The sequence below is a fragment of the Peromyscus leucopus genome, chromosome 4, assembly GCF_004664715.2.
Source record: "Peromyscus leucopus breed LL Stock chromosome 4, UCI_PerLeu_2.1, whole genome shotgun sequence".
In the NCBI taxonomy this organism is placed as follows: Eukaryota; Metazoa; Chordata; class Mammalia; order Rodentia; family Cricetidae; genus Peromyscus; species Peromyscus leucopus.
In genome coordinates this window covers 38524476-38596564 of record NC_051066.1, presented here as the reverse complement: position 1 = coordinate 38596564, position 72089 = coordinate 38524476, and the positions used below count along the sequence as shown (strand labels likewise).

Sequence of the window (72089 nt, the reverse complement as noted above, 5' to 3'; positions counted from 1 at the left end):
GTCTTAGAACTAGCAGTCTCAGAATAAAAAAGAACCAAAGATGCATCATAGTTGGTGCAAATTAGTCTTCAGAGGCTGAAAAATCTGGTTAAGCAGGCCATGGAGGCAGCAGGCAAAAACAAATAAACAAACAAAAAAACCAATCAACTAACCAACCAAACAACAACAACCAACCAAACAAAAAAAAACCCCACCTATGTAGTAAGTTGAGTAGAGATGGTCGTGTAGGAGCCTCCCACTTCTTTTGATTTTTTTTTTGGGGGGGGGGACAGGGGGTTTCGAGACAAGATTTCTCTGTGTAGCTTTGCACCTTTCCTGGAACTCACTCTGTAGCCCAGGTTGGCCTCGAACTCACAGAAATCCACCTGTCTCTGCCTCCCTAGTGCTGGGATTAAAGGTGTGTGCCACCACCGCCCGGCCTTTTGATTTTTTTATTCCATTCTGGAACCCCCAACCTGCTGAAGGGTGTTACTCTCATTTAGACAAATATTCTCCACTTTGTTTCCTGACCCACATGCCAATCATCTCTGCAAATGCACTCACAGATACACCTAGAACTTGATTATGAATTTCTAGTTATCTTTCAATATAGCCAGGCTGGCAAGTAATATTCAGCTTCACAGCCACCTTCTGCCTTTCTCCTCAGAGATTTGGCCATAAGAGCCTTTTTCTGCTCCGTCTTCCTTGAAGATGGGTTATAAGTCACTGCACAGGTGTTCTGCTTTATACACAAAGGGAAAGAAGCTTGGAGAGAGAGGTCATTGAAAATCTGAACGAGGAGGTTTTTCTGAGCACCCTGTACCCTGGTTATTTCCTTTACATCAGACCTTTTATTCATAACTGCACAAAAAAGAAATGTTTTTTTTCCCTGCTCTTCCTTTCTGAAGCTCATGTCACACAAAACTTATTAAATGAATTTGCATAATTTTCCCTTGTTAATCTGCCTTCTGTTGCAGAGCTGTCGGCCATGATCTTGTGACAGATGAGAAGCATAATCATTCTATCTCTATAGTTCTCACATCTCAGTCAGATTCGCTCTGGCTACACTCTCAGAGTTAACGCCATAGGTTCCCAAGACTGTATTTCTGAATTTTCAAAGGGACTGAGTGCCACAGATCATTTCCAAACGTTTATTCTGGGGAGTCTTACCCCTATAATTAAGACTTAAGACTAATCGAATCATTTAAGTAGCTCTTAAAGGAAAATTTGGCAGAAATTCTACAAAAATGGACATTTGAATATCAATTTCTAAAATGAAAGCTGTAGGTCTGGTTAGTCTGAACTACAAAAAGTGCCAAAACAAACAATTTTATAAACTGTCACTGACTGAAGAACTGATGAATTGAAGATGGGACAGTGACAAGGACAATGTTTGATGGGGTAGGAAAGCGGAATGGGTGTATGATACTCATAGGTCATGTTCTCATTACTGAATGTGGTGGGAATAGTGATTGTTTTCAGTAAGAGCTAGCTAAATGGAAAATAGAACTTTGTTATTAATATTGAAATTAGCTCACATATTACTTTGGGAACTTCCCCTTCTAATTTATCCTTGATCGACTTTCTCTTTCTTTAGACATGATTTATTAGACACACATGTTCTATGCATTACATTAGATATACTTTTATAAATTAACTCAGGCTCAAAGCTTATTAACAGGACCTATTGTGTCTAGATGGTACCGACTTTCATATTTTTCTCTATATACTGAAGGTACTATGCTGTTGCCAGAGACACTGACATCATTATTACTGAATTTCCCTGGAGCTGTAGTGTGCACAGCAGATTCTAGAGTTACTTTTAAGCAGGGAAACACAAGCCATGCTCTGTTCGCAGACTGTGCACTAAAGAAATAAAATGCTAGGGGCAATCTTGGCAGGGCCTGAGCTAGCGTCTTTGTTTGCAAGTACAGTCAAAAAAAGCATCAAGAAGGCGAATGGGTTTGTATTCAGAGAGTCTTGGTTAGACTGAATGCTCGGGCAGGCACTTTGATGGGGTGGAAAAAATCAATCAAGGAGCTTTAATGACAGACATATTGCAGATTTTTTTTTCTCCCAATAAGGGAATGTGTACTTCCTTCCAGGTGTTGCATCAACAAAGGAACAGATCTGGTGAGCACAGTTCTGGCTGGTTATTAGCTGACACTCAACCTTTGCCGCAGCCTTTGTGTTGTGTACATCGTGAGCAGCATTTTATGGTACTACTGATATGAGGTATGAAAGAATTTCATCTTGAGATTTTCTATTTTGTATGTTTACAGCTAATAAATAGTAGAGGGGGAAAATCTCTTTTCCTAACTAGAAACTCTAAAAAGAATAGCAACATCCAATTTTGATAGGTCAGTCAGTGACCTTTGCACTGCAGAACAAAATTTACTATGAATTCCGAGGTTGGGCCACAAGGTCTGTGGGTTTTCAGAGAAAGAAAGTAAAGGTATTTTCTGGAAAGCGGATTACTGAGATTTCACTTGAGAGTCAGCGAATGACTGGCAGGTGCAAACACTTGAGGCCTGAAGAGGCAAGAGGAGAGCATGTGATTCCTAGACTGACATGTGTCTTTAGGTCTTGGTAGTAAGTGGCTGGATATTAGTGGGAAGAAAATGGGACATGTGAACATTTTAAAATATTAATATATTAATATTTGCACAATCAGAAGTCAATGTAAACAGATCCAGTCACCATCATCCATTGTTTCATAGTTTCATAGTACCAAGACTTGACAGGCCAGGCTGCAGCTAGAATTTCTGAACTTAGTCACATTCTATTTCTTCAGCTTAAATTATACAAGCAAGTGTGTGTGTGTGTGTGTGTGTGTGTGTGTGTATTTTCAAGACAGGGTTTCTCTGTGTAGCCCTGGCTGTCCTGGAACTAGCTCTGTAGATCAGGTTGGCCTCCAACTCAGAGAGATCTGCCTTCCTTTGCTTCTTGAGTGCTGGGATTAAAGGTGTGCGTGAGCCTCAGTAGTACCATCTATCAAAGGGGTTCATGATTGGACTTGGAATGTAGATCTGTTGGTAGAGTGCTTGCTTAGCATGCAAGAAGACCTGGGTTTGACTCTCCAGCACTGAATAAAACTTGGTGTGGTAGTACACCTGTAAGTGTAACTACCTGTAAGTTAGGTAAGTCCTAACACTCAAGAGGTAGAGGCAGGAAGATGAGAAGTTCAAGGTCACAACCGCCCCTTGAGGGTGACAGGAGGGTGGAAGCATGAGGCGGCTTGACAAATATTAGCTGCTGTGGTCCTTGGCCCATCCAAAGTACAGAAAGGGCCCGTGGCTCCCAGTCTGTGCAGAACAGTCCCGGGGGCATGCTGCCACCACCCAGCTTGCAAATCTATTCTTTGAAAAAAAAAAAAAAAAATAAGGGAGGAGGATTAGTTTATAATCTTAAAGCTCTGATCTGTTCTCTTTCAGCTTTTTTCAAAGAAATGAAGCATTTAGTTTCAATCATGCAATTTTGTGTTCTATATTTTTGTTTATGTTCCATAATAATCATTTATAATAACTGAAAAATAGTCATTGAGTAGATATACAATGCTTTAAGTGCTTTCCAATATTGATTTATTTTTAGCCCATTGTCCTTTTAAAAGAAGACTACGTAAGTGCATCATCAAGATACATTTGGTCTTTTTTATTTCATTAAAAACAGTTTCTTTCTGTCTCATTTTCCCTTTTAACGAGTAGCCTATGTTTGTAGCTTACATTCTAAAATCTATAAGGCTAACATAATTATAGGAATTGTATTAGTTATTATTTTAATGAGCAGTACTCAAACCCTCCAGACTTTCAGAATCACCTAGGTTGTTTATCTCTGGGCTCCATCCTCAGATATTCTAATTAGGTTGATCTAGGTGAGGGAGAGGCATTCTCACGTTGAAGATTAGAGACTCCATGTAGGTAAACACTTTCTAGGGAAATGTAGCCTGTCTCTACTGTTAGCAGGGTTAACCATAGGGTGCTGGAGGCCTGCATTCAGATAAAAATAAAAGCTCAGCTGGTATAGTCCCATGACTCTTGTAGCTGTAAGTTTACAGTCTAGTTTGGCTTTATTCCCACTCACCAGACAGTGCAGAGGATGGTAAGAAGAAAAGAATGAAGGTTAACATCTAGTTCTGAGCTGGAAGACAGAGGGAGGCGAGGCCTGCCTCCATGTGTGTATGATGATGAGGGGCACAAGGAAGAAGCTGTAGAGAGGACTTGGTGATCGTGAGGATCACGTGATCTCGGGATCACTTGGCGGTTTCAATAATAACGGAGTAATCAGTATATATCTGGTTGACTTTATAGTTTGATGAATCTAAAGGCTTAAACTTATGCTCAACAGTTATCCTTCCCTACAAAGAAAACCAGCTTTCCACCTTATCAGAATAAAACATCTGTGTGCTTATCACACTTCCCCCCAAAGCACCAGAGAATAAAAGCGTGATAAGAACTCAGTATGTTTGTGTATACTGTTCTCCTATTTGAGAGCGTCCATCATGAAACACAAAGTATTTGTCAAACTGTTCTTTTCCCTTTATTTCTCAAAATAAGCAACGAGTGGGCAGATATTCCTATTTTATAATCACAGAGAAAGGAACACTGGAAAGTGAAGTTCCTTGCTTGTAGTCTCACATCAGCTAATTGAGCTTTTATGGAATTCTTGAAGGACTGAGGTCATGCATTTTTTTAGCCTTTGTAAATGTTACAGTGGGATTAGCACACGGCTAGGAGACAATTTTCTGTGGGTCTCTGACATTTCTGCATGCCTGAGGAACAGAGGGGCAGTCTGGTATTGCTGGAAGCATTTTGAAAATGGCTTGAAGAGGAGACAGGGTTTGAAGACAGAGTCTCAAGAGCCTAAAACAAGCATGCTTGCTGTACAGTACAAAGGATTTAGAGCTCCTCAAGTTCAGCATTGCTTTCTTGAAACGCAGACCCTGCATGTGTAACCATATAAGGGGATGTGTTTGAGGGGCTCCATAGGACTCAAGGGCAGGGAAGAACTGACCAAACACACATATACCCACACAAACCATGCTACCCAGGCAGCTTCCTGACGCATCAGTCGTAAAATTTGTCATCTTCAGCCCAGGACGACATCAGTCAGAAACTATGAAACTGTGCCAGGCTAACTGATTAATCAGCACAATTAAATACTAGGGCCAGTTATTTGGATTAAAAAAATGGAGTTCAGCAGGGCAGCGGTGGCGCACGCCTTTAATCCCAGCACTCGGGAGGCAGAGCCAGGCGGATCTCTGTGAGTTTGAGGCCAGCCTGGGCTACCAAGTGAGTTCCAGGAAAAGGTGCAAAGCTACACAGAGAAACCCTGTCTCGAAAAACCAAAAAAAAAAAAAAAAAAAAAAAAAAAAAAAGAGTTCAATTGAAATTTGTGGAATAGAAGTGTGATCAAATAATAGACTCTAGGTCCTCATACTCCAAATTTTATGGCATGTGGAAGAAATAAGAGAAGCCAAATATTCCCTTGGATAGAAAAATAATTTTTTTTTGAGTAGAATAATTGTTAACAAAGATGATGAATCTTTCTTGGTATTTCAAATTGTTGAGTTTGGAATTTCAAGCTCATGTCAACAAGAATTATTATATTGTAGTAAAATACTGGGTTGGTAGGAAATCAAATAATTGTCCATATTATTTCTTTTTATTTCTCTACAGAGGTTTAAATTTTACCTAGGAAATGGGGACAGAGTCAGTCTGGCCCATTATGCTTACCTCTGACATGTCTTTGGTTCAGCCTAGCTGCTTCTATGAGGCTCTGCCCAGGGAGGGAGGTACAAGTCTTAGGTATCCCACTTTGTTTTTCAGGTTAGAAAGAGTCTTTCAGTTCTGCTAGGCCAGTTTTTTTTTTCCCTCTCAATCATCACTATAGAATAATATCTTTGAGGAGTTCATAATTTTTAGAAAACCAAGTCAGGAAGGAAACATTCTGAAGCAAGAGAGTCCAAAGTATTTTAATTTTAATTTTTTAGACGGTGTCTCATGTAGCCCAGGCTGGCCTTGAACTTTCTACGTAGCCACGGAGGACCTTCAGCCTCTGATCTTCCCACCCTCATGCCCCAGTGGATGACAGGAGTGCACTACCATGCTGTATGTGCCTCTTATTCTGGAAAGGGACTGAAGAGAAAAAAATAATAATTAAAAAAGAAAGCACCGTTTATTATTTCAACAATGAATACGACCACGTTGTGTTGTGTACCTTGTTCTTTATAGTCTCTTTGAGTCTTTTCCACTCATTAAAATAGGTGGCCGTGTTCAGAGTGTTGCACAAAACATTTTAAGGCCACATGTTCCAGGGTAGTAGCTTGATACGGAGTTTCAGGAAAGAGGTAGTAAGAAGAAAAAAAAGGAAATGATCTGCAGAGTGAGCAAAACAAAAGGCGACCTGGAGGCTTCATGCTTGTGCCTCCTTTGTTTCCTTCCCAGCAGCGTCCCCCTTGCCTGTATCAAGCCCTCAAGGTAAAATCAACCAGCAAACGCTTGCTTGTGAAGGCACCACTTTCACATTCCAAGACTATGTAAATGACAATAAAACACAGGCAGTATGTGCAGATTCTCTTGCATACTAGATTCAGAAAAGAAAATATGGTCTGTCTTGACTCTCACTGCTGTCAAGTGTTTAAATTGTCCTTCCAGCATATATTTAAAACACATTGTCATTGCAATGTTACCAAACAGTGAGCAAGTCAATGTATCTGAGACCACACAATGATTGACATTTTATAAGTCAAACAGAGAGATATGGAACCTCATTCTGTGACTGCTGTTTCCAGCTCTGAGGACTGCTGATACAGTTTTTGACAGTGTGGAGAGATGTGTAATGTTGGTTCGTAACCACAAGCTGTGGAGTCAGAAGGTAGCCTTAACTTGGTGGCTTGGCACACGTTGCTTTCTGAGATGGGAGCACAGCAAGGCTAAGAACAACAATGTCACCAACACATTTTCATGCAGTTGTTCTTTGCTGTGAATGTGTGTATGGCGTGTGTGGGGCGGTGTGTGTGTGTGTGTGTGTGTGTGTGTGTGTGTGTGTGTGTGTTCTGATTTTATCATTCCCTGGTTTTTAAACCTTATTTGGAAAAGCTAGGCATATCTTAGAAACATACTTACAGGGGGGGGGGCACTTACAGATTAGATAGCAAAGCTGGGGGAAGTCAGAGACCCGTGGGCTCACACTGCCACACATGTGTGAGCAAGGTTCTTGCCCTTAACTAAAATCCTTTACCAAGGTTTGTTTGTTTGTTTACAAATCATTAGCTTCACCTAAGATTTAAATTAAAAAATTAAATTTGCACCCGCTAAAAGGATAAATTGATCTTAGAGTTAGGTTCTATCCCCAAGAGCTGCTCCATTCATATCTCATATGAATTAGGGTAGAATATTTTCTTCATTCCTAGATCGGGAGCCACTATAGAAAGCAAACACTGTGTTTCTCATCCTATGTTTCAGAAGTATAGTTCGGTGCCCCTAAAAACACGTGTTGATATCTTTTTATCAAGCGAGAAGAATGAATGAATGCCAATAGTTTAATAACAAGGACTATTAAAGAGCTCTTCAGGTTTCCTGGGTCTTGTTTTCAGAGGTTATTCTTTCTATTGACATATTTTTCAGCTCTAATGATTATATCTCATTTTATAAGTCCTTTCCCCCCCCTAATTAATCTTACCACAGTTCACAAATCCTCATAAAATAGTAAGGTTATTCACCAAAGAGTGTTTCCTGACCCCCATTCCCTTAATAAGCATCTCTGGCAATGATTTTTAGCTTCCCCCAAGAGTTGTTATATAGATTTCCTATTTTTTAGATGGAGAAAGAAGAGAACGAGATGATCAATGAAATGAAAGCTTTTGCATAATTAGGGGAAAAGCACCTTTTGCCTGGCACAACTTCAATCTTCTTTCCCACCAGCTGCTAAGTCATTTTCATATCCCTGGCTGCTTTCTCCAAGCACAAACACACCTGTTCTCCCAGCTCAGTATCCATTTTATGCTGGCGTCTTGTGAGCAGGAGTTGGGAGTGGGTTTGACTTGCATCAGAGAGCTAAATAATCATCTTGATTCTGAGATGGCAGTAGTCCACTTTGGCAGAGGTAAGCAGCTGAGTCCTGGCCAACTTCAGAATTTGTCTCCTGAGACTTAGAGCAGGACAGGCCACTTAGCTAACCCTTTGTAGGATCATCACACATTTGTATTTTTTTCCTCTGGTCCACTTATGGCTCTATTAATCTGTAAAACTGCCGCTGGCCTACTTGTGCCCTATGCAATGGCCAGAGATTAGGGTCAGGTGGCTAGATCACAACCAACCAGTCATGTGCTTTTAAGTTGATTGCAGATGAAATTGTCACCAGATTGGGCGACTGGTAGCCAACATGACAACTCTTGCCCTGGCACTTTAGTGAGACACTTGATCTAATGCATAAAGTCTGCACAGTGTACACAGAAATGTGAGAAAAATAAAGGCAAGTGGCAGAGCTTAGGATGAAGGGAGGCCAATGTCAGAGGAATTGGCATACTGACTGGCAGGATTTGGCAAAAGTAAGGGCTATTCACTTTCCTGCTGGGCTTTTAGGTTTCCATTAGGTAGAGATGAATATTCAATTCAAGGGTTCTAGTGTGGACTGTCCTTAATATGCCTCCCTACAGGATGCTCAGGAGTGACTGACTCATTTTTTTTTTTTTTTAAATGGAAGTTGCTTGTAGTCTCTACCCCAAGCTGATTTACAATAGTTTCCAAAATAATGGTGTCATTCTGAGGATTTCTTCCCATTGTTCTAATCTGTATTCCTTCCATCTGGCTAGTACATCACTCATCTTAATTAGTAAAATGCCATGCTGTCTGGTTCGCCTTTGCCAGCAAGTCATTCAGTTCTGAAATAACTTCTTCACCTCCATCATGTAGTTTAGTATTTGCAACAGGAAAACAGTAACCTGGCACATTCCTCCCTTAACAGGGAAAAATGAAATCATCTACAGCAATGCTAATTAAGTGGAGTTTAACATTAGCTTTAATTTAAATCACCTCTCCTGAGACTTCTAGCATATACCCGGGGTGTCATAAAATATGAAGCCACACTCCCTCTCAATTAGCATCCATTTATTTGGGAACAACACCAAGCAGCAATAAACAGGCACAACCTGTTCTTTTCTCTCCTAGTCTGCCCAGCAGCAGCCTGCTCATTGGATGGCTTCAGAGGCAGCGGCTTCCTCTCTGACTGCGTTAATCCAAATTGGGCAAGGTGAAGTTTCTTCCTAGGCATTTCCCCTGTCAGATCTAGGGTGCGTTTTCCAGGGTGGTGCTATACCACGGCAGTGAGTTGGCTGCAAAGACAACTGATGTGAAAAGGGAGAGTAAGTCACCCTTGAAGTAAAATGGCTTTGACCAGAGGTGATTGTACCTCGGAAGCAAGCTGGGAGTGGATGATGCGAGGCATGACCTGATTCTGTTAGGTTCTCGGATCAGGCCTTTAGAGAAAATCCATTTTTATCTCTGCTGTAACACTTCCACCTCCCAGTTCTAAGCCCTCCCAATGTCTACTGTTGGTTGGCCACTGCTGCCATTACTGAGCCTCTCTGACCTCCCTCCTTATTGCTTTGAATTGCTGGTACATAACCGATAATCGAGCTCTATTGCTTTGTCCATGGTGTTCACTTAGCCATCCCAGGTAAACATTTAAGTCATAGGGGGAACTTTCATATTGTGCTTCCCTATTTTTATTTCACAAATAGAGAACAATTTTTTGTTTTTAAATTGATAGTTTAAAACTATATGTTTCTGGTATACAATATGATATCTTGGAGCATATGCACACGGAGTAGTTAAATCTAGGTAATTAACAAATGTGTCACCTCACACAGTTATTTTTGCAATAAGAATACTTAACACCCCTTATATTTGCATTTTTGAGAATCTATAATAACATAGAATCATTAGCTATAGTTACCATATTTGCGATTATCCTCCCAACTCTGCTTTTATAACTTTCCATCAACAATTCCTTGCCCTCCTTCCATGACTCCGGTCTCAGCTACCATTCTACACTCTCTATTTCTGTAGAATCAACTTCTTTAGATTTCATAAATGAAATCCCTGGGTGTTTTTTAAAATCTATGTTTATCTTAATTTTTTTCATCATTAATGCTGTCTAGGTATACTCATATTATCACAAATGGCAGGATTTCATCCATTGTGGCTGAAGAGTGTGGCGTATATACATTACATCTTCTTTATCTATTCTTTCCGTAATAGACAGTGGAGTTGATTTCTTTATCTTGGCTATTGTGAACCATGTTGTGAAGAACATGGGAGTGCAGGTGTCTCATCCGTACACTGATGGCATTTCCTTTAATGTAGATCCAGCAGTGGGACTCTGGACCACATGATAGTTCTATTTTAAATATTTTGAGGTCTTGCCATAGTGTTTCCCATAAAGACTGTACTAATTTACATTCCCACCAACAGTGTGTAAGTCTTTGCTTTCTCTTTATATTCTTTGTCAGCTATAAAGAGCAGTGTTTCTTACAAAGAAAATAACTTATAATCCATCTACTTATGTGCACCAGGTCCTAGCAGGCCATCAATCCAACTATGCAGATCACTTCCAGTGATAGAGCAACATACTTCACACACTGTCTAGATAAGGCCATCTTGGCAAATTCAGCTCAAATACAGAAACCCCCTGTTTTTTTTATTATGCACATCAGAGCTAGACTTTAATAAATAATAAATGAGAAAGATGGGAAGAAGAAAATATTCAAAGGAAATATCAACAACACTAAGCGTCTTCCAGGTCCCATCTGTTGCACTGCAGAAAGCCCTAAAAGAGCACTCAAAGATTTAAATAGCACCTTTCAAACAAAGAACTTAGCCATTGCTCATCTTAACCCTCTTTCTAGCATTCTTTTAGGATGAACGCTTAAGGTAGGTATTGTTATCTATGTATTACAAACAAAAACACCTTGGCAAGGCATTTAGTGATGAAACAAAGTCAGATTCAGCCAGGGCAGGGACAGGAATGTACACCATATACTGGAACTATGCAATGCTCTAGGTATGCCGTAAACTAAAGATCTCAGGGAATCTAGAAATTTATGATTGCCTTAGTTAAGGTTTCTGTTGCTGGGAAGAGACACCATGATCATGACAACTGTTATAAAGGAAAACATTTAATTGAGGTGCCGGCTTACCGTTTCAGAGGTTCAGTCCATTATCATCATAGTGGGGAGCATGGCGGCATGCAGGCAGACATGGTGCTGGTGAGGAGCTGAGAATTCCACATCTTTGATCGTCAGGCAACAGGAAGTGGTCTGAGACACTGGGTAGGATCTTAACCATAGGAGAGTACAAAGCCTGCCCCCACAGTGACATACTTCCTTCAACAAGGCCAGACCTACTTCAACAAGGTCACACCTCCTAATAGTGCCACTCCCTTTGGGGGCCATCTTCTTTCAAACCACCACAATGATCTAGTAAGTGCTGACCATAATCTTGTTGGAAATGATCAGAACCTCTCTCCAAGGGTATGCTGGCTATAGGTACAGTAGTGTGTGTTCTTTGTAACTGCCTTAGTAAATATCTTTTGTTTTGGTGAAAGCATGTACAGATTTTCCTCTAGCACACATTTACCCCTTTGATGGAAATGTGCTCATCATAGCCAGCCCATTCTCATATATGTGTGTATGTGTGTGTGTGTGTGTACACATATATATGTACACACACATATATGCACAAATGTGTTTGCTCACATGTGTATTATGCACGAATGTGTTTGCTCACACATGTATATGTGTATGTCCATTTAGGTGTGGAACTTTTTGATAAGCTGGTTAAATCAGAAGCTAAATTAGTCATTAGAACAAAGTTGGGGGCGCAGAAAGGAGGTTGGGGGAGGGAACAGGAGGAGAGGAGGGAGGGGAAACTGTGGTTGGTATGTAAAATAAATAAAACATTAATAAGAAAAAGAACAAGCTTGGACAAAATGCAGTAGTAAAATCCGACCAGAGACAAATGTGTGGTCAAATTCTGTCAGTCCTTGATGGTCTCCTGAAGTCTGTGTCATTTTCTGCTAGTGGGAGCTACTCCAGTGGAGTGTTTCTGAGAGGGCGACATTGAAGAGGTTCAAAGCCACTGTAGTATTGTGCCTGTGCTGTTTATGTGTCTTAGTCTCCGCGGGTCCCCGTGTTACAGTGCCTTTTACATACAGCAAACATTAGCTTCTTAGGCATGGTGGCTCTTAAACTTTCTGACCTCAGGACATCTTTAAATTTTGCGTCATTTTTAAATCTACAAACTGCTTGGCTGTGTATCCCAGGTTAGCCTTGAGCTCACAATCTGCAAGGATTGACGATACTGCCTCAGTTCTCCAAATTGCTGGGATTACAGGCATGGATCATCATCTTTTGTACCCTAATGTTCTTGACAATTGCTGAGGAGCCCTCCAAGTCTATGATTTATGTTTTATGTTAATGTTTACCACAGTAGAAATTACAGAAACTTAAGCAGATTTATAATTTATTCAAAGATAACATGTAGGTTTGTTGACATGGTGACGTAACGACCATATATTTTATTTTTATTTTTAAAAACAAAAAAATTAATGTGGAGAATGGCATTGTTTTACATCTTTGTAAAGTTCTTTAATGTCTGGCTCGGTAGAAGACAGCTGGATTCTTGTGTCTGTTCCTGCATTCAATCTGTTGTGAAATGTTGTTTTGGTTGAAGTGTATATTTTTAAAATCCAGCCTCACACAGCTATGCAGTTGGAAAAGGGAGGGCCCCACATTCCTTCTGAGAACCCTCTGTCATAGAGTTGCTTCTGGCTTAATGTGCATATGTTGTAATTCCAGGAAAAGTGAAAGATATTCACAAGATGGTCTTGATCATCTCCACATATATTACTTTCAAGCGGTTTTCTTCGCTGGTTGCAATGGACATGCATTGGGTTAAACTCAGCACCAAAACTTAAAACATGACTTCCAGAAGCCTGTCCTTACCTGTGCAGTTTGCAATGAATTTTACATCTCAGAACACAGAAAATGTAGCAGGTGGCAGAGATTTACACACCAAGACTCACGTTTTCACTTGATTTTCTACAACCGAGTCCCAGGGACTCAGGAGACCTTCCTGATGGCAGAATACACTGGCTATGCCAATAACATACACCTTATATCTGCAGGTCCAAAGCAGTCTCCTCAGCAATTACTCAACCTTCTCTATGCAGTCCTCAGATGAAGAAGTCAATGGATAAATCTCTCAAGAGCTTGACAACCACAACTATGAACGATCATCTATGTTCTAGTCACAGGCTGGCCATGGGGAACAGAGTGCAGGCCAGCGTCTCTTTTTGTAGGTGATTTTTTTTCCTTTTAAGACTTTGTAGCTCTGGCTGGCCTGGAACTCACAGAGAACTTCCCACGTGCTGAGCTTTGTCGGTGAATTGTTGAGAAGATTGTGCATTTATGTATTTCATGTAAAAGGAATCATAGTCTTTTTCTGGTGTTTCATTTGACATGAGGCTCTCAAGTTTCATCCATATTTTGGCATATGATGCTTTTCTTCCTTTAAAGACTGAGGGGTATGCCATTGTGTGCATACTATATTCTGGTTATCCATTCCTTTTGCTGGCCTGTGGGTACATGTTTGCTTCCATTCCTTGGGTGTTATGAATGCCACTATGAACACAATCTGCAAATTTCTCCTTAAAACTACTTTTAATTCTTCTGGATATCCATCTTGAGAACTGAGGATTCTTGGTTCTATTTTCAATTGTAGTTGGTTTTTTTACTCAATACTCTTTGGGGAGCCTGCCACCCAGCTCCCAAATAATCATACGGAGACTTACTCTTTCTTATAAATGCCTGGCCCTAGCTTAGCTAATTTCTAGCCAGATTTTCCTTAACTTAAATTATCACATCTACCTTATGCCTCCGGGTTTTTATCTTTTTCTATTTATGTATATCTTTTTTTCCCTCCTTATTCCATATCTGGCTGTGCAGCTGGGTGGCTGGCCTCTGGCATCCTCTTCTCCTCCTTTTCTACTCTTCTTCTCTTCCTATTTATTTCTCGGCCTGCCAGCCCTGCCTATCCTTTCTCCTGCCTAGCTATTGGCCATTCAGCTCTTTATTAGACCAATCAGGAGTTTTAGGCAGGCAAAGTAACACAGCTTCACAGAGTTAAACAAATGCAACATAAAAAAATGCAGCACATCTTTGCATCATTAAACAAATATTCCACAGCATAAAAGAATATAACACATCTTTAACTAATATTCTACAACATTTAATTTTTAAAGGAACCGCTATAGAAGTGGCACCATTTTACAATCCCACCATCCCACCAGAGTGCAAAAAGCTTTCCATGTCTTCACTAACATGTTATCTTACCCTATTGCTCTAATGGGTGAGGCAATGGCTCATGGTGGTTTTGATTTGCATTTCACTGAAGATTTGTGATATTGAGCATCATTTTTAGATTCCTAATGGCCATTTGTATATCTCTTTTGGAGGAAGTCTATCCAAATCCCTTGCCTGGTACCCTCTTTTTTCTTTGATGGCATTTATTCCCACCTTGTGGGAGATCTCCTTATGTTGGGTCAGAACATTTCTATAGTTTAGTCTTAATTGCCCTGTACCATGGGATTTTGTAAACACCCCCCCCCCTTTTTTTTGAGACAGGGTTTCTCTGTGTAGCTTTGGAGCCTTTCCTGGAACTCACTCTGTACCCCAGGCTGGCCTCAAACTCAAAGAGATCACCTGCTTGTGCCTCCCAAGTGTTGGGTTTAAAGGCGTGCACCACCACTGCCCAGGTGTAAAACCTTTTATGACTTTTTGGTAGTTGAGTTTCATAAAGGAATCCTAGAATACGCAAAAGCAATAACTTACTTTAAACTATTATCTTCCTACTTACTGACTTAAAAAGTAAAGGATTTTCTAGTTTAAGATTCTTTGCACAGGGAGATCCTCTCAAAGCAATATATGATTCCAACAAATGGATGCCTTAGTTACACCCATTTCCACTCTACTTTGCCCCAGTTAATTTCCACTTTCCTTTCTATATTTCTATTTTAAGACCTGGCCATTAGCTGGGCGGTGGTGGCACATGCCTTTAATCCCAGCACCCAAGAGGCAGAGCCAGGCAGATCTCTGTGAGTTCAAGGCCAGCCTGGTCTACAGAGTGAGATCCAGGATAGGCACCAAAACTGCACAGAGAAATCCTGTCTTGAAAAACCAAAAAAAAAAAAAAAAAAAAAAAAAAAAGATCCTGCCCCGGACTTCCTTTCAGGACCAGAGGTGAGTGTCCTGGCTCAGCCCGGACCCCATCCCTGGGCACCAGCCACTCCGGGGAAGACCTGCCCAACTTGGCCCCAGGTTTTGGCCACGGGGCAGGTTCCCTTCTAGCCCCACTGGGAAGGATCCCCTTCTCCAAGATCCCTGGCAGACCATGCAATCTCCATGCCCTGCCCCCACGCCCATCCGGCCGAGACCCCAGCCACTTCCTGAGACTTAGAGACCAGCCCCCAGCTCCCATCCTGCCCTGGACTTCCCTTCTGGACCAGAGAGAGAGCTCCCATCCTGCCCCGGACTTCCCTTCTGGACCAGAGAGAGCTCCCATCCTGCCCCAGACTTCCCATTTAGATAAGAGCTTCCATCTTGCCCCGGAGTGAGTTCCCATTTGGACAAGAGAGCTCCCATATGGACAAGAGAGAGAGACTTCCTGAATCTGTCAGCTCTGTCTGAACCAAGTGCTCTGATAAGACCAAGAATGAACCACAAGGAGATGGGCAGACGACAAGGCAGAAGTACATACAACAAATGAAGAGCAATACAGCATCATCAGAACCTAGCCTGCCTCCAACATCTAGACCTGAACATCAAAAATTGGAAGAAGCAGAAGAAAACAGCCTTATGAATAACATCATGAAGAAGGTAGAGGCTTGTGTAGAGGAAAAGACAAAAAAAAAAAAAATGGGAAGAATGCTATAAACAACTAGAGGAAAGGGAAATCAAATTAGAAGAAAACAATAAAGTCCTGGAAACCCCCCCCCCCCAAAAAAAAAAAAAAAGACCTGGCCATTTTATTTTGAAAGAATGTGTGTGTGTGTGTGTGTGTGTGTCTGTGTCTGTGTGTCTGTGTTGCATGCCCAGCCCCATCATGTGAGCTCTATTAATAGATTGGATATTTGGTTTCCTTGTGTCTGGTTATAATCCTTTCAAGCCATTTTGTTGTCTGTTACTGAAGTTACTGAAACACTATTTTTAAAATATGCTTTTAAGAATCATTTAAACTTCTCAGTGGTTCTTGCCTACAATAAAAAGTCTGCTTTCCTTGGTGCAGTACATAAAGTTATTTATCATCAGAACCTCGACAGCTGTCTCATGCCTTTACTCTCCTCTGAATACCGTTATATTTTCATTCACTTATTCATTTTTTAACCCTATAACAGTTTCCTTTTCCTTCCATGGTAAATCTCTTAAGTGTTCTTTACTATATATAGTCTTCTGGAGCTTCTTACTGAAGCTTAATCAATAAAGCTTACATGAATGTTCTGAAAATCCAAAAAGTCTTCTGAAACCTGAAGCGTTTCTGGTGACAAGCATTTTAGATATGGGTTATAAAACCTGTATTCCAATTTGCAGCTTTGTAATTCACACAGTTTATAGCATAAAACAGGCTTGATAAACATTTGTTTGAGAAAGGTGAATAATCACTTTGAATTGATTTTAATATTTTTAATTTTCTTATGTTGGCTTTTCCTTAGGCTGGAATATATATTTGGTATTTAAATTTGGTTTTCCTAAAACAGGGCTATATTTATATGTATACATACACATATATACATATAGAACTTACTAAGAAATATCAGTATAGGGATACACGACAATTAGATCAAGTTAATCTATCCTCAAATCAACACCGGAAACTAGTAAAATTTTAAAACTGAGAGAAATGAAATCATATGATTCAAACCTCAAAGAGATTTGTAATCTGTTTACAATTCTATGGCAGATGTTTAATAACATGTCCTAAACATTGAGGAATTAGACTGAAGTCCATAGCTAATCTTATCCCCACGCACTTGAGTGCCACAGGACTGCTATTTTTACTGTCAAGTTGTAAAACATTTTAAAAGTGGTGGTTTTTGTTGTTGTTGCTTGTTTTGTTTTGTTTGAGACAAGGTCTCATTATGTAGCTTTGGCTAGCCTGGTGTTCCCTATCATACCAGGCATGTCTTGAACTCACATAGACCCAGCTGCTTCTGCCTCCTGAGCACTGGGATTGGAGCTGTGTGCCACCAGGCCTGGCCCCACTGTCTTCTTGTTGCTGTTTCAAACTGCTAGTCCCAGGATTTAATCTCTAGGAGGCTTTAACCTCTGGGCATAGAAGAGGCTGTCTCCTCTCATTTCATCAGGACTTTGCATGCTGAACAAAATACGGCAGAGTCTAATAACTATGCATTGTCTTTTCAAAGTTATTTCTTTAAAACAGAGTATCTGCTTTGGACCTCACTCCCACTCTGATGGTAACTGACCACCAGGAAACATTCTGGTTGCCAAGGTCCAGAAACCCTTTACAGCTACCTCCCCCAGATGTTCCAGAGCTCAATTCCTCAGTTAGGATCAGTTTAGCCAGACAAAGCATCACTTTTCTTCTTGATTGCTGTGGCAGGGCTGCTCAGCTGGCCTCCTTTTCCTGTCTGCCGGTCCTGCATCTGTGTCTTTGACAGCCAGTTCCTGATGGGTCTGGGAACTGTTTGCAGATGTTTATGTCCCAGCATTACCTTAACACTCTGTTCTCACGTTTATTTTTTTCTCCTGCTTTTCTTCTTGTCTGGGGATGTGTTTCCTACAATCACAGTTCGGGTTTTTGCCGGATACATTTTTTTTTATTATTATTCTCTTTCCAGCTTTCTCTTAGACACTGTAAATCAGAAAATTGAAGATCTTCAGGGCTTGAGTATTGGCATCAGATTTGGGAATTTGGTCATCTGAGTATGTGCTGATTCTACATGAGTAAATCATGTGATAGGAGCCTGCTTCTTTGTCATATGGGTTTGTTATCATCTGACACCTGGATTTATTTATCATTTCAGAGAGATTATTTGGGAATGAAAACTCTGAAAGATATAAAGTACCCTACAATGCCTACTAGGTATATATTATGTTATGATATGTTATGTTATGTTATGTTATGTTATGTTATGTTATGTTATGTTAGCTATGGGTATTACATTTCTGTGGTCAGTTATGTGGATGAATTTTTGCCATGTTATAATGATGATCATTTAAACTAGGTCAGTCAAACATCTGGTCAGATCCATTCTAATTACATTTTTACTGAATTGATTAATAGGCATGTATAACGTCCAAAATAGCCTGGAAGTTTAACTTTGCTATTTAGCGAGTAAGTTTCCTGTTTGTCTGTTGATGGCACCTGTATGACTCATTCTGAGCCAGATGTTGTTCTTCCTCGTTTCATAATGTGTCATTTCTGCACACTGACTCTCTTTTCATCATTTTGGAAGCAAAATCTATTTCATCCCATCACTGGGATATTATTGATGACAGCTGAAATGCCTAAATAGGTACCTTTAGATTTCACGTGGACATAGAGAGGGGAAGATTTCTCCAGATTGAGCCAGCAGGGAATGAAAATTATGGCAGGAAGAGGAAGGAGTTAGAACTAGTTTCCGTAACAACTCCCCCAGAGTTTTGATAAGACTCAATAATACACTGTCAAGTCACCCCAGGCCTGAGAGGCAGATGGCTCTCCCTAGTAAGAGCACCCATATTTGCTTGAGGAAAGAACTTCCTTACACTGTTATAAAAAAACAAGCAAACAACCAAATGAACTGGGAGCTCTTTGTCATTAGATATAAGGAAATAGTGTGCTGGCTGCTCACCAGGTATATTTATGTGAGTGCATGCGGGGCTCCCCTGCTCCCGTTCCTTGGCCATTTTAATTCAGTGGGAGAGAGAGAGAGAGAGGACTCAGGCTTCTAATTTTTTTAAAAAAGCCTTTTTGGTGTTTCTGATTTTCAAAAAGCTAAGCCAAAAACATTTTATCAGGAAATCTATTTATCTAATGGATGATTGTTCTAGAACATGGATTTGAAAGCCTCTGCCAGTGCTGAGTTTATGTGAAAGGATAAAGATGACTTTAACTTTGAGGTCCAAAATCTGAAGTGCATACAGGGCCTAATCAACAAAGTGCATGGTGGAGTGACATTCGAAGTTTAGGAGGCGGCAGGAAGGACTGTCTCAGTTGGAAGGAGATCTCTTGAAAGACATCTCGTTAATCAGAAATGTAGCTGTTTCTTGATCATGTGGTACATGCCTGTAATTTCAGCATTGGTGGGTGGGAAAGGATCAAGACTGAGTAGCTCTCTACAATAGCCTGAGCTACATGACAGCCGTCTTATTGTTTATTTGTTTATTTCAAGACAGGGTTTCTCTGTGTAGCTTAGGAGTCTTTCCTAGACCTCATTCTGTAGCCCAGGCTGGCCTTGAACTCACAGAGATCCGCCTGCCTTTGCCTCCTGAGTGCTGGGATTAAAGGCATGCCCCCAACGCCCGGCTGACACGCTGTCTTAAAAACAAAACCAATAACAGGCAAACAAAACCCACACAGACAACACCTATCCATAGGCAGATTTAGCCTTTGGTCTCAACTTCTGTAAAAGATAAAGAGGCTGGGGAAAAGGAGGGGTCTTGTTTTTCTCTCATGTGTAGAGTTTTCTTCATTCAATGAAATGCCCATTGGTAATTGACTTTGAAGGATTCTGAAACATCACATGTAATGTGGAACCTGCACATTGCCTTTCACAAAGAAGAAGGGGAGGGATATGATTCAAACCTGTTTCCATCTCCCTTTGTCCATGATCTCACCTGTCTGGTGTCTGGGAAGGTTGAGGAAGATGGGGATGAGTGAGAAGAACTAGTTCAGCATTCATCCCCCTTTCTCCTACCCTTGGGTCTGTGCCTAATCCTGGAGAATAGAGCTAGGAAGACATCAAGGAAATGAGAGATACTCAGGGAGAAGAAAGTACTGAGAAGATTGAAGAGTTCTTTTAAAGTTTGAAGTATTTTAGGGACATCTGCTGAAAATATTTTTTAACTGTGGTATTCCTATTTTTTTTCACTTTAGGGCAATGCAATTTTATGAGTCACTAAATACATATTTTGACATCTGGCATCACTTTTTTTTGAATGCTGTAAATTCTCATCATAAGAGTTGCCGCTTGTCAGTTTTCTGATAGTGCGTTTTCATGGTGATTTATGGATGTTGGGACCTAATTTTCTTAAGCCTCAGTTCCCTATTAATTCTCTAGCTGGGGTAAGGCATGAGGACAAGAAATGAAAATGTTGGATTTTGTGTGACAACACATTAAATTTTGGCTTTCCTTTATTTTGTAATCTTTATCCTTTGCCCCTTTCATTTGGTAATGCAAACATTCTTACACTTAGCAATATTTAGATGTGATTTCTTAACGGATTCAAAGATTTGCTTGACTTAAAAGTTCATTGTGACATCTCTAGTCCCAACCTCTGCTATCAGTTTTGGAACCCAGATCCATGTACCATTCTGAGATGTTTTATTTTAAATGTGTTGCTTTTCTTTTGTAGAGGAACAAATATCACACTGGCATAAGGTAATGGCTGCTCTTTTTTTAATGAATAAATTTTAAAAATTCCAAACTAGGTATTTATGATCATAAAAATATTAACAATAAGGATTGATCGTTCTCACGGCTGCATGGTGAAGATGTCTGTAATTCCACACCGCAGATCATTAACTCACAGGTAAGAAGGCTAGCAGAGTATAATTCTCTGTTTGGATCATGCCCTCCCCATTGCTGCCTTAGCGGCTGTTTTACCTGACTCTCTTAGATCCGTGTTCTGTTATTGAAGTCTTGGTTCTGTGTCTGGAGACTCATGCTTTGGCTGTTACATCAAAAGCATCAGCAGAATTTCTATCCCCAACACCACAGGCAGACTAGAGTATCTGTATCTTTTTTAAAAATTATTTTAATATTTTTAATTGTGTGCATGTGCATGTCTGTGTATGTGAGTGAAAGTGCTCAAAGACATGAGCGGCTTCAGAGTCCCTGGAGCTGGTAACTGCCAGCAATCTCACAAGAGTGTTGAAAACCCAACTCCGGTCCACTGCAAGAGCAGTACAAGTTCTTAGCCACTGAACCATCTCTCCAGCTCCCTCCCTTTCTCTCATTTCTCCTCTCTGTCTCTCTCTCTCTCTTTAAAAATGATTTTTTTGGGGGGTTGGGCATTTAGCTCAGTGGTAGAGCACTTGCCTAGCAAGCACAAGGCCCTGGGTTCAGTCCTTAGCTCCGGAAAAAAGACAAAATAACAAAAATGATTTTTTTTTTATTTTAACTTGATGTGCATTGGTGTTTTGCCTGTGTGTATGTCTGTGTGATGATGTTGGATCCTCTGGAACTGGAGTTACAGACAGTTGTAAGCTGCCATGTGGGTGCTGGGAATCGAATCCGGGTCCTCTGGAAGAGTAGCCTGTGCTCTTAACCCAGGAACTGTCTGTTCCATCCCCTCTCATATCTCTCTTTTCTCAAAGTTTATAGATAACTCTAGTCATATTTTCACTGGAACCTGGTGGTCCTCCCATGGGAGAAGGACTTATGAAAGAGAAGAGCACAGCACTGTCAGACGATGTTGAGGGAGCACACAAGGAAGGTGCTGGGGTGAGTTTGCGATCACATGACTAAGATTTTAAGATAATGTCCCCATTTTCTAAAATCTGCTTTGACTGATGAAGCAAGAGGAGTGTGGCAGGATCCCTGCATGTGTATGTGTGTGTTTAGGAACTTAGCTGAAGAGCTGCTAGCACACGTTGGCAGCTGAGGTGCTGATGGAGTCCCACCTAGTCTTTCTCTCTTAGCTGACACTGTCTGAACTTATGAGCATGAACAAATGTGTTTGGAGTGAGTTACTCTCTGTTTTAACAGGAACACCCCTTGGAGTGCCTATGGGAACAAGAGTTAATTACGGAAACAAACTAGAAGAACTTTTAGAACTACAACATCCCAAAAAGTCTGACAAAAGTGGGGGACAACCATAAACTGCTAATATTTCCCAGCATCCATTTCTAGTGTGGAACAAGTAAGATATATTTTTGTGATAGCTTATTTATTTATTTACTTATTTGTGGTTTTTCAAGACAGGGTTTCTCTGGTTAGTCCTTGCTGTCCTGGAACTCACTTTTTAGACCAGGCTGGCCTCAAACTCATAGATCCGCCTGCCTCTGCCTCCCGAGTGTTGGGATTAAGGCCTGCGCTACCACTGCCAGGCTTTCTTTCTTTCTTCTTTTCTTTCTCCCTTCCTTCCTTCCTGTCTTCCTTCCTCCCTCCCTCCCTCCCTCCCTCCCTCCCTCCCTCTCTTCCTTCCTTCCTCCCTCCCTCCCTCCCTCCCTCCCTCCCTCCCTCCCTCCCTTCCTTCCTTCCTTCCTTATGTGTGCATACGTGTGCCAGGCACTCTTGTGGAGGTGAGAGGACAACTTTGGGTGTCACGTCTCTTCTTCCGTCATGTGGGTCCAGGCATCGAACACAGGGTCTCAGGTTTGGCAGCAGGTAACTTTACCCCCTGAGCCCTCTGGCTAGCCCCTAAGATTCATTTTAGAAGGAGTGAGGTGGCGGTTAAGTTTTGTTCTCTTCTCTTTCACTTTTGACTTTTGGAATTGATGAGGAAGGCTTCAGCCGCCAGCCGAGGCCAGGCTCTTAATACTTTGGAACCCTAGTAAGTTACTTTGAGAAGGAAATTCAGCTTGTTTCTCTGAGGGTTAAGGACACTTGTTTTCCTGAGTTTTCTAAAGAGGATGTCTTCCTCAGGTGGCCTGGCTCTCACTGGAGGTGGGGGTTAGGAAAGAGGCACCACTTTGATTGAGGGGCAATGTATAAATGAATCAGTGTGACTTTTGGGTTTTATTTTCGAGACTGGTTCTGTGCCAGTCACAGACTGGCATTCTTCCTGATGTCAGTTACATTATCAGTCCTAGGAAATTTGATTAAAATATTAGAAGAGGTTTCTATTGTCTGCACATCACCGACCCGGGCAGTCACATCAGAATGATTACTGTCTTGATTAATTCTGGCAATACCCCACAGCAATCACTAGCTCTTCTTTAAATTAGATGGAGCTCATCGTGTAGCTGAAAAAATTAATAAGAGCAGGAACAGCAAATGGAAAAAAAAAGGGGGGAAGGCCAACTTGAAATTCTGATTTAAATGTCTAGTATATTGAAATTGAGGAGAAGATGTAAAATTAAGAAAGTTACAAGCAGGAAATGGCAAACACCAGCTGAGGCGACAGGGAATGCCATATGTTATATGTTCTTCAGGCTTTTTTTTCCTTCTGCTTTTTTCAAAAAAGACTATATATAAAATACACACATTATATATATACTTGCATACATTACCCTGGCACATGTATCATTAAGGATCTCCTTGGAAAGACAAGTTGATATATTTATTTTTTGGAAACAAAAATTCAGAGTTATTTTCTGCAGCATCAGGTTTGCATTTATACCAGTAATCCCATGACTCTATTCATTGTTGAAGATTTAAAATTCCAGTCAGTTTCTTTTAGAGTTCCTGTTGGATTTCATCTATCCAAGTGCTGAGCTCTGCTGTCTCTCTGTGTTTCTGTTGATGAACATCCAAGGAATAGTTCCGAAGCCTGTTCCAATCTATTCTTCCCACAATATTTGTCTAGCACCGGATAAACAATTGATCACAAAGAATAAACAACGATAGACTGTTCTTAATGCAATTGTATTGGGGCCATGCAAATCTGGGCAGGCTTTAGTACACAGAGGCAAGTGTGAATTTCAAGGCTTCCATAATGTGGAGTTAGTTTTGGATGTCAAAACTCACTTATTATTATTCTTGTTTAGATTTATTTTTAAAAATTGACATTTCCCCCACAATTTGCTGTTCAAAACCCTTCTGCACAGTTATATCCTGTCATTATATGCTGCCATAAATAATAATCAATAAAGCATTGGATGAAAAGCCCAAAGTTGCTGGTTGTTAGAAAGTCAACAGCTTTGGAAAAAGGAGCAGCAAGCCATCCTGTCAGCTCATCCACATTTCTCTAGGCCTTAGAAGTCTTTGACCTCTTTAGTTTGCTTCCCATATGGCAGAAGCAGCTAACATTTCTCTGTGCATTCACAATTTCCCAGAGCTCTTTTGGAAAAAAATAAATAAAAGCCTCTTGGTCTTAGCAATTTATTATCAGTTAACCAACTTACAAAATTTACAACAAAGAATTCCCCTTCTTTCCATCGTAAAGCACACAGCCTAAGGATAGCCTTCTTCCACATCTCAGTTCTCTGCTATTTTGTGGAGTACAACCTGCAGGGGCTTCCTCTTGACAGATCACAGAAGAGGACTCAAGTAAACCAAAGAAATACAGTTCTTTACCGCCAAGTGCATCAGTCTGGGTGTGATGCTCTTCTGGAAGACCTTTTTTTTTTTTTTTTTTAAATAAGGAAAGGTTTTCTAGTTATTAAAAAAATGAACAGTGACCTATTTTGTCAACAGAGCTAAAAGTAGACTTCAACAAAACCTCTAATTAAGTAGTTTCTAGAGCAAACCCTGAGAATCTGTGGATCGTAATAAGAACCATAAAAATCTATTTCTGCAAAGTCACTGATCTTTCAATTATTTTACAAAATCCAGAGTTAAAGAATGTTTTAGGAAAGTGTCACTTCCTCTTCATCTTTCCTTTCCTTTTTTTTTTTTTTTTTTTGCCTTGCATTGCAGAATGGGCTTGGATTTGTGAGCCTTAGCCTGCCTGATGCTGGGATTGTGTATGTGTACCATCATGCCTGGCTTCTTTTTCTTAAATAAGTAAATTATGTTGCCTGTCTATTGTGCTTCATAAGTAATAAAGGGTAGGTTAGGAAAATGAAAACATGAAGTCAGGCAATAATAGCTTTTTAAAAAATCGTAAGTGAAGTTATTTATAAATGCAAAATCCCAGAACAGTTTGACTGACAGGTATACCAGACCCAACTAACTCTTTGTCTCAGTCTTCACAAAGAGATGCGGAACAGCTGCCAGGGACTGATGTGTTCAGTGTGTTTCTCAGAGGGTAAAAAGGGAATGCTAGAGGAACAGAGGATCATGCCAGGGTAGATGATAAAACAATTGGAACATGGTGACACCTGAAAGCCCTGCATTATCAGAACAACTAAATGAGTCAAAAAAATTGCTCAACAGAAAGCAAGGGGTGGGCTCTAGAAAGACTTGGATGCGTCTAAGAAAGAATGTAGACATTTTGCAGTCTTATCTAAGATGACAGCTGAAATGGACCTGAATCCCTTTATGTCACCCTCTCTCCTCCATTCCTTCCTCCACCCACACATCATGCTAAAAGCTGGTAGGTAGAGTCACTGCACCCTGAAAATGTAAAACGTTTGTAAATACCAGTATGTGGTAAGTGTTCCTGCTGCTCATTTTACCACAATGCTTGCATTGAAGGTGATGTTTCGGGACTGAGAGTTCTAAGGGAGAGAGACAGACAAGGGCATTTGACAGTTTGGGTATGTTTCCAAGGTGTGGTACCTACATTGCTTTCCTTTATCCTATTACATACGCTTCTAAATGCAGTCCTTTGTATGAGCAGCTACTGTGAGCAGCTATTTTTATGTTACCGGGAATCCTATTTATAATTTTAAACATTATTTATTTATTTATTTATTTATTTATTTATTTATTTATTTATTTATTTATTTATGTATTTATTTGTGTGTGTGTGCATGCACGTGCATGCGCATGGGCGTGTGTGTGTGTGTGTGTGTGTGTGTGTGTGTGTGTGTGTGTATACATGCATGCCACAGTGCACATGTAGGGTCAGAGGACAACTTGTGGGAACTGGTCTTCTCCTTCCATCCTGCAAATCCCAGGATCAAACTCAGGTCACCAGGGGTACAGGAAGCCCTTTTATCTGTGGAGCCATCTTGCTAGCCGGAGTCTTAGAATTTTTTGTTCATGATAGTTTAGTTTCTTTCTCTTTCGGTCTTTGTTAATCAGGGTTAATGTCTTCAGGTCTTTAAGAACGTCATTGGAATGTGAAGTGTACAGCAAGACAGCACTTTGAGCCTCCATCATTGGGAACTGTGGTGGACGGTCTAGTGAGCTAACCCTACTTGAACTCAGGATAGACTGAGGGTGAGGATGAGAGAAGAGATGGCTGTCTCCCACATGGATAGATGAGAAAGGAGTTGAGAAATTCTTCTATCGCTGGAGAGTGTTATGACTTGGATGAGGAGAATGAGTTACTAGGTGGGTAGAGCTTCCATTCTACAATTAAACAGATGACTTCCTTAAAATGGCTGTCTTAGGGGGGTAGGCTGCAGATTTTTGTGCCGTTCATCATCTTACTGAGAGTCATATAAAAGCAGGTTTACTTTCTATTTTAAAACAAAGGAAACAGAGGGCTTTGACAGAAGTACACTGTAATTGTGACCATGTGTGAAGCCCAAATATAGTCCATAACAATATTTCTACCTGCCCTTGCAGGAACTAAGACATTTGGTGAACTACTTTCTAAAATTTCAAATAAATTTTTAAAAATCAGAAAACACTTGAAAGTAAGAAGGCAGAGGAATCTTATCTTCCAGACACAACTGCTGGTGATATTTTTAGAGTATTCATATCTAGTCTTTTTTCTCTTAATTTAAAAGTTTCAAACTATCTACTTTGAAGAAAATAGTCATTGAAGAAAGTATAGGCAATTCAGAAAGTATAATGAAAAAGTCTTCCCAAATTTCACAACTTAAGAGATGGTTACTATGAATTTTTGGGTGTATTTCCTTTCTGCATTTGAATGACAACAACCAACAACAGCAACAACAAAAATCTGTGCCTCCAAGCTGGCTACTTGTCTCCTAATTCATGCTTTCTGGAGACATGATGCTCCAACTAGATTTCCCAGATTCCCTGGAGGCTAGATGTGGTCACATGACTACATTTCCACCAAAGAGGCAAAATGGAAGTCACGTGCATGTTTTCTGGTTATTTTCTAAAAGTGATTGCCCTACTATTCTTCTGTTTTCTCTCTATTGAAGAACCTCTATTAAACAAGGGCAAGCATTCCAGACTGCTCAGAAAAATGGTTCTAACATTCACCCTAGCCCAGAATTCTCTTGGATAACCCATCTGTCTTCAGGAAACTTCTAAAGGGATATTCAAGCAGGAAGAATCTTTAGGGCGTGTTAACTGGAAAGCAAGACCTAACATCCCTTAATATCCCTTAGACACAGTCTGTAGTTCCTTGACATAAGCTGATGGGATTGAGGTTAGATTTGGATTTATGTATTGGTATTTCAGTGACTATTTTATACACATGTATGTACCCTACATATTTTTGTAAAAATTCACATTAGTTTTGGCACATATCTTTATATAATTGACTATTCTTTGAAAACATGATATTTAACAGTAATATAATTGTAATAAGAATAAAACATTATTTATAGGGCATTCCTATAAATTGTTTATATTTTCCTTATAAAAATTCTGATATGTATAATTCTTTTTACTTTGACTTACTAATTTTGTAGTTTGAATTAAATAAAAGCACAATTATTGGGCCACAGGGATTGTGTATACTAAAAATTCTTGGGCAGATTTGGGGGGCTAACAAACTGTGAAGAACTGGAGATGGATCTGTGAATGTCTTCGTGAAAGATTAATCATACGTGCAACATCAGGAAAAAGATTATGGAATGCTTGCACAAAAAATTATGAAAAGTTCATCATCAAGAAATCATGCTTGTTTACTCTCCAATGACTTTGTAAGAGAATAGAGAGGTGCTGCAAGACAGCTACACAGTTTCAATTTTGGCAATGGTGAGGTGAGGTTAGATCTTAGTTTGTCTTCTGATCTTTCTCTAAGGCTTTCACCCCTAAAAAAAAAAAAAAAAAAAAAAAAAAAAAGGAAATGTGGTGATATTTATTTGTACTTTAATAAATAAAGTTTGCCTGGAGATCAGAGGGAATAGCAAGCCATTTTAAGTAAACAAAGAAGTCAGAGAGCAGTGGCACTCATCCTTAATCCTATCACTTAGCAGGCAGGATCTCTGTGTGTTCAAGGCCACACTAGGAAACAGAGCCAAGCGTGGTAACACATGCCTTTAATCCCAGTACCAACCATAGAGGCCTGGAGGTCTGTACAGACAGACAGAAAGGGACAGAGCTGTGTAGGAAGAGGAAATGAGGTAGCTGGGCCAATGAGAGGGCAGAACAGCAAGGCAATAAAGGCGTGGGTAAGACAGGAAGTAGCTCGCATTTGGAAGCTGCAGAGTTGGTGAAGTGAGGTTGGCTCTTGGCTTTCCCTATTTTCCTGATCTCTCTAAGGCTTTTACCCCTATATTTGGCTCCATGTTTTTTATTTAATAAGACCATCTTAGAAATTCGTCCATAGCAGGTGACAATTGAGGCCAGAAACTTTCTCCATTTGAAGTGACTTTTTACTTGCCATCTCAAAAGGAAATATTTTCCTTAAATGAAGCGTTCTAGGCCAGAAGGGGAACTAGGGTGGCAAAATCAGTGTTTTGTCTTCAGCAAATATCAAGATATTGGCATACTCCTTAGCATTTCAGGCATTAGGGGATTAAGGAAGAGCATAAGCGTTTGATCTATACCTTTTCTTTCTCTGTAATGAGAAAACCCAAGAGAAATGGAGAGTGAGGAAGAAGGCCTAATTGGGAGTTTATAATAACATGAGGACCACACATGTTTGGTTTCACACATGAAATCTGTGTCAATTGGATGTGTCATATGGACTTACTACATCTACTACATGGATGTGCCACTTGTTCCTACTCTGAAGTTTTTGCTATTTTTATTGCAACTTGTAGAATTACTTTCAATGTGAATCTCATAGTGAGATTTTCTAAACACACTTTACAAAGAAATCTTTCTGTTTTTTTTTTTTTTTTTTTTTTTTTTTTTTTTTTTTTTTTTTAGTTGCATTACAAAATCTTGTTAGTGAAACTAACTTAGCCTAATTGCTGCACAAGCTAGCCATGGGGAGAGAACTTTCTAATAGAGATGGGAGTCCTACACATCAGACCAACATAGACGTGTTCAAATTAGGTTCTCTACATCTTTCATTCCAACTCACTTTATACTATTCTGAATCCATAGGAAATTTTTCAACTATCTACGTTGATACATACTTTTGGAAGCAAGAAAATAACCTAGGTTTATTGCATTGGAGGTAAAAACAGCAATGTGGTTTTTCTTAACCTTGTATTTCTTGGGGGGCAAATGCCCTGGGTACCTGTTTCTGCTCATATGCATGTGAGCTTTACTGAGCAGGAGCAATAAACTCAAATTTTCCTGCTGCATGTAAGTCAAGCTAAAAGCTGATTTCAATACAGCCTCATCATTTGTTAAGATTCAGAGTAGCAATGGCATCATGGGCTTGGATAACCCAGTAAATAATCAGCTAGGTTCAATTTTGAGTTCTAGCTGTACTGTTTGTATAGCAGAAGCAATAAAAATAGAAGAAACTAAAGCACCCATTGTTAAAGTTCAGCGGTCAAGATTACTTTGTCAGTGGTCATTATCCTCTCATTTTCATTTGTTGCTGAAGGCCTGAGGTTGAATATTATGCAATATGATACTAAAGTTCACTGTGGGATTGGGGTGGGGAAAGAGCCAATTGTGAAATAGAAGAGCAATAAAAAGTGATGGTCACAAATGGAGAACACCCAGATTAAAAAAATAACTTATAAAATTACATAACAATTATAAATTTCGAAACTTTATAGATCGGTGAAACAGGGAGCACAGAAATAAGCCAAACATGTAAGGAACTTTGCCTGTTGACAGTTTAAGTCACAGGAGCAAATACCTGTTGTTCCGCCAAGATGACGAGGGCTCTGGTTAGGCATCTGAAAAACACAAAGCTAGGATTCAGGTCTGGAAAAGGGGCTTCGGGGATCACGTCAGGCTGTGAGGGTGGCAAGAAGCAGACCCAGAAGCAAACCAAGGAGATAGATAGGAAGATAGGGTGTTCAGAAACCAGGAGGCCAGAGGAACCCTGACGTTAGTAAGTGAAGGTGAGGGGGAAGGCTCTGGTCCCAGGTAGAATAGGAATCTGGCCCAAGATAGCTGTTCCTTGTCCCTGCGATGACAGTGACTCTTTCCATTCCTGTCTCCTGCCGTGTAATGATTCTTGACCTCTAAGTAAGATGAAGGGCTGTACTGGAGCCAGTTATACATTATAATAATAAACTTTTATTTAAAAAAAAGGAAAATGCTAAGATGTGTAATGAACTTTCATTGTAGCTTAAATAAAACTGTAGACAAATCAAATATTATTCCAGAAAAAAAAAAATAAGAAAAGCTACAGACACAAACCATGGATAAAAATTGAAGTCTTAGGACATGGGAGGCTTTTCAGTGACACAAAGTCTGGAAGCCATAAAGGAAATGACATATATTGGAGTAAGAAGGATGTACAACTTTCAATTGAAAGAAAGTTTAAAAAGTTAAAAGACAAACACTAGAAAAGAATGGTTTTGACAAATGTGACCAAGAATGCTTTTTTAATATGCAAAGAGTGCTTTCAAAGCCATAGAAAATAGAAGAATAGATTCAGGAATAGAAAACTATGCAACATGCCAGAGGAACTGAGTCATCTGACCTAGCAGAAGTAGGAGAAAGGTGGGTGGAAAAGGACTTTGAATTAAGGAAGTAGAATCCAAAGTGAGGACCCTGGGCTTGTGGGAATTGTATGAGGAATAGCAGAGTTGACCTTGGGAGACAGCTAAGTAATGTCCAGTAGCAGGTAGCAAGGGAGCCCCTGGGGACCAGCCAGTGCAGTCTGTCACCATGCAGGGAACACTGCCTATAGCCCGCAGTGGGAGGCCTTGTGGTTCTGTGTGTATTTCTCATTGTTATTGCATCCAAAGTTGCCGACACCTGGCTCATGAAGTGTTCAACAGAAGTCATCTCCTTGCAGTGACCCAGTACACTGAGCAGCCCCATCTGATTGCCCATGTGATCACCTCCCTCCTTAAAAGTATAGCCCAGGGTCCTTGGTGGCTAGAGGAACACCAGGAATAAGGAAGGGAAAAATCTAGTAGGTATACATAGGGAGGCTTAGCCAGGTTATATCACACTCTTCTTACAGCCATGCTATTATCCGACTTTCCTGGAGAGACATAAAGAGATGTCTCCATACTCCACACAGGGAGAGGGTACAAAGACATAAGAAAGAATCAAAGTCCAGCTTGGTGAACCAGTGAGCTTATTGGAATTAACTTACAGGAGCATGGACCACTCAAAGGCAAACTGCTGGGAAATGTTCTATGCCGTTTATAGGAGCAACATCACTGAAGAGTCTTCTGTCCTCCTCCCCTGCCCCTCCTTCCCCCACTGATCAATTGTTTACCTGCTATATAATCTTGGGGAGAGAAGGGTCCTTGTAGGGATGTCCTGAAGGCTTGTTCTTACATGAGCCTCCCCTCCTCCTTCTGAAGGGAGTGTGAATATGCTGGAAAATTTCGTGCTGATGATCATAGGTGCTCTGCGTTGGGACAGTAATGGTCATAACTAATAACGAAACATCTGCACTGCATGCTTTCTGGAAGGATATGGGGAAAGAGGCCTAAGGTTGAGGAAATAAGTTTAGGAACTGGTATGGCAATGAAGGTTATCTGTCAGCAGACAAGAGTAGCTGTTTATGGGTCTTGAAGTCTTAGAGATCCTTCAAGATGCAAACTACTCTACGTGTTTCAGAAGACTGAATTCACACTTACTCACATAGGTGAAATGATTATACATTCTTCAAGACCAGTTACATATTTGGTGGAAAAAGCCAGGCTTATTGTCTTGCAGATAGATCTTCCTCCTATTTGTTGTGTGATTCTGTGACCTAACCATACTTTTCAGCCTTGTTTTCCTTACCTGTTAAGGGGAAAAATAAGAATACTTGGGGGTAGCTATGAGGCTTAATCTGAGTTGATTTAGGAAAGCATTCTGAAGCTGCAAATTGATAGTTAACTAATAATCATTAATAATAACAATAATGCTGTGGAGCCACAATATGGAGATCTTTATTATCCAGAGCTATTGTGAGGGAAGTTGTACTGTGGTTCATCAGATGACCTAGATGAATTAGTCCAAGGAAAGCTCTCTGCTTAGATGATGGTCGGAGTGAGTCAAATCCAAGACAGGCAGACAGGGTAAATATCAGTGGTAACTATCAAATCTGGGGGACTAGAGTTTGGATTTAGGTTGATGTTATGTAATCAATGATTTGGGGACCAAGGTGAGAAGAGATCAAAGTGAAGGTAGATGAAGCAAAGCAGCAGAGATGGAGGTGGGTGCCTTCATCATCAGTAGGAAGTTTCCACTGCTTGTCAAGGGTCTGGCTCACACAACCAGAGACTAGTATCTGAGGCATCTATGTATTTAGGTCTTTAGACGTCTTGAGGTACATTGGTCTCAAACAAGGCACTTGTTCTAGAGGGACAGTTTGGCTGAGCTGAGAGTTTATGGAAAGTACTTCAAATGTCACTTAAGGCATGAGCACTAGACTGTATGGACTTGGTGATGGCTTGATTATGCAAGCCTTGGAGTTAGTAGTCTGAGATCTTAGGAGTCCTAAGCTGTGGCTGTAGCTCAGTCACAGAGTGACCTAGTATGCACAAGGCCTAGATTTGATCCCATTAACAACAACAACAACAACAACAACAACAACAACACACACACACACACACACACACACACACGCACAAAATGTAATTTAAAACCTTTTAACAAAGAATAATTAACCAAACTTACTTAAAGCCATTCTGTTCTGTTTACAGTTCAACCAGCAAACTGATACGTGCCTGAAGTTTTGTGCCCTGACAATCTGAGCAAAGGTCCCAGAAGTCAAAAGAGCCCAGGATCTTGGTACCAATGGCGTCATGTCAGCCCTTAAGGTTCTACTCTATCCCCGTAAGTCTTTGGTTGTCGCTTTTACTTACTGTGTATCCTGCTGTGTCCCTGGGTTCATTGAGGGTTTCAGTACCTGAGGTCTGTGTCTCCACATCGAAGTTGCCAATATCAGGGTCACATTAGTTCTGTTCACTCACCATCCTGTTGGAAAGAGTTTGGAAGGTGTGTATCTTCCTTCTGGGAAGAGGAAACAAGCAGAAAGAAAATATCCCCACATAACCACGATGCTGCTGCAAAGCAGCCATCATTTTAAAGCAGGAGAAATAAAAGCTGACATCTACCTATGCTACACAACTGTAAGACTTAGACATGCGTCCATGTGGAAGTGGCCCCCAAGTTACACCACTTCCCGACTCTGGGCAGATAGAGCACAGAGGATCCTGGAGGGGTGTGTGTCTTCTAGGGAACTCCATGGCTAATGTCGTGTATCTGCCCCGTTGGAGCTCTGATAACTTAAGCTGAAAAGGACCAGAGTGGAGTCAGTGTTCTGAAATTTTTGCTCATTAAGAAATCATTTGCTAAAAGCCTAGACTTTTTCTTATTTTGGTTTTGCTGGGAATGTGGAGACATCTACTTGCCTAGCTGCCTGCTCTACAACACTGTTGAGGGCTGGCCCTTGTACAGACTGCTGCTACAGATCCGATACTGTTGGCATACCATGATGGGTGATCAATTAGTCATACTGCTAAAGTTTTCTTCTTGAGGAAATTCCATGTGATGCCTGTATTTGAAGAGAGGACTGGGGCAGTATTACCCACAGGGGAAGTGGCTTGGTATCACTGTCCTCGAAGGTGTGACTTACAGTGCCAGCATTTTCCTGCCAATATGTTGTTGGGTACAAATCTTCATGATTTCTCTTTATATTGTTCTCTCTTTGAAAGCAAAGATTTACCTATAAAAAAAAATAACCTGAAGAATTCAAGCACCTGCAGTTTTTTTTGAAGACATATGTATGATTGAACTTTCTATTTTTCACTTGATCGGTGGTAAACACTCAGTTTAGACTGTTCCTGCACATAGCTTTTAAAATTTCCAATCTTGTTGCATAACTCTACATGTGAACAAGCATTTCAAGCAGTTAGGTCTTAAAATATGAAATATGTCACACTACACATTTAATATATATTACAGAAAGTGGCTTTCTTTGCTCTTTACCCTCTTCTGAGGAGATTCAGCTGGACATGAAAACACAGTGGGACAGACTTGTTGCATTTACTCCCATTGAACAGAAGGTGTCTTGCTTGTTGGCTTAGTAGGTCTGCAGCAATTCCATATTTTCATGTCTCATTTCTTCCCTGGTAATTAGCATCTTTTTTCTTAGAGGAGCATATGGCATCCTTAATTGTAAACAAACCCTGCAAACCTCTCTCCATGTTTCGATCTGAACTGAGCTGTAATTTTATCGAGTCATAATCATGGGAGCACAGACAGTCTCAGCAACGATGAGACTTAACACATAGGAGAGCAGAGAAATTGTCGGAACTGGAATAACGCGGTCTTACAGTATCAGATGTTTCAGTGCATAGACGTTGTGTACAATTAGGGAATGAAGGGAGGTGATCCAACTGTGACAAGTCCAACCTGCAAACAGCTAGAGAGAGAGAGAGAGAGAGAGAGAGAGAGAGAGAGAGAGCTGCTGAATTTGAATTACAAATCTGGGTTTGGTGGCTCTCTGAGGAAACTATAGTTGTTCTCTTAGAAATACAGTAAATTTAGAAATGATAAAATTCCTATTGTTAGGGGTAGAGGAAGGACTAAAACATGATTTTTAATAATCTTTTTTACCTTAAAACTCAGCATAAAATAGGAGTATTTTATATGGTCACATTTTGGAGTCTGCTGTCTGAAACAGCTCATGGAAATTTTGATTGTCAATCATTGTACTCAATAGGTTCATCACGACTGAAGGACAAACATTTCTCTGCTTCCTAAATATGTAGGTGTAGCTTTTAGTCATTCTCAACTAAAAGAGAACCCAACACTCTTTCTGGCTTTGAATTTGAGGGTAGTAGTTGGGCAGAAATCATTCTGAATACTTATAAATTGTTCGTGAGAAAAATCTAATGGGAAAGAAAACATGATGTTCTTTTCAAAGTTCTTTCTTTGACAGACTTGCCATGCAAGCGAATCCTGAGGCTTTCCCTGGGTGAAATCTGAATGCAGTGGGGGTAGTCAGGTAACTAGGGGATCAGTTACGGACGGTCTCTAATCTCTATTCTTCTCCACTTACAAACCATCACAGTTTTGTTCTTTACATCTTGAATGCTAAAATTCGCAGAAGGAGATTAATGGGCATGATCTTCAGGGGGCTTGTCCTCAGTAAATATGATGCTACATGTCTGTAATGTACTCCGCACTCAGGGGAGTGAGACCAAGGCTGCCTGTGTTACACAGTAAAACCTTACCTTAAAAAAAAAAAAAAAAAAAAAAAAAAAAAGAGGCTTGTCCCCTCCTGGGAATATGAAGCATGAGCTTACACAAACTAATCTGCAGTGAAAAAACAAGAAGGTGATAATATCTTAGAAATCATCACACAGGACAAAGTCTTCCAATATCAAGAGGATTTAGTGACGGCCCCAATTTAATGGATTCTATTTTGTCCTCTGTTTTTTTCATGATGACCCAGGGACAAGTTCAAGTGGATTTCAGCCACACTTCCTTCTCTATATTATGAAAGCCTTTAACTTATCTCGGTTTCAACCATAGAAAGCAACATAATCCGTTAAGCAAAATGTCTCAGCTATTTTTGAGTTGATGTTTTATACAAAACATCTCTTCCTTCCTTATACTGTGACACCTAAGTGTACCCAAAGGAAAAGTGTAGGTGGATGGGAAATTTAAGTGGGTGATTAAGGGAATCATTCTAGAACTGTGAAGCTATGTTTTAATAGCACCATAGATAACATGAACCAACACATATAAAATGATAATTGTCCCTATCAAAGAATAGGGGGAAGAGAGGAAACAAAGATAGAAGAGGGTCTAGAAATCATCTCTCACCCTCAAACTGAAGGCCGCCATGTCCTAGAAGCTCCTTAAAGAGTCCCTGGAGCTAGAAGAACCGAGACACTCACCAGTTTCCTGATTTAGCATCTCAGGAAGGCGTGCTGACTCCGGCTCCTCTTAGGAATTCACAGCTAAGTGATTTGACTGTAATCTGAAAAAGACGGAAAAGATGTCAAGGGATGTTTTACACTCCCTGGGATATCTGTAGAAACTTCCCGGTCAGAGTCACAGATTAAAGAAGCCATTTGATAACTCTGAAAATACTAAAAAAAAAAAAAAAAAAAAAAAAAAAGATTGAGTATTTATGGAAGGGAAAATATTAGTAGTTTATTCCTAGATAGTTATAAACCTCACAATATGGGAATGTGTATCAGTACAGACTTCCTGAAAACAGGCACGTGACAACAGTGTGCAGATAAACTTGAAAACATTCAGTATTTGACTCGGTAATTTAATTTTGGGGAGTTTTCCTGAGGAAGTTAGGGGATGCTGACAAACACTTATTTTGCTCAAGGTCATTCAACTCAGCATTTGTTTATATTACAAAGAACTGTGGTGGGGTGGAGGACTGCAGAGATGGTTCGGTGATTCAGAACACTGGCTGCCCTTCCAGAGGACTTGTGTTCAGTTCCTAACACCTGAGTGGCAGCTCACAACTGTCTGTAACTCCAGTTCCAGAGGATATTATGCCCTCTTCTGGCCCCCACTGCTGTGGGATGATTTGTATGTCCTGTGGGAGCCCTTCTTGGGTTCTTTGTGGCGTTACCCAGCAGGTCCGTATAGAGGATGATTAGGACCATGGGCCTGAGTGCAGGTGTTTGAGATGGTCTGCACTTGGCTGTGCTGGGGGATGGTCTGTATGTCAAGTTGTTCTGATTGGTTAATAAATAAAACCTGATCGGCCGTGGCTAGGCAGGAAAATAGGCGGGACTAACAGAGAGGAGAAATAAAAAGGACAGAAAGGCAGAAGGAGATGCTGCAGCCGCCGCCATGACCAGAGAGGCTGCAGCCGCCGCCATGACCAGCAGTGTGTGAAGACGCTGATAAGCCACCAGCCACGTGGCGAGGTATAGATTTGTAGAAATGGATTACTTTAAGATATAGATTTATGGAAATGGTTAATTTAAGATAAAAGAACAGTTAGCAAGAAGCCTGCCACAGCCATACAGTTTGAAAGCAAAATAAGTCTCTGTGTTTACTTGGTTGGGTCTGAGCGGCTGTGGGACTGGCGGGTGGCAGAGATTTGTCCTGACTGTGGGCAAGGCAGAAAAACTCAAGCTACACCCCACAGGCACCAGGCATGAATATTGCATATAGACATGCTTGTAGGCAAAATACTCATACACATAAAATAATTTTCTTTTTCTTTTTTTTTGGTTTTTCGAGACAGGATTTCTCTGTGTAGCTTTGCACCTTTCCTGGAACTCACTTGGTAGCCCAGGCTGGCCTCAAACTCACAGAGATCCACCTGGCTCTGCCTCCTGAGTGCTGGGGTTAAAGGCGTATGCCACCACCGCCCAGCCCATAAAATAAAATTTTTAAAAAATTGTAAATTGTTCAAACATACACTGACAGGCAATTAACTTGTTAAATCATTTCTACACAATCAAAAGGATTTATATCCACATTCTTCAGTCAGAGCAATCTTTGAATCTCGGTCTCAAATTAACCCAAGAGCTCATCTTTCTGTCCTTCTGTTGAAGACAGAGAAAGGAAAAAATGATGGACTTGCTAAGAACATCCTGGAGTGCAAAGTAGAAGAGTAAGGACTGATTTGTTTGTTTGTTTGAGACAGGGTCTCACTGTGTGGCCCTGGCTGGCCTGGATCTCACTCTGTAGACCAGGCTGATCTGTCTGTATCTCCCAAGAGCTGGAATTAAAGAAGCATACCACTTTGTCCAGACAAGAGTGAAGGTCTTAACTACACATAAGGGTGAGCCTGCCTGACCTTAGGACAGAAGGCAAAATTGGGAAAGTATTGGGTCAAGTTGCTAAGCATTATTTCTAAATGTCTGGTCTTGCTGTCTAAGGCCACACATTTCTGAAGTTTACAGAGAGCCTTTGAATGTTGTCATCTTTAGTCTATAGCTCCTTTCTTCCACAACATTTAAAGCCATTAGCTTAAATTGTCAGCACACATAAAGCACTTGCTGTGCCTTTTTTCCATATCACCCCACTCATGTCAGAGCAAGAAAGGAAAAAAAAAGGCTTCGATAATCTGGCAGTCACTAATATTTGCTGAAATTTTCACAAGAATATTTACTAGCAACTTAATACTGTTGTTAACATTTGTAAAATGCCCAGAGGAGTTCTATTTATTGTACATTTTCACTCAAATGTCTCACAATTCAAATTTCCAATATTTCACAGTGGACTCCATGTAAGCAACCAGTAGACATTTAGTTGCCTAAACTATACATTTTAATCCTCTTAGAATTTATGACTATTTAGCCTGGATTACTGCAAAAGTGTCTATGCATTTTCTACACCTAGGCTTTACCCCACTATTCCATTCTCCACTCTGAAAATAGAGGGAATGTTCCAAAAAAAAAAAAAAAAAAAAAAAAGCAGCTTCTCTTATTTCTTTGACTCTTTTCCTTGGAGGCCCAGTGACTCCAGGATGAAATGCAAGTGCTTTACCATAGCCTCCAAGGCCTCGTAGGATCTCTACCCAACTTTCACCTCCAGGGTCAAGGCTCAGTGATGCTTCAGATACGTTACCTTCTCAGTTGTCACAAGGACTGGTGTATGCTTCTCATTCTGGACCAATTGGTATGTGGCATCCTTTGGGAATCAAAGCCGGTTAGGTCACCCATCCAAAGAGCGTTGGTAGCCCCATAATTTTAACAGTGCTGTAAGGTGGGCAGCGTTGCCTGAGTAATTGTGTACCTTATCTCTTAAAACGTCAGATCCCGAAAGGGAAAGGACCAGTCCTTTCCACCTCATTACTAGCACCCGTCACAGGGTCTACTACAGCCTTTAACCATCAGAAGAATGCTTCTCACATCACCCACCATGTGGAGGGCTGAAGCAGGCATCACTGCCCACCTGCCATGCATGCCACATGTGTTACTTCTCAACCTCCATTGCCCCCCCACCCCCACCCCCTTTTTTTCACAGCGGAACCAGTATGTGTGCTCATTATCTACCCTCCCAACGTTTCAGAGGAACTGACCCCACCCCATCTGTCTACGATTACGTCAATTTCCTCCCACCAGCTGTGGTTTTCAATGACTGCACGACTAAGATATGACCCAAGAGGGCGAAGCAGACTGATAGAGACATCTATGAGAGGCCTCCTGGCTTCTAAGGAGACAGAGTAAGAAAAAGTCTATTTTATGTCTTTTGACACTTGTATATCTGAAATCACACAACCTTCCTGCTCCCAGGAAGAGAACCAGCCGGGGAATCAAGCTGATCGTTGAGTGAAGAGCCCGAGTAAAGAGCTGTGACCACCCAGGCCATTGATCAGATTGCCAGGAGCCCAGCCAAACTCCAGGTGCCTTGTGTGGGAAAACAAGTTTCCTTTTTGCTCAGATAAATTTGAATTAGGAATCATCTGTTAGTTTTAAGCTCAATGTCTTTGAAATGGTACAAATATGTACCATCGATTATCTTTCTTTTGATAATTAGTATCCTGTTTAGGAGCCCACAGTGACTCCAAATTGTGGTTTGATTTCCATCTTGACTAAAGATCAGAAGAGTTCAAGCTTGTCTTTACTCTTCAAGGCTGGATAACAGGATGTATGGCCAAAGATGTGGTTACCAGATGTCTTACTCCTCCAGGTTGGATAACAGCATGTATGGCCAAAGGCATGGTTACCAGGTCTTGAGAATTAAGGAGGTGTTTACACTTGTTTGTACCTTGAACCATGGGGTCCTTGAGAGGGGGAGGTCTTTTGCCCCCCTTGCTTTGGGTATAAAAAGGCTGTGATAAATAAACTCAGGGCTGCTGTGGTATTGACTCAGAGCCCTCCCAAAGCTATGCTGTATCTTTGTCTTTTTCTTTTTTGTCTCCGTCTCTGTTTTTCCTATCTATTATTTCTCAGTCCTCACTTTCCTATTTAGGACTGTTTGATAGGTCGGGTGGGACCCAGAAATCCTGGTACTGAACAGTAGCCTTTTTCCTCTATGGAGATGTATAACATAGACTCAATGTAATTGTATGATGGCCAGAACTGGATGGGCAAATTATTATTGCCTTGCATTAGCTTGTGTCTTACTTTTATGTTTCTGGTGGGTTGTTTGTGGATTATGCAGTACCCAAAAGAAGATACAACATTTGACTTTCTGAAATTTGAGGTAACAGAGAAACCTGACTTTGCATTTTAAGTTGCTGAACTCAGTATCAACAGAATTGCATAGCCATAAAGTAACTATAAAGATGAAATAAAACAAACATACTTTAAAATCTCTTATTCATATTTTTATTTCACTGAAGGGAAGGTTGGCATAAAGTTTCTTAGGTGCCTTTTTTTTTTTTTTTTTGAAATTTAGGAAGTATAAACAACCATAAAAACTGAAATAAAAAAGTAACACAGCTCTATCGCGCACAGATGATGTCAATACTTCCATGTATTTTCTTGAGGTTTTCGTTGAAGTGTTGGGGAGATGACTCAGCAGTTTGGAGCACACGCTCTTCCAGAGGCCCTGCGTTTGGTTCTCAGCACCTATGGGGCTTCACAACCTCCTGTAATTCCAGCTCCAGAGGATTCCATACTCTCCTCTGGTCTCAGAGGACACCTACATACACGTAGCAGAGACACATGTGCACATACATAAGCACACAAGATCTTTAAATTAAAAAGTCAATAAAATATAAATATAATAAATGAAATACATATAAATGAGTAATTTTTTTACCTTCATGTTCATTTACATTGATAATTTCTTTAAAAATTGGACCCCAAATCCCAAAAATCTAATTGACCTTTTTTTTTTTTTTTTTTTCGAGACAGGGTTTCTCTGTGTAGCTTTGCGCCTTTCCTGGAACTTGCTTTGGAGACCAGGCTGGCCTCGAACTCACAAACATCCTTCTGCCTCTGCCTCCTGAATGCTGGGATTAAAGGCATGTGCCACCACTGCCCGGCTAATTGAACATTTTTTCATGAAATTATACTAACCATATATTGTCTTAATAGTGAGAATCTTACCATATTGAATATTTTGTTGCTTCTTCATGTATTTCTCCATTCTTCTATATCTTTGAGAAATAATTTTAGTTACCTTCTATTCATTGTAAGAAAGTTTTTATATCTTTTCTTTCCTCCCTCTTTCCCTCTCTTCCATATTATTTTAATAGTGAGAATCTTACCATATTAAATATTTTATGTTGTTTCTTCATATTTTTCTTTATTCTTCTATATCTTGGAGAAATATTTGTAGTTGCTTTCTACTCTTGTTGTTATTGTTTTTTGAGACAGGGTTTCTCTGTGTAGCTTTGGTGCCTGTCCTGGATCTCGATCTGTAGACCATGCTGGCCTCGAACTCACAGAGATCTGCCTGGCTCTGCCTCCCAGTGCTGGGATCAAAGGCATGCGCCACCACCGCCTGGCTCTTTCTACTCATTTTAAGAACTGTTTCTTATATCATTTCCTCCCTCACTTCCTCCCTACTATAAATGTGTAGAACAATCACCCCCATTCTTGGTGGTGCCAAGGACTGAATCTAGGGCTCATATGTGCGAGGCAAGCACCCTGCTACTGGGGTGTAGCCTCGGCTTTATTTTCATTTTTATTTTTTATTTTGAAATAGGATCTGACTATGCTGTTCAAGGTGACCTTGAACCTGTGATCCTCCTGCCTCAGGCACCCAAGTAGCTGGCATTACAGCTCTGTGCCACCTGGCCTGGCTCAAAATTCTTACAAGTATCATACTGAAATCTGTACCTTTTTAGGATCAGGCTATTTTCTCATAAGAAAATGTAGCCCCCAGGGAGTATGAGGCAGGAGTAGTAGTATGCTCCAGCCCCAATTCTGCCACTAGTGGTAACAATTCATCCAAAGCAAATCTTTGTATCTCACTTTATAGTTCTAAAGATAATGTGATATTTTAAGCATGCCATTTAAAAATGTCAATCTTTGCTTTTAAACTATTAAATCCAGGCTTTAATTTTTTTTCTTAAAAAAAGCAAATTTAGGACATCCTTTTCCTCTTCTTTTTTATATGTAAAACAATATAAGACCAGTTGCATTTGGTTTTAGAGAGCTGATGTCTCACATAATTATGCAGAACTAATTAATTCAAAATCTGTTTATCAACAGTAGTCTGTAGCTACAGCATTTTCTCCCAGAGGCACTAACAAAGGCTTATCACCTGCTTTCTTGTTGCAGTTTGTCTCAAAGGCAAATCAATATGAAAACTATAAAAACGCTATTCCCAGAACTAACACTTGGAACAACTTACAAGAACTTTTAGTATCAGATACCAATTAGTTTTCTTAGCTTAAATTAAAAACAGTTTTATTTAGCAGTGAAATGTGTCAAAATACTAAGGATTTAAAAGGCAAATAAAAATTTTCCATTTTTTTTGTTAATTTAGGTCATATATTTATTAATTTACATATGCATAATTTTTATTATTTTTTTCAGGATAAATAGCCATAATAGATGATTGGGGGTAGGGGACATAGAAGAAAGCCTCTATATACTTTAGAGAGTAAATAATGCACGCTGTATGTACCCACATGCAGTGTGTGCACAGGGAAATGGAGCTCTCCATGGCCTGGGCGTCTTCCTTTGTGAACAGCAAAGGAAGACGTTGATGCCAATGGCTGATTTCTAACAAGTTTTCCTGGGCAGCTGGAGCCCCTCAGACGTTACTCTGCTACTTCATCTCTGGAAGCCCATTTGGAGGAACAACAGGTAAAATGGAAGTATTTTGGGTTACAGAGTCATTTTTCTATCTCTACAGAGAAAGAATGACATTTAGAAATTGCAAGAAAGTGAATGCAGTGTTGGAGTTTTTCATGTTTCATGGTGAATCTTTTGTGCTTCACGAATTTGAATATTAAACTTTACCACACTGAGCAGAGCCTGTGTTGCAGGGGCAAATTTCCATAGCAAGGAATAATCTTTTGTATTCTGTCCAAGGCCTAAACTGTCTACAAAGAGGAAAATCCTACTTACTAAACGGGTAGTGGGTCCTCATTGTAATTTAACATTTTAACATTAATATCCCTCTCAGAATCAGCCCAGCCCCAACAAACATCAGACTGTAAAAGGTACCAGTGATTTTCTGATGGTGGAGAATATGATGAAAGGTATTTGTTCTCTCTGTCTCTCTGACTCTGTCTCTCTCTGTCTCTGTCTCTCTGGGGTGTGTGTGTGTGTGTGTGTGTGTGTGTGTGCGCACGCACGCACATGTGCTATGGTGTGTATGTGGGGGTCAGAGAATACCTTTTGGGAGTTGGTCCTTTCTTTTCACTGTCTGGAGAACTGAACGCACGTCATCATTGTGCGACAAGTTCTTTTACCTGCTGAGCCATCTTGCCAGCCCCAGGAAAATAGTATCAAAGCAAAAGGGGGAATCCTATGATTTAGTGAGTGGAATTAACAGCCTCTCTTTTAGTGTCCTCCAGACTCCCACTAAAGTCTAGTAAAGCACTGCCAAACACCAAAATCAAACAAAACCCCAGACCTCACACTACCGTATATTAAAAGCAAAACCCAACAGATAATCAGATGCTAAAATTTATGAAGAAATTACCCATTTCCATGGCCAAATAGATGTGGATTGAGGAAACCAACCTGTAGCCCAGCTGACCTCTGTTCCCTTAGGACAGGCCGGCTGTTCACAGAACTGAAAAGCAGAGAGCCAGCCCTGCCTCTCTCCGCAGACTCCATGATGAAATGCGTCCTGGGCTTACAGTCATTGGAGATAGAATCGAACAGTTCAAGCTGAGACTCACCATGCTCCTTCAACTCCTGCTTTCTACATCAATTCACAAACACTCTGGAAGGAAGTGAGACTGTCAACAGAGATCGTATCTGGGGAGAGTCTATCTCCATAGTTGGGACACCGCAGTTAAGGACACTAATTTGAATTAGTCAGACTTTGGCACCTGGATTACTCTGAGCAGAGATAATCCAATCTTTTCACCCACCCACCCCCCACCCCGCGCCAGACAGAGTTTCTCTGTAAAACAGTTTTGGCTGTCCTGGAACTCACTCTGTAGCCCAGGCTGGCCTTGAACTCACAGAGATCTGTCTGCCTCTGCCTCCTGAGTGCTGGGATTAAAGGCATGCGCCACCACCGCCCGGCTCCAATCTTTTCATTCTTCAGGGTTGTTATTAGTAGCACACAAGGTAACGATTGCAGACTACAAGGCACAATTGCTGGTTGAGTGTTTTATTTAATAACTGGTATATACTATTTCTTTATCATGACAAAGAAGGGCAGAGAATGGGAGGGTTCTAGCAGTGGGTCTTGTAGATTGTTTATGGCCTCTCTGTGTTCAGTGTGTGAGTGAATCCAGCTGTGGAGGGGGGGTGGTTTCTCCTTTCTCGCACCATTATGTAATAGATGGGTATCTCAGTCACAGAGCATGGCCAGGAGCCCTTCACCTCACCAGGTGCTGCACAGTCAACGAGAAGTCACACCTGAAAGGACAAGGTATGTTAGAGCTGAACCCCCTGCCTGCTGGTAAAAAGATAAATATTAATACTGTGCCCAAAATACTGTGGATCAACAGTATAAAACAAAACAAAACAAAACAAAACAAAAACTCCAAACATGGGGAGGTGAAAATGGTTTGGAATCTTAAATGGAATGTGAGGAGACACAATTTCACTGAAACAGCCGAGGGTTGGTTAGTTACTTTAGTTTTGGAAGAATCTGGAGCCTCATTCACCTTTATCTCTGCCCTGCATTCTAACTTCATTCTGGTGACAATTATCTCTACATCAGGGCCTTCTAACCATGAATTGAATTGTATACCCCTAAATCCATATGCCGAAGTTCCAACTTATGCTGAGCCTATGTTCCAACAACTCAGACAGGGGTTAGTTTTAGGAAGGCTCTTCTAAAGCTAATTGAGGTTAAGTGAAGTTATTGAGATTTGACATTAATTGAATATTGAATGTGACTAGAAAGTCATTGAAAGAACAGACTACTTCACACACACTCATGGAGGAAAGGTCATGAGAAGGCACAAGAGAATATGATCACCTATAGGCCAAGGACATTAACCTCAAATCAAGCCTGTTGACATGTATGAGAGAATACACTTCTATTGTTTAAACTAACCACTGTGTGACATCTAACAATGGAAGCCAACTAAGGTACCATCTGTTTGTCTGATTCCTCAGTTTATTTTCTCATTTCTGGAGATATCCCTTTTCCCCAGCATGATACCCTAAGCTTGTCATAATAGAGACCTAACTGCCACCTCCTGAAGGTTACATTCAAGTCTGTACTGTTTAATTATCTCCTATCATAGTTCAACTGTTCTAAAACATTGTGCAACTCTCATTGTATCTTAACTCATATTCCCAGATATTCTCCACTTCCTCACTTTTCAATTCCCTCTTGTCTTTCTTTCCAATAGTCTAGACCTTGCGGGTTATCACTTCACCCTCTGTCTTATGGATACTTCTAACTTCTATTTCCTCCCACATGTAACAGCCTCGCAGAGCCCCACCCAGTAGTTGGTCTTCCCTGCCCACACAGCATTTCTGAGTGCTGCAGGCGGAAACCAGGCAGCCACATCACATGTACCAGCCACATCACACATACCCAATGAACAGAGGCCCTCAGTGTTGTTCTGTCGTCTCTCTCTTTACAGTGAGCATCTCCAACTTCCTCTATTCTCATCTCCAAAATTTAGACTTCACAAGACCCACCCTTGTTAACCGGCAAATGATGTCATTTCCTAGTTAGTGGGGAAAAGCAAGGTTGCCAGGAAGCAGACATTTCCCAAAATTCTCTTAGCAAACATGTAAATTTATCTGCATTCTTCCCCCCCCCCCACCAGCCAACCTCAATGCCTCAGCTCATTGGAATTCCATTTCTCAGGTTCCTCCAAAGCCACACATACGTCTTCTCTCCTTTGGTTTTCTTTCAAATTTAACAGCTCTCTCCTCTTTTCTCCATTGTTTATTTCTTTTCACCATTTAAACAGTCTCACAACGTCCAAGAAGTACTCCTTACAGCTCAAACACATTGTTCTACAACACCTTTACATGAATTAAAAAAAAAAAACAACAAAAAAACAAAACTACGCTATTTTACTCATGTGTTGATCTCATTGAAATGGGAATAGAATGGTGACCATCAGTGGTTGGGGAGAGCAGGAGGTAGAGGGGAACAGGGAAAAGTTAACCACCGGGCTATGAGGTAGGTAGGAGAAAATTCTGGTGTGCTATTGCAAAGTAGGGTAAGTATGGGTAAAATTATGGATAAAAAATATTCCAAAAAAACTAGAAAAAAAGCATTTGAATAATTTGACCATAAAGGAATAATGTGTTTAAGAAATAGATATGTTTACCCCAATCTCAACTTCATATTTTCTAGTGCATGTATGTCACATGGAATTCACTAACCATACAATTTTTATATTTTTTTACACTTAACTAAATTTTTAATTAAACTTTCTCCATTTAATTTTCCACATTTTAAATTAAAATTTAAAAAACCAAACCAAAATAAGACATGATGGAAGAAATTGTGAAATAAAAAGAGCGTTTCTGAAAATATCTTTCATGTGATGGCTCTGAGTCGACTACAGACACCACTCCCTAGTTTTGTGACCTGAGGCAAGTTACTTAGCTTTGTGCAGCTCAAACTTTTCATTTATAAAATGAGAAATAGAAATATTATCGATTGATTATTTGTAACATTTAGTGTGTGTGTGCCGACATACACCATCATGCACATGCAGTATTCGGTTCTCCCTTTCCACTCTGTGGGTTCTGAGGACTGAACTCACATCGTCAGGCTTGGTGGCAAAAGCCCTAGCCCTCTGAGCCATCTTCCGGGCCTTTGTTCATTATTATTGGGTAAAATAATATACTTTTATAAAATGCTTATATCAATACCTGAGAGTATAATATATATTAAATAGAGCTTTTCTTGTTTCACATTTTTCTTATTTAAGAATTTTATTTTAAAATATGTGTATTTTGTCTATGTGTGGGTATGTGCACATGACTACAGATATCTGTGGAGGCTAGAGAAATTGAATCTCCTGGAACTGCTGCCGGATATGGATACTGGGAACCAAACTTGTGTCCTCTGCAAAAGCAGTATGTGCTCTTAACCACCGAGGGTCTCTATTGTCCTTTTCTCATATGTTTTAATATAATAATTGTTTAATCATGAACAATTGATGTGAACTAATGAAGTGAAAAGGCCTGGTAAATCTATCCTGCAGAATTCATGTAAGACACTTAGTCCTTTTTACAGCAAATCTCAGCATTGTTTCAATGAGTACAGCTCAGTCTAGGCAAGAGGAATTCCCTAACCAGGACCTATGCTGCAAAGTGCTTCTTACATTTCACACAGAATAAATTTGAGAACACCAGTGTCTCTGTCATTTAGTAACTTCAAACATTTCTCTTCTTGATTAACATAATCGAGTCTCAGAAAAGGATCCTTCAAATTCACTTGATGTCCTCAAAACAAAAGTAAAAAACACACACACACAATATAAAACAAGAAAACAATATAAAATAAAAGCCACAAGTATTTAAATTCAGAGAGAGAGAAAAATGTCAACCATTCAAATGGCACAAAGGTGTGTGGGTTGAGTCACTCTGGATACTAATGACACATGCTACTTAGAATCCAGGTGATAATTTAAACAGTGGAAACACCTAGATGAGTGAAAATACAAATGTATTAACTTGTCAAATTCTTTCCCTTAATTAACACGAATGAGCAGATTCTTGTTATGGTGAAGTACTCTAGAAGTATTGTCCATTTTCTTGCTCTGATTTGTGGTTCCAGAGGCACACTCATAAAGTGGTATAATGTTTATAATAGCTGCACAGGGATGTAGCAACTCTGGATTTTTAAATAGTTTATATTACTCAAATTTGAGCAGGTTGAACACCCATGATATAAAATTTCAAAATTAAAAAATGCTCTAAAATCTAAAATTTTAACACCAACATGACACAGCAATTGTGAAATCCCTCATATTGTCTCACATGATAAATAGTAATAAAAATGCAGGCACATCTGTATAGGAGAGCTTGAGTCTAGACTTCTTGTGACTTGTCATGCTGTATTGGGTTGATATGGGAGGGTTGGTCTTTTCTGAAGAGACAGGGAGGAGGGGTGGACCTGGGGGAAAAGGGAGGTGTGTGTGTGGTAACTGGGAGGAGTGGAAGGAGGGGAAACTGTGGTCAGGATGTATTGTATGAGAGAAGGCTATATTTTTAAAAATGCAGGCACACTAAAAACATCGTAGTGGACTGGTAAGCTGGCTCAGTGGGTAAAACTCTTGCCGTTAAACCTGGTGACCTGAGTTTAGTCCCAGGAGTCTATAGTAGAAGGATAGAAGTCACTCCAGCAGGTTGTCCTCTGACTTCCACACCTGCACCTGACATGAATACACATGCACACACAATGCATTAATTTAATTAAAAAAGTATATGAAATTATGTCCAGTCTATGTGCATAAAATATACATGAAGCATAAGTGAATTTTGTGTTTTGTGTCCCAGCCCCAGGATATCTTATTATAAGTATGTGAATATTTCAAAATCTAAAAAAAGAAAATCAGAAACTCTTCTGGTCCTGAGCATTTTGCAAAAGGGATGCTCAGCCTCTGTGAATGAAGATCTAAGCTTCAAACCCATCAATGTTTTACAATGGTAAGTGGACTTACATATTGCTTTAAAAGATAATAGAAGTTGTAGCACAAATGATACAGTGAAGTAAAGTACCAATATCAATGTCTTGTATTTGCTAAACAATAGAAATGTTTTATATATCACTATAATATTTGAACATGGCATGTATATGTTATTTACTTCTACATCTGATTATAACATTAGTCATTTGACAAATTATATTCTATTACCTCAGCAGAAAAAATGTCTTCAAACTGAGGTTAGAACCCACTCAAAAACAGCAATAAATCAAGGTTTGTCTACCTGGCATTTTTGTCAATAAAACACAGTAATGTGAAAATCTTGGTTATATACTTATTAGCAGTTATGTACAAATTGAAGCAATAGGGCAAGTTCTATAGAGCAAACATATAATAGTTTATAAACTTTATAGCTTTATTTCTTATCCAAATATTACTGGCCTGTGTGTAAACACATATGATAATGGTATTCACTTGTTTTATTTAGTGACTGTTCAATTGTCACATATTACTTTCACACACTTTAACATTATCAAAACTACTATAAGAGTGTATTTGGGAAAGCAGAAAATGGAATATATTTTACCTTGTTTTCTACTTTTAAAATAATTGGACAATAGGTATGGGTTTATGGGCTCTAATTTGTGTTACTGATCTGGACCCTAAAAACTTGAGATAAACTTGAGGTTAAGGCCTGGAATTGTGAACTCAAGTCACATAAATGCAAAAATATATCAAATAAATAACAAATAATGCTTCTCACATTCCTAGAAAAACAAGAACAATCTATGCCAAAAGGTCATAGATGATAAATAAGAAAGATCAGAGAGAAATTAATGAAACTGCATCTGCAAGAACAATGCAAAGGATCAATCAAACTGAGTTGGTTCTTTAAAAAAAAAAAAAAAAAAAAAAAGGCTGGCAAACTTTTAGCCTCCTATCCAAAAGAAAGAGAGGAGATCCATGAGACATTATTACAAATGTCAGTGGGATACAGAGAACAACAGGGGAGTATTTTGAAAACTTTAATTACAAGGAAACCATGAAGCCTAGAAGAAATTTATAAATTCCTTGACACATATAACCTACCAAAAATAGATCACAAAGATACTTTAAAATCTTAACAGGTCTGTAATAATTGATGATATTGCAGCAATAATAAAAAGAAATCTTTCAACAAAGAAAAACCCAGGACCAGATTGACTCACTGCTGGGGATTTCTTTCTGTATGCTGTGAATGTGTTGCTCTGATTGATTGACAAATAAAATGCTGATTGGCCAGTAGCCAGGCGGGAAGTATAGTATAGGCTGGATAAGCAGAGAAGAGAATTCTGGGAACAGGAAGGCTGAGTCAGGAGTTGCCAGCCAGACACAGAGAAGGCAAGATGTGAAGGCAGAGCTGAGAAAAGGTACCAAACCACGTGCCTAAACATAAAAAAGAATTATGGGTTAATTTAAGTGTAAGAGCTAGTCAGTAATAAGCTTGAGCTAATGGCCATACAATTTGTAAATAATATAAGCCTCTGTGTGTTTACTTGGGTCCAAGTGGCTGCGGGACTCGAGGGTGAGAGAGAGTTGTCCTGACCACCAGCAGGCTGGGACACAGGAAAACTTCAGCTACAAATTCTACCAAATACTAATGCTCCATAATCCGTACCCTGAAACAGAAAGGGAAGGAGGCTGGGTGGGGATGGTTCAATGGATAAGAGCCCTTTTATGAAAGCAAGAATTCAAATCCTCAGCATCCATATAAAAAGCCAGACACAGTTGTGTATGCCTGTAACCACGGTGGTGGTGGTGGTGGTGGTGGTGGTGGTGGTAGTGGTGGTGGTGGTGGTATAGGTAGATCCTGGGAGCTTGCTGATGACCATCCAACTTGAAATAACAAGGGTTCAATGAAAGACTCTCTCAAACAGTAGAATTGTAGTAGAAGACACCTGATGTCTTCTTTAGTTAGCTTCCACGTGTGCATGCATGCATGCACGCGCGCGCGTGCACACACACACACATACACACACACACATACACACACACACACACACACACACACACACACACACACACACAAAGGAACACTACCAGATTTATCCTACAAAGCCAGCATTACCATGATATCAAAACCAGATAAGAACATAACAAACAAAAAAACCTATATGCCAAGATTTCTTTCCTTTTCTTCCTTTCTTTCTTCCTTCCTTCTTTCCTTCCTTCCTTCCTTCCTTCCTTCCTTCCTTCCTTCCTTCCTTCCTTCCTTCCTTCCTTTCTTTCTTTCTTTCTTTTTTGAGACAGGGTTTCTCTGTGCAGCTTTGGTGCCTTTCCTGGAACTCACTCTGTAGACCAGGCTGGCCTCGAACTCAGAGAGGTCTGTCTGCCTCTGCCTCCCAAGTGCTGGGATTAAAGATGTGCGCCACCACTGCCCGGCTATGCCAAGATTTCTTAATGAACATAACTATGGAAACTCTCAATAAAATCCTTATAAATAGAGTTTGAGAACACATTAAAAAGATCACATACCATAACAGAGTGGATTTCATTCTGAGGCAACATTAGATTAGTGTACGCAAATCAATAAGTGTAATACAACATTTAAGTAGATTTCAGGGCAGAAATCACATGATCAGAGGATCAACCATCTTGTCTCAATCAATGCAGAAAAATCCTTTGATAAAGTTAAGTATCTCCTTATGATAAAGGTCCTGAAGAAATCAGGACTATGAGGAACACACCACAACATAATAAAGGCCATACATGACAAACCTGTGCCCAGCATTACACTAAATGAGAAAATTTAAAGTTAATTTCCTTTAAAATCTGGAACATGAACAGTGTCCACTCTTCTTTACTCTTCTTCAATTTAGTGTTCAACTTCAGAGCAAGGGCAATAAGGGAAGATTAAATCATAAACAAAAGATACAAACACAAAAGGAAGAAGTCTATTACCCCTGTGTAGGTTAAATGATCCTGTACTCAAAAGATCTTAAAGATTCCACAAGAAAAAAAAAGTTACATTGAATAAGTTTCAGCCAGGTATCAGGATACAAAAATTAACACACAAAACTTCATGGCTTTTTCACATGCCAAGAGAGAAATCCAGAGTGGGGGTGGGGAGAGGGACCCATTCACAATAGATGTAAGGAAAAACAAAAGCCCAGGAGTAAACCTAACAGAAGAGGTGAAGGGCTTAGACAATGAAAACTTAAAAACATAGCAAGAAATGGAAGAAGATTCTAGAGATGGAAAGACTTTCCCTGCTCATGGATTGAAAGAATAAATACCATGAAAATGAAACTGGCTATAATTATCAAATAATCTGTAGATCCCTGGTGCAATCCCATCAAAATCCTCCTCAAAAATTCTTCACAGAACTAATTGAAAACAATCCTAAAATTTACATAAAAGCACTAAATACTCCAGATCACAAAGGGAATCTTCATTAGAAAGAGCATGCTGGAGACACTGCAAACCATATTACAGAGTGAGAGTAAAAAATAAAATGTATCAGCCAACAACAGACACGTAAATTACTGCAATAGAATAGGAGATCCATACATAAACCCACAGAGTTACAGACACCTTTTAAAAAGGTTTATTTATTTTTATTTTTTATGTGTACAGGTGTTTTGCCTGCATGCATGTCTGTGTACCATGTGCATGCAATGCCCACAGAGGTCAACAGAAGGCATTGTTGAATCCCCTGGAACTGGCATTACAGACGGTTGTTAGCCACCATGTCAGTGCTGGGAATTGAACCCAGGTCCTCTGGAGGAGCACTCAGTGCCCTTGACAACTAAGCCATGTCTCCAGCTCCAACAGTCACCTCTTTTTTTGATAAAAGTTTCAAAAACTTGTATTATAAAAGACAGCCATTTTAACACAGGGTACTGGAAGAACTAGGTTTCCTTAGATAGAAGAATGAAACTAGATCCATATCTCTCACCCTGAGCAAAAATCAATTTCTTCTTTATTTATCTAATTATCTCCTTTATTGATTAGATGATTAGTTTTTGCAGTGACTTATTTATCCTAGACATTAATCCTTTGTCTCATTATAGGATCATTTACCGTGCTACTTGAGTCCCTTCCAGAAAGTCCTTATTGTAAATCATATTCCTTATGTTTCAGGTCCTTGGGTTTCACATCTTACATTCAGGTCTTGGATCCATTGTGAATTGTTTTTTGTGTAGCTGTAGTGTGGGAGGGGCCATAGGGAAGGGTAGTGGAGGGAAAAAAGAACCATTGTGGTCCAAGTATAGTGACACATATATATGAAGGGAGAGAGATGAAACCCATTACTTTGCATGCTAACATAAAATTAGTAACAATAAAAAGACATTAAAGGTGTGTGTGTGTGTGTGTGTGTGTGAGAGAGAGAGAGAGAGCGAGAGCGAGAGCGAGAGAGAGAGAGAGAGAGAGAGAGAGAGAGAGAGAGAGAGAGAGAGAGAGAGAGAGAGAGTATTCTCTTGGGGATGAAAGTTCAGTGTATATCTAAAAGTAACATCTTTACTCACTAATGCATTGCCCACTCATTCAACACACACAAAGCTTGGACTAAAGGTATGCGGTGCTCATTGACTAGAAGGAAAGTGGGAAGCTCAGAACGCAGCAGGGAACATGCATCCAGACACTGAATCTTCTCAGGAAGGACTCCCTGACTAGAAACTGACATAGCTCTGGGCTTCTCTTCCATTTTCATGGAACAGAATGCAACAGTGAGTGAATTTAATGGACTTGCTCAGAAGTCTGATTTAGAAACTTGATTCTGTAACTTTTTTACTTTTGCTCAAGATCTTGGAGGAATTAATGACTTAGACTCCCTGAGCTCATTTCCATTCAAATAATAAAAAGTTCAGAGAACTTGCCCTAGAAATGTACAGTGTTATTTTGTGAACTTATGCATATAGCAGGGTACTGTCTGGCTAGAAGTGTTATCTGTTACCTCTTTGCATACACATTATCACTTCACACACACACACACACACACACACACACACATTACCTCTTCACACACACATTGACTGAGATGGTCACAAGGTCCTATTTCACAATGGATCCAGCAAATAGGATATAATTGCTGCCCATAAAGGGGAGAACTAGAAATATTAGGTGAGCATTTCTGAAGGCTGGCATGCTCTCTACTGCCACTAAGCAGTAAGGTGAGTCCTTACAGTCAACCCAATATTGACCAAGAAGGCTGTGGTTGATTGGTGTGAATCAATCAAAATCTCAATATTTCCCATTGTGTTCTACTAAAGACAACTATTCCTTATAATCAATTGTAGCCATCACTGTGTGTGATGTTTTAAAATGTATATAAATAGTAAGCATACTCTAATTTTTGTGTGTTCATCTGATGGTTTGATGTTGGCTAGCTGATTGAGAGTTCTTGAAATGGAAAAAACTACAGTAGTAGTTTACATGTGGCCCAGGATGACTATGAACATGGCCCAACACAAAATCATAAACTTCACTAAAACACTTTAAAGTTTTAATTGCAATTCCTTTTTGTAACTTGATCACACAGTTTTCAAGCATGACCTTTGAAGATGCCTGGCACAAAAATCTTCCTGGCATGAGGGGAGACAGTATGTCTGGAGTAAATCATTTGCTTAGTACATTTCCAGGGTAGGTTTTAACTGGCAGTATAAGGATCCATGGGGCTGTGCACTGTGCATGGCTCCATAATTGCAAACCCTCAGTGGTCACATGAACTATTCTTGTCAATTTTAGGAATGATGTCTCAGCACTGCAAGGCTGGTGATACTTCCAACACAAAATGACAAAGTACATGCTGAGTTACAGTTTCTCTCTGTCCTTATATAAATAGAATTTCTCTTCTGGGCAATGTACAAAAATCAAAACATCACTTCTCTTGAACATTTAGAAATGCTTCCCATTATTTTTTAAAAACATGCTAGAGAAATGTATTCTAGGTTGTTTGTTCTAATTATGCAATAAAATCACTCCTAGCATTGGTATGTTGGTTAAAAGTCAAAACAGCTTGTATTTGAACACAGCTATACACATTCAACATGCAAAAGCTGTTTGCATCATGATAATTAGACATTAAATTGTGATTTATATTGTTAAATACTGATTTTGAACTAACTCACTAACAGTCTGGAAATGTAGAACTGCTTTAGGAAAGCATGCATTACAATGCCACATAATGTATCACATACTCCTTTTCCTCTCAAATTTAATTCACTATTTTAATTAATATCTTCATGTATTTTGAATAGGTAATATATGCATACATACATGTAACATAAATAGCTACAGTTACAGACATATTTTTTTAACTGAAAAAGGAGCATTCTTCCTATTTCTGTTTCCAAAAAGCTAGATTCCCTCCTCAGAGATAACCATTGTTATCAACTAGCTGTGTTTTTTTTTTCCCCCAAAGATAACCTATAGTGCCATGAGTTTTAAATATGTTTATTATATGTGAGGGGTGGTAATTTGCTCTGACATGTTGTCTTCCACGTGACGATACACACTAGAGATTGTTTCATGTTACCCCATGTAAAGCCATTTTACCTACCCGGCAACTTCTTAGTATTCTGCATAGTGATGCATCTTGATTTATCTAATTATCAAATAACATTTTTTCAAGTTCCTTTTACATATAGGCAATCCTTGAAATTGTATTTTTGTATTGAAATCTTTCTCTAGGTGTATGCAATTTTGCCTGTGCTAGGAGTAGGAAGCCTCTGATTTTGTCATGGGCAATGATGTAATTTTATGTACTATTAGCATATAACATTGAAGTTTGCTTTTTTCACTCAATTTTTTATTTCTTTATTCAGTTACCCAATTGTAGCTAACACAGTCAAATAAGACATGGTTTCAGACCTCAAAGAATCCCATATATGTCTACCCATAGTCTGAAAATTCTGTAACTATAAAATACAATATTTTCATTTCAAAGTTAGATTTTCAAGAAAAGTTCTGGTAAAAATATCTCCAGGCAGAGTCACAGCAACCTGTGTTGGAGTTGAATAGTTAACAGAGTCAAAACAGAGATGTGCTTCATTAAAAGGCTCAGTGCAAGCTAACTTGTAAATTGGCCGTTACATAAGCGATTATATCTAAGAAAGCTCAAGTAAGCTTAAACGCTTCTTTAAACTGGAAAATTCCTACCTCAGACATCCAAGAAGATAACCCAGATCATTTAGAAAACCCCACACTGTTAGGGGATAATTAAAGAAACTGCACATAGTCTCATGTTATAACATGAGAAATGCATCCCCTTCTGGTGAGGAGAGGGTGTGGCTTCCAGCTCAGGAGAGGAAGGGTTAAACTATTACTCCTCTCTGGCAAGTTCTTATCACTTGTGTAAGATTGCTAAATGTCAAAAAAGTGTTTATTTTATTTATTTATTTTTTTGCTAACAGTATAAAACTGAACATACTGTGAGACATAAGGTAGCAGGTGTCTTGGCTCTAAACTATCAAGTCTGTGGGCATTCTGTTGTAACAGGTGCTCCAAAAAATTCGAACAGATTTTAACCGGCGCTGTAAGGGCTTTTTAATTAGCCTGGTTATTCAGTATGTGTAAAAAGCATTAGGTATACGCTTAAAACATCATCGGCTCTAAAAACAAAGGCTGCTTCCACTCTCTTCTTCTGGCTCCGGTCTGCTCTCTGCTATTACATTTGACGTATGTCTTTCTTTTGTCAGAGAACTTCCCGGCTGAGGCAGGAGCATGACAAAGAATCCCCACTGTTATTAGTAACCATCTAGGAGAATCAGAAAGCTGCCCTGTGATCGATTGCATAGACACTGTGAACTTCTGATTTAACTCAAGCTAGATATGTATTAGGAGACAGGCTAATCCTCCTCAGAATAGTGCCATTATAAAAAGTCGTATGCCTCATAAATTAATCATTGTCAGAAGGATTTTGTTCCCAATTTTTACAACACAGAGATAGGCTTCAATTTGGAATTAATGTTTAGGATAAGGGATGAATATAAATAATGCAATTCTGTCTATGTCGTTCATCATGCCTTTTCCTTTTACATGCTAATGTTATATTTGATCCTTGTAATCTAACTTCACAACAATAATTCATTGATCTATAAGTATTTACTGAAATCTATTACACAGAGAGACAGAGTAGGGGAGATGCTAACCTAGAGGAATAAAACATAGTTTCTTGGTGGCAAATGCCTATAACCCCACTACTTAGGAGGTGGAGACAGGAGGATCAGACGTTCAAGGCTAACCTTAACTACATAGCAAGTTTGAGGTCAACCTGAATTACATAAGAATGTTTCAAACAACCCAAACCAACCAAACCAACGAAACAAAACTCAGTGTGATTGTCCCCAAAGTACATAAAATCTGTGTGCATTACAGAGTAGAATGTTTTTGACATCTTAATGGCATTGTAAGCAGGGTACACTATGGGAGTTGAAATCATGGAGAAAATGACATTTAAGGAAATCGAACCAAGTTTCTCAGAAACATGTGACATTTAATTTTGGTCTGAAAGGAATAGAATCTTAAGGCCGTTTAACTTTGCTCCCACGCACATGCTCTGCAGACTACGTATGTATGTATGTATGCATACACTATTGATTAGCGATCATGAATTTGGAAGGCACAGAGGGTTTAGGAGGGGGAGAAGGGGGCAGGACAGACATAGATGCAGTTCTCATGTATGAAATTATAAAAAGTTATAAACAAAGGATGGTAGAAGAGGGAAAAGAGAATTAAAGAAGACATTGAATCTTCTGAAACTGGAATTATAGGTGGTTGTGAGCTACCATGCCTGCTCTGGGAACCGAACTCACGAGCAACAAATGCTCTTAACCATCTCTTTAGCCTCATACATTTGTTTTTGAATCGAATAAATGGAACGGGACCAGTTGCTGCTGTTCTCCACTGAACCACGTTTGATTCCAGGGGCTTTGCCCACTCCACCTCTGCTGATGTTTACGAGAGCCCTGCAGGAAGTTTCCTCATACTTGTTCTCTACATGGGGACGTTTCAGACCAGAGTACTTTCCCAGCTTGCTCAAACTCTTAGGATGACCAAATAGTAGATAAGGTTTTGAGCTCAAAGTAACTCAGTACACAAGTGTGACAGTTCCCATAACATGCACCGCGCCTTTGATTCTGAAGCCAAGAGGAATCTTGTGGATCCTTCCTGTGAATATATTCACCTGCTCTCAGCGGGGGCAAAAAATTGATTATGGTCCAAACCATTTTTGTTGTTGTACAAGCACACAATGCAGATATGCTGCATATATATGCATGTATATACATTTTCTATTTCAGAGTCATTGGGGAACTCATTTTATTTTAGAGGATGATTGGAGGAAAGGTCTAAAAAAGTCTCTTGGGGGTTGAAAATGGAAGAGATTGGGAAACACTGGTCTAACTCAAATCCCCTTATCCCCCTCCCCCCCCCCCGCCAGCTCTGGTTTTGTGGGTGAGCTTATTTATGCATACATTAAATCCTTGAGCTCTAAGAAAAATCACAGCTACATGGAAATTAACAACAAGGAGCGAACCCATGCTGCCATCCAGCTCTGTCCCAGAATGCATCCTTCAGGCTGCCGCACCCCACCTGCCATCCCGAGCTGTCCAAGCAGATGCTCCCCCGACCCCGAGCTGTCCACTCAGATGCTCCTCACTCTGAGCTGTCCACACAAATGTTCTTGGAACAGCTCCTAGCATGTCTTAAGCACACACAGTTATGGATTTATGTGTTAATATCAGCGGTCTCAGGAAGAAGAGGGTTCAGATGGTTTAACTATCGGATTAACTAGTTTCACACAGAAACATGGGGCACTGACCTGTTTGCCAGCTGTCAGCTATCTCCTCTCATGTTGAAAGTGTCCAGAATCCTGGAGGAAGGGTGAGGCACACAACCTAGGTTTTAAACTGACTGACAGAAGTGACCTATGTATGTATGTGTGGTGTTGGGATTAGAACCCAGAGCCACGCACCCTGTCCATGAGCTACCTTCTAGCCTCTCAATTTCTCTATACACGATGCAGTGACATGTTTCCCCAGGGCCTGGAGAGATGGCACAGCAAACAGGAGCACCCGTTTCTCTTGGAGAGGACCCAGGTTCAGTCCCTAGAACTCATATGGCCCACAACCATCTTTAACTCCAGTTCCAGGGAGCTGAGCCTCTCTTTCTGCCTTTGAGCACCAGGCATGTATGTGATGTACATAAATTAAAATTTAAAAAAAAATCTCTGTGGAGCTGGAGAGATGGCTTATTGCCCCAGCATCTGTAGGGCAGCTCACAATGATCTGTAACTTCAGTTCCAGGGGATCTGATGCCCTCTTCTAGTCTCCTCTAGTAGTAGACATGTGTGTGGTACACAGACATCATGTAGGCAAAAGAACCACACACACAAAACAAAAATAAATAAACCTTAAAAATTATTTTTGCCTTGCCTGATCCTGTGCATCACACTGATGAATGTGTTCACTTTTTTTTTGGGGGGGGGGTATTCTTTTAAAAGTTTCTTAATGATTACAAAGCATACATGAAGATATACTCGTCTTTCTCCCCCTGTATCTATAAAGGGGCACAACACACACAGTAGTCCATTCTTTTCCCACAGGTGGCTTGTCTTGGAGATGGTCTCATGACACAAGGGGCGAAGCAGGCTTCCCGTGTGTTTCATCCTTAACATCCAGGTAATATTCCATCATACAAATGGAACGTTGTTGAGCCAGAGTCTTATTAACTGGCTTTAGGTTGTTTGAATCTTGTGTTTAACATGTGTGTTATTAACAAGTGAGTGTTTCCCAAGACAGGAGACTTGTGGGTGCCCTAGAGAGTGTGCACTTGGGATGGGAGCCGCTCTGTTAGAGTACCCTGTTTAGGAAGTGTACCCATTTATGTTCCCACCGGAAGTGCTTCTCATGAGAGTGCATTTGGAGGTTTTGCTTTTTTCCATCTAAAAGGTGAAAATGATTTCTCGGTGTAGGCTTGACTTTCACAGCTCGAATTCTAAGTGAAACAAAACTACTTTTCATGAATTTAAGACCAATTAAAAATATATAATTATAGCCAGGCAGTGGTGGTGGTGCACGCCTTTAATCCCAGCACTTGGAAGGCAGAGACAGGCGGATCTCTGTGAGTTCGAGGCCAGCCTGGTCTACAAAGTGAGTTCCAGGAAAGGCGCAAAGCTACACAGAGAAACCCTGTCTCGAAAAACAAAAATATATATATAATTATGTGTGATGTGTGTGTGTCACATGTGTGAAAGCGTAGCAGTCAAAGGACAACTTTTTAAAGTCAGTTCACTCCTTTACCTACCTGTGGGCTCTGGGAATTGAACTCAGGCTGCCAGGCTTCTGCAGCAAGCTCCTTTACCCGCTGAGCCATCTTGCCAGCCCTAAAATCAGTTTTCTTTTTCTTAAACAGATGAATTGTTTGGTTATATCCTTTGCTGGCCCCTTTTCCTCGGTGATTTCTAGGAAGTCTTTATTTTAGGGTCTCTAATAGGAAGTTACAGATGTTTATTCCCATTTGACATCAATGATTTTAGAGAATGAAACATTAAACATAAAATTTTATTTTTAACACTGCTAGAAGGCTGAATTAACTTTTCTGAAAAAAAAGTTTACTTAATAGAATCCATCACATTAATCACACACTATTTAATAGCTCATATTATGAGCAATTAAACAGAGCACTTACATAAATAACTGTGTTTATGAGAAGAATTGAAGCACCTCATTTTGTGTTACTCAGTTGCTTGTGCTGAAACAGAGGCAGTTTTACTACTTATCTGCCTAAAATTTCTTAACAAGTAGGTGACAGGTCTAGGAAATGCAGCTTTGTCTGGCTGGCTGCCTGTTGACCAATCACCCTGAGAAGGTTATGTTCAGAGACTAGCCTTCTTAGGACTTAAACATGCTTATTTACAAATTAATTAATTTGTTATGTTTAGAATAATCACTCGGAACAGCAAAGCTTCCCTTCTTGTCTGGCCTGCAGTACTGAGCAGCTACCACAAGAGGGGGCATGTTTCCTGGAAATGTGACTATTGGGACTGGTTTTCAGACTAACCTGCAGCAGGCATTTTGGAGGTGTGCCCCTAGGTCAGGAGTGAACACAGTATGAGGTATAAGGAGAGGGCAATGATTACGCGTTAGCCCATGGTTTATCTCGGAGAAAAAAACCCAGCAATTTTCTGTCTGGCACCTCGTAGTTAGTTAGGTTGAGAACAGGCCAGCCAAAATGAAGAGAGATCACAGCAGTACTCAGCCCATCATCCCTGGCCTGATTGCAGATGTGGTAGCCAGAGAAAACCAAAACATCAAAAACGACGAAGAGGAGGATTAAAGGTGCATCTCTTCTAAGTTTGAAAATGTCTGCTGCTTGGAAAATATCAGAATGAAGCTTGCTTCATTTGCATGCTGAATGACATGTGCCTGTTGGAAACCGGTCTTCCTTGCTGAAGATGGCCGCGTAGGCTTGGCAGGAGCCCCTCTGCCAGGGTCTTGCACAGGTCCCAACGTTAGGCAGGGAACAAACCACTCTGCCTCTGGGTTGACACAGCTCTTGGTGCCTTCACCTCCACATCTGGCAGCTCTTGGCCAGCAGGGAGGCTTGTCCTTTGTTGGGACAGACAGAGCTGCTCCTTAGCTTGAGTGACATTACCTGACAAACCTCTACAGGACAAAGGGACTCTGGGGCTGGCCTTGACAATCTCCGAATGCTAAAGAAACATCACAACTGCACAGTTGCTACATGAGAACAGAAAGCATCCCTGAAGAATTGGCTCCTTTAGGAATCGCATGTGGTGCCCCAGACCTGCCATCCCGGAGCTTGGTAGAGACCAGAGGATCAGGAGTTCAAAGTCATCTTCAGCTATGTAGTAGTTTCAAGAGCAGCCTAGGCTAGAACCTGTCTCATAAAATAAAATAAAATAAAATAAATAAAATAATTGCTCAATTAGAGACAATCTTATTAGAAAATGATAACTTTTAAAGTGGAAAAAAATTGAAGCAACAAGAAAACGCATCAGGTCTTCTGGTGGCAACACTGTCCTCCCCAGTGTCTAACCTCTGGGGTGAGGGCTCCTGGGGTTCGGTCAGTGGATTGTTGTTACTCAGCAGACAATAAACCAGTAATTCTCTTGTCCCGCCCTTTCCCCAAGCCCCCACAATCCACACTAACTGGGGTGCTTTCCTGTGATGATTTGTTGGGGTTCATTCTCTTGTACCTCCAAAATGGACTCCCGGCTTTTCACCTCCTCTAAGAAAGAAACATGGCATTTGGAAGTGGGTTTTATTCTTGTGGATAGGCACAGCACAGGTGCTTCGTCCAAGCCACCAGAGCAAGCTGCCCTGTCTCGTGCCGAAAGAGTCCATTTGTCAACAACGCTGGTGCCTGCACCCAATGACTACCCTCCTGCAGCGGCCGCGAATCCCTGTGTTAGGATTTTCAAGAAGAAAATGGCACAAATAAACTGAAAAAAAAAAAAAAAAACCCTCCTCCAGATCAAAACAGCAAAATGAAGAAATTCAAGAAGGACTTGAGCAGGGCTTTGCTAAGAGACACAGTTCACGTCAGGGGGCATCTGACTGGGTAATCCTGTTTCACTCATAGAACTGACATTTTGCCAGTGAATCGACAAGGAGGAAATAGCGTCCGTTCTTCAAAAATTACATTTATTTATTTATTTATTTTGTGTGTGCACACAGCCATGGCAGGCCTGTGGAGGTCAGAAAACATATTTGAATCGATTTCCCCCTTCACCTTGTAGGTCCTGGGCCTCTGACTCAGGCCATCAAGTTTGGTGGAGGTGCTGTGACCTGTGGATCCGTCTCACAAGCCCCATTCCGAATCCTTACAGCACAGAGATGAGTAATACTCAGAAAGTGAGTTGCGCGTCCTGTGGATTCTGTAAAGCCACAGGTGGAGAAAACGTTTTAACAAGTTTGTTACAGTGAGCGCTTAACAAATGTGCCCTGTCTCCCCCGACTTTTAAACTTTATCATTTTGTTTTTTTGAGACAGTCTTGCTATGTAGACCAATCTGTATTTGAGTTTGACATTCTCCTGCCTCAGACTCTCCAGTGCTGGGATTACAGCCCAGATATATAACTGATTTATTCATGTGCTAATAAAATAATGAATTAAAGGGATTCATCCCTACAGAATTACACTTACATATTTGTGAGGTGCACGACCCAGAGTAAAGCACAGTGAGCAGGTACCTAGAGGTGGTGGTGGGGAAGCGAAAGGTAGGTAGGAGGAGCTGAAAGGTAGGTGGGAGGGGCCGAAAGGTAGGTAGGAGGGGCCGAAAGGTAGGTGGGAGGGGCCGAAAGGTAGGTGGGAGGGGCCGAAAGGTAGGTGGGAGGAGCTACTCTTTGCTGGGGAAAGCGGGTAGGAAGCAGCTGCTGTATTTTCAGTTCCAAGTCTTTGAACTACAAGCTATGGCACTCCCCCCGCCCCCCACCCGCCACTTCCCTCCAATACCCAAACCAAAGGAACAGGAAAGAGATGAACATTGGAAGTGCTTTGACAACTTAAGGCACAGAAATGGTAGAATGGCAGAGACGCACCCTGGGGACAGCCCAGAGGCTTTATTTTAATCCTGTCTTGGATTATTTTGACCACATCTGTCCATATTGCTATTCTGTTAGCAGAGAGGTTGAGCCAGGGTCTCTGTGATGCAGGGCCACGCGGGGCCAGAGATCCCAGCGGCGGACCGCAGGGCGCACAGGTGTTTTCTGTTATTGTTATCCACCCTCTATCAGCCAAAGCACCAAGGAGAGCTGCCAGAGGCATTTACCATTGAAAAGGCAAGTCTGGCTGCGGTGTTTCCTTTTTCTTATCCTGCTCCAAGTTTTCAAAGTGATCTTTATTCCACTCCCCTAGACGTGGAAACAAGTCTTGTTTGGGGCATTTCTGTATTAGCAGGTTGTGTTTTATAGGAATGTGGGCTGCCTGGTCATGAACTCCAGAAGTTTTTAAAAAAATATTTATGTATTTAATGTGTAGATGTGTGTGCCTAAATGTACATGTATCTACAGAGGCCAGAAGAGGGCACTGGATCCCCCAGGACTGAAATTAGACACAGTTGTACACCTTCACTTGAGTGCTGGAACTTGAACCCAGGTCTATCTGGAAGACCAGCCAGTGCTCCTAACAGCTGAGCCACCTCTCCAGAGGTTAGAAAGTCTTGGGTCCTGGTGATGAGGCCAGTAAGTGATCTGAATTTCCCACAAGGACTTTAAGGGAAGAGGAGAAGGATGTACTTACTCTCTTCCGTTAGAACTCACTGTGCATGGTTATAGGATGTAAATATTATTGTCTAGAATCCAGATGTAAGGTGGGGAGTGAAAGCAGGCCACGTGGTCTCGGATTTTCTTTGCTGATTTTGTGGTGATTCTCTCCGGTGCTTATGAAGAATACCGAAGCTCTAGATAGAAATGCAATACAGACGTGGATGACGTAGCAACCTTTTTCTCTCTAAGTGAATTACAAAGCTTGAAAGTGAGTTATGCTGTGCACTGGAGCTCTCTGTAATGGAACTTTTATGGGAACACTAGGTTTCATCCTCAAGGCTCAGCCCCAGATGCACCCCACTGAGACCGTGCTTACCACTCCAGGCCAGACCCGAAAATCAGAACATGCTGTGATAGGGCTCTGTAGCCACAAACATGAGGACGGCTGAGTTAGAGAGAAGCTTCTCATATGTTAGAGGTCTGTGGCTCCTGCACCTTCTTCAAACATTTCCCATATTTGCCCTGCTAACTGCTTTATGTTACTAGGCCAGTGTGTGTGTGTGTGTGTGTGTGTGTGTGTGTGTGTGTGTGTGCATCCACCAACCATTTTCTAAATGGATTTCTATCCTGATGCTTGCCTTAGAAAAGGCCAGCCTGGGAGCATGTGCACACTCACACACTTTCTAGGACAGATGACGATGTGTTTCCATGAGGTATAATTTCTCTGGAGGCGTCAGTAAGGCTGGCAGGTTGCTCTTCCTGAGTGGAGCCAGACTCCTGGGGTATGAATGCATCTTTGTAACTTCACAGGGAGTAGACCTGTGTAGCATGAATCCTAAAGGGTCTTATTAATAAAAACAAACCTGGAGCTGGGTATTGGGGTGAATGCTGGAAGATCAGAGAAGCAGAATAAGTCACAGCTTCCTCACCTTGCCAATACCTCAGCTGATCCTGTTTCCTCAGACTGGAAGCCTCTGAGTCCTCATTCAGAATGAATCTCAGCTGAACTGCTGCTAAAAGCCTAAAAGCTTAACCAGCTTTAGTTCCTGGTCCTCACACCTTAAATACCTTTCTGCTTTCTGTTATCACTTCCTGGGATTAAAGGTGTGAGTCACCATGCCTGGCTATTTCCAGTGTGGCCTTGAACTCAAAGAGATCCAGGTGGATCTCTGCCTCTGGAATGCTAGGATTAAAGGGGTGAGTGCCACCATTTTCTGGCCTCTATATCTAGTGGCTGTTCTGTTCTCTGACCCCAGATAAGTTTATTAGGGTGCATAATATTTTGGGGAACACAATATTACCACAGACCTGGGCCTAGAAGACTGCGGTTCCTCTGAGATCTAGAGAGTTCCAAGAAGAGCCAAAGTGATGCAGGGGTACCGATGCTCTAAAGCTAAACGTGAGTGGTACAAGCTTCTAAGTCAGCTCTTTGGCAAGAGCAGGAAAGGGTCTTCTTGGAGCTCCCCCTGCAGGGCAAGGGAGGCAGTGCATAATCTCTGACCTGAATCTTTAGGCATCAGACTATTCCGGTCCGTGTCCAACTTAGTTTGTGACTTCACCACAGCTCATGTTCGGAGCTGTATCTAGCTTTCTGGATATTTGACCTGTGCCATGCTCTGGGGCCACCAACTGCCTACTGTCTGTCTCCACCGACTGCCTCAGACAGAACTAACAGTTTCTTCCCTTAAAATACACTAATGATTCTTTCGCTACAAAACATACATTGTTCAGTGTGAAAATGGGAAGATAAATACATGGGATTCTCTTGTAGAGTGACGCCACTCAGTGAATTTCAAATATGTAAGTGGTGGAGACCTCACAGTGTGATGCCGAACAGCAGAGGGTTTTATTGTGTAAAGTTAACTACGGCTTTACAATTTTTTATACATCTGTCTTTTGGGCAATGCCTAAGAATGCTTTTTTTCTTTATTTAATTACTCCCATCCTTTTATTTGAGTTTCTTCATCCTTTATTTCCCCACACCATCACCTTAATTAAGTCCTTCAATGGTTGTGGTACCATAAGTTCTCAGGAGTATGTTTCCACCATGAAGCCCTTTTGTTTTAAAACGGAGGGATAGTACAACCACTTCAGGATTCCAGGAGTGTCTTTGAAATCCTGAAATGAACTGATAGCATCTTTGAACCAACCACCACACGCTTCTGCCCTCCCCTCCACTTCATGGCTGCTTCCTTCACTGGAGGCCTTGCTGGAAGGAACCGGTATTGACATCCCGTCCACCACGCATCCTGATTGCACCAAGCCCAGTTCTGATGTATTTGTTTCTTCCTGCGCTTCCATCAAAGGGAATGCATTATTCCTGGGTAACCCTTCTCCCATCTCCCTTTGTGTTCTCTCCATACCACGGACTATCAGAATTTCCCGTTGTGGCCTCTGATGTGAATTGCTGCACTGTCATCAGATGTCAGCTGGACTCAGGGACTCATCTGAGCAGCGGCTCTGGGTTTCACTCAGAACACCAGCTGTCCTTCTTAATGACTCTCTGCTGACCCACTTCAGCAGAAAGCTGGCCAAACCTCTGCACTGTTTTCTTAGGGGAAGCCACTTGCCTCTTGGTTAGCTAATAAATATCCAGCTGAATCTCGAAGTCCCCTCTAGAGGTGTAGGGATGGGGTGCACATATTTTCTCTATGGTATTTTCAACCACCAGGACCAACAACAAGAATCTGTGTCCTAAGATCTACAGACCTATTCTTCATTTAACCTCTTCTAAGGTACTTAAAATAACAAAGGTCTTTGGTGGAAATCAGTATCTGTTTTTGTACCAATAATATACTGTTTAAAATACTTGCTCTATAGTCTGTTGAGTGACATGCAACTTTTTTAATTTAAGTAATCAAAGCTAAAACTTGTATTGTAGTAGCTATAGTTGTAAGGCTTTATAGTAGTAGTGGCCAGCATCCTCTGCATTAGTCAACAGAATGGAAATCTTAGAAAAGTCTAGAGAGGGACACTTGTCTAGTTCTAATACAAGCTGTGTTAGTCAGGGCTCTCTAGAGGAACAGAATTGATAGGATGAATATATATTAAAAGGGGGATTTATGAGATTGTTTTATATGATACAGTTTAGCTGTCTCACACTGGAGAGGCTGAGAATTTGGTAGTTGTTTTTAGTCCATGAGGCAGAATATCTCAGCACACAAGTCCAGTGCTGGAGGTCTGGAAGATTCCTGTAGAGCTATTGGTCCTCAATTCACATTGGAAGACAATTCACATAAAGAAGCTGGATTCTGATATCAGGGAAGGAATGTAGGTACGACAGAGTAGATGAACTTGCCAGAAAGTGAAGGTGGGCAGGCCAAAAGCAAAGCATCCTTCTTCCACCCCTGTTCATTTGGATTGTTACCAGAAGATGTCACCAGCATTGAAAGTGGGTCTTCCCTCATCAAATTATCTGATCAAGAAAGCCTGGAGGGCCCTGCAGCTTGCCTTTTAGTTGATTCTAGATCTAGTCAGTTTGCCAAAAGAGACTGACCACCATAAGAGCACACATTCTTGGGGTACCTGTTAGATGGCAGGCCCTAATTTCTCTTACTTCTTGTAATAAACCTACGTGTTACATTTATTTAATTAAACTAAGTTTGGACTGAGGATGGGGCCATACTGGAGTCATTATGTAAGGAAGTGCAACCCAATAGTATGTAACTAAAAGTCTAACTTAGGAGTACATTTTGGTAATAAATAGCAGGGCTTGATATACTCTTAGCCTCCAGGTCTTTGCCTATTACATGGTGTCAAATGATCAGACTGTGTTTAAATGAGCAAAGAGTGACTGGTGAGTGGTCAAATGGTCTCCCGATTTTCCTTCCTCCTATATGTGTTTCCTGTCCTTATAGTGAAGCGAGTTTTCAACCCCTTCTGGTCTAAGGCTACCTGACTGGAAAACTGTTCTTTGCTCCAATAGACTCTGCTAACATTACTTTGTCTAAAGGTTTTATTTTAACACAATTGTTATTTGAGTTCAGATGAGCCGAGTGGGTACAGAGGACATCTTTAGTACAAAGCACCCACATCACATGCTTAGTAAGTGGGACAGATAGACAAACACAGCATTCTGTCTCCAGAGCCCAACTCTGCATGCCTTGAGGAAGAGATGGAACCCTGAGCCATCTTTGGTTTAAAGGAACATTTTCACTCAAAAAGGAGGAAGGCTTTTTAATCTAGTAGCATCGTTTCTCTGTCCTTCCTGGTCCTGACTTTGCTTAGTCAATAGGCTCTCTTCCGTTTCCTCAAAAGAAGTGGGGAGGTCATGGACTCTGCCAGCTTCTCTGCTCCCCAAGTACCTTCTTGCTTCACTGATTTCCTCTCTCTTTTCCTCCTTTCTATGGAAGGCTATTTCCTTTACCAGCCAGCCTGATTGTATCCTTCCTCCTCACACAAAAGCAAGCTGGCAATATCTATTCTTTTTCTCATTCTCTTCCTTCTTGTAAGGTTCTGTCTTTGTAAACTTTGTGTATGACATGTCACATGTGTGTTCACATGTACGAGTGCAGGCATGCGTGTGGAGATCTGATGACAACCTCGGGTTTCGGTCCTCACCTTGTTGAAGACAGAGTCTCTTTTTGGCTCCTGTGTATGTCAGGCTGGGTCTTAAACTTCTTGAGATTCTCCTGCCTCCACTGCTCACAGTGCAGGGGGAGCAGTGAGATTGCATCCTCAATGTTGTGCCTGGCCTTCTGTGGGTTCTGGGGTCTGAACTCACATAGTCATGCTTGTGCTGTGAGCTGCCTTCTTAGCCCAAGACCCTGTCTTAAAAAAACAAAAACCAAACCAAACCAAACAAAAAACAGTGCAATGCTTCTCTCCTTCATTCATTTACTTAAATCTACAGTCTATCTTTGAGTCTTCCTTTAAGACCAGAGGCCTCATCTGGCCAGTTAGCTCAGCCCATTAGAGAGCATGGTGCTACTAAGATAAAGGGGTCCCTCAGCAGCATCACCTCCCTCGTCCCGGACCAGGCTGTCAAGCTCCACTGCCAAGCTCACTTCACAGAACTTAGCACTCTCTGTTGACGAAAACGTCAACTCTTTAATCCACTAAATTGTTTACTGCTTGAGAGTAAGGACCAAGGTGCTGTTACCTCTGGATCTCATGAGCTAGCATGTTGACACAATGCAGGCACTTAATAAGTGCTGATTGGAAAAGATCCATTTGTTCTAAAACAAACAAACAAACAAAACCAGCAACAAACACTGGAATGTCCCAAATTTCTTTGACTCATCTTCTTCCTCTGATATTTGTTCCTGATATAGTCAACATTCTTACAACATTCATCTTCCACCCTCGTTCTTATGTATTTTCAACTACTCTTTATCTCTTTGTAATTCAGCCCGTGTCCATTGGAAAAATGACCTCTAGACCCAAATGTAATGCCTGTGCCCTGATAACACAATTTGAGATGTGAAGTGTTTGACTTCTATCAACCTTCTAGAAATTCTCATCTCCCTCCCAAATCCTGTTCGCACTAGCATTACTTGTCCCATCAAATGGCTTCTTCATCTTGGTTGTCTTGGCTACCCTTTGTCTTCTGCCACTCACTAACTGTGGCCATTCCTAAGTGCTAGGACAGCCCCTCCCTCTCTTTGTGATGTTATGAATTTCTGTGACTCCAATTATGTTCTCCATGGGAATAGTTTTCCCATTTATATTCCAATCATGTCCTTTTTTCTTAGCATTTCTATGTCCTGCTGGTTCTTAAAACTTAACACTTATAAACCAATTTAATCATTTTTCTCCCGTTAAACTTTTTCTTCCTGACTTTGCAAATTCTTCCAATGGTATTGCTGTTTGCATCACCGTGTTTTAATGCATTCCCATGTCTGCATTTCATAGACTTAGATGGTCATTACGTCCTGTTGGATTTTTTTCCCTTGGAAATTGTTTTCCCTTCTGCTTGCACATGGTTGCCTCCTAAAGCAAGATTCTTAGTTAGCTCTTGTCTAGATTACTGTAGTAACCTTTCAGCATCCTCCTCCCTGCCTTCTAATGCAGAGCAGTCTGCTCAGATACCTCTTGTTATGTCTTATTGCCCTTCCTTATTCAAAATATCTGTAATGACAAGCCCCAGTTCATCGAATAAAGTCTTTAGTATTTCTTGATAGTGCAGAACCACATACAACATTTTCTCTTTTTCCTTCTTGTCTTTCATCGTTCTCTTACATGTACCCTGAGAGGTTCCCCAATATGTATTATTAACTCTCTCTCTCTCTCTCTCTCTCTCTCTCTCTCTCTCTCTCTCTCACACACACACACACACACACACACACACACACAAACACACACACACCTTTTACTCTTCCTGTATTCTTCACCTTTCATGCTTCTTTCTCACCTTCCATTCTACTCAAGAAGTGCTTTCTTTTTAATGCCATGTTCAAATGCCTTCTGCTCCATACAGCCTTTCCTGATGACTTAATCCAGGAATACTTGTCTTCTTTCTACCTTGCCTTACAAGACTGACCACCTTGGGCTTGACCCTGGAGCCCGTGCCTCCTATGAGATGGTATTTCCCTAGGAGTGCAGGTCTATGTCATTATCACACTATTTTGCAATAGGCAGATTCTGGGTCAAGATTTGCTGTCTGAGGCAGGCCCTGTGTGTTATACACCCGTTGTCTAGTGCATTGCATGAGCATCTCCATTTGGAGAGCTCTAACAGGAGTTTTAGGGTAAAAGCACCCACTCCATGCAGTCCCAACAGGCTAGGCTTTCCCACCTGTCCCAATACTCCAACCAAAGAGAAACAGAATAATTAATATGGCACATTGAGAAGAGAAACAGATAAAGGGGTCCAGTGACCCCAAAGTTCATTTTTGGGATACTGTTATAAACTGTTGGTTTAAATAAAGAACTGGGACAAGGGGGTTGGAGACATGGCTGAATGCTTAAGAGCACTGGTTTGCTCTTACAGAAGACCTGGGTTCAGCTCCCAGCACCCACACGGTAGCTCACAACCATTTGTAACTTGAGTTCTAGGGAATTTATTGTCTCCTTCTGACCTCTGTGGGCACCAATCATACATGTGGTGCACGTACATACATTCAGGCAAAACACTCATATGTAAATAAATCTAAAAATTAAAAAAAAAGAGCTGGGGCATAACACAAGAGGCATTTTTCCCAGCACTCGGGAGGCAGAGCCAGGCAGATTTCTGTGAGTTCGAGGCCAGCCTGGGCTACAGAGTGAATTCCAGGACAGTCTCCAAAGCTACACAGAGAAACACTGTCTCAAAAAACAAAACAAAACAAAACAAACAAACAAAAGACAAGAGGTATGTATAGTCAAGTAGTCTTGTCCAAGTGTGGGATAATCAGTCATTAGCTCAGCTTTGGTGCAACAAAGTGGTCTAGAGACATTGTCACAGCTGTCATGGCTTGAAGGAAGCAATTTGGTCCACCTGTGATGATTACTCCTGCTCCACGGCCAGCCTTTGCCATCACAGATAATTGCCTTCATTTGGAGGGGTTGTCGGTCCTACAAGGTTCACTATGCTGTGGAGAGAGTTAGGATAAGTCAGATTCAAGGGATCAACTTCAAGAGAGAGTGAGTTGAAGGGGAAAGGTTAAAGAGGAGCACAGAGAGGGACAAAATGGAGTTAGTTAGGCCAGTGACCTGTGGCTCCCTCCTTACCTGGTAAAAGATGTGATTAGCTTTAGGATCTTGAGAAGAGGCAATTATCCTGTATGGTCTGTGCAGGCATTAAGTTATGTACATTCTTTAACTTTTTTTTTTTACACTTTATTAATTTTATATGAGACAAATAAAACTTTGAGGTACTTGTTTTTAAAAGAACAGTATAAAACAAGTATACTTCATAACTTGACTTCCATAAGGTCCATACGCAAATTTGTTCAGAGCCTCTTGAGAGCCAAGAAACCATGGAGGAGCACTTGACTGAGGGACCTCCTCCGAGGTGTCTCACTTCCTTAGGAAAAGTCCTAGTTGAGAAGACAGAGAAGGGTCACCACAGGCTGTGGCAGCCACAGGGGATCTCAGGTGTGAGTCTGTCAGCAACTCAAAAACTGAGATGTATCTGAGGATACAATGGGCGGTG

At 40.6% G+C, this 72089-nt stretch overlaps 2 long non-coding RNA genes across 7 annotated transcripts; one reads left to right on the top strand and one right to left on the bottom strand.

Annotated features, from left to right (window-relative positions):
* Positions 1-27779: 27779 nt before the first annotated feature.
* Positions 27780-39083, bottom strand: LOC119087761. 6 transcript variants are annotated; one of them, XR_005091236.1, is made up of 8 exons: positions 38710-39083; positions 36057-36139; positions 34485-34573; positions 33264-33874; positions 33012-33123; positions 31430-31621; positions 29885-29924; positions 27780-27929 (listed from the first exon to the last, which is right to left on the bottom strand). It is a non-coding gene; the product is annotated as an uncharacterized LOC119087761 (long non-coding RNA). The 6 variants fall into 6 exon arrangements; XR_005091238.1 differs by lacking the exon at positions 33264-33874 and adding an exon at positions 31797-31944; XR_005091237.1 differs by lacking the exon at positions 33264-33874 and adding an exon at positions 31801-31944.
* Positions 39084-39154: 71 nt separating this feature from the next.
* On the top strand, positions 39155-62922 carry LOC119087840. The gene is made up of 7 exons (XR_005091324.1): positions 39155-39487; positions 43174-43249; positions 44525-44601; positions 47143-47231; positions 48657-48806; positions 59391-59466; positions 62550-62922. It is a non-coding gene; the product is annotated as an uncharacterized LOC119087840 (long non-coding RNA).
* Positions 62923-72089: the final 9167 nt, after the last annotated feature.